We start from the raw sequence: 72,089 nt of genomic DNA, 5'->3' as shown, positions 1-72,089 counted from the left end.
GCCGCCATCTTCCTTTAGGGTAAGAGGGTGTGGGGGGTGAGGATCGGGACCCAGCTTAGAGACAGAAGCGCTGGGGGACCCGATCCTAGCACCGGAGACTTTCTCCCTCCTCTCTTACATGAGAGGAGGGAGAATGTTTAGTGCAGGCATCATTTTCGGTGATCGCAGTGATAAAGTATATCATGGTGATCACGTGATCAGAGACCGCTTGTCACTGCCCACGGAGCGACAACGCTTGATTTTAGCGCTAACTCGGGCTGAAGTGCCGCCGTAAAAAGGTGGCGCTCCAGCCCAAGGCCCATTAGTGACCGCCGTAAAAACACGTATGGGTGGTCACTAAGGGGTTAATGACCTCCTGGGACACATATTAGGTGCCAAAAATAATTTAAAATATAAGTTAAAAAAATTATAAAAAATCCAAATACAAAAATTCTAACCTATACATGTTATATATTAAAACGATCGCCACAAAATAGGGAACCCACTGCAATAATTTTGTATCAGTTTTAATATTTAAGAAATAAACCTATAATTTAAAAAAATACATTTTCATAAGAATTAGTGGTTTTCCCCCAAATTAAACCTTAAAAAAAGGGGGGGGAAATCATGTTAATAAAAAGTCCTAGTTGTCAAGTAAAAAACATTGCCAGTCACAGCCTGCCAGCCACCAACCGTAATTAAGGTAGGAGCCAACTTGGCCTAGGTATCAGAGAGCTATGTTGTGTTGTTATATTGTGAATAGGAACCATAGTGTTGGAGAGACCCCCCTCCAGGACCCATTAGACTCCATTGTAGTCTCTAATGTGACCTGGAGGGGACTCTTTCTAACACACTCTCTAAAGGACACTGAGATGTCCTCTGCCAGAAAAACCGCCCTCAATGGCCAATTAGAAAGAGTCCCCTCCATTGTAGTCTCTAATGGGGCTTGGAGGGGATTCATTCTAACACACTCTCTAATGGACACTTAGAGGAACTCTGTTAGAAATACCCCTCTTCAGGTAAAGCAGGCAGGTACAGAGTAAAGTATAAAATACATGTAGTTTAAAAGTGAAGCAGTCAACATTCCATTTTGCTTTTGGTGTGAACGTTCAACTTTTAGAACTTTACACCATTATTACTCTTTTTTATACATAACCTCCAATGTGTCTCCTTCTTCTCATTTACATTGCATGCCCTGAATGAACTGACTTTTAAGCTTATTTCCTTTTCACAAGTTCTAAGTGATTTTCACAGGATTATTACTAAATTGATAATTTAAACTGGAAGGCGAATTGAAAGCTGACTTAAAGAATTTTTCATGATCAGTTATTTAAAATTTAAAGGGATATTTTAGTGTCAGCAATCCAAAACTGTATTCCTGGCACGATCCGTCCCTCTGCCTCGCTCCTTCCCCGTTAAATAAAGACCCTTTATTTACTTAACTGATCCCTGCACCAATATCCCTCTGCACTGGTTTGATGCTCCGCACCCTCCAACGTCCCACAACGAGCAGGTGCTAATGCTTGCCAAATGACACGCACGCATTAGATCTCCCTATAGGAAAACATTGAATTAATGCTTTCATATGAGGAAACATTTGACGCTGGAGGTCATCATGCGGAGTGTGAGGATGTCCAGCATCAGATATCGGACCAAAGGTCTGTTTGAATCCATGAAGCCCTCTAGTGGCTATCTGGTAGACATCTACTAGATGATGACTTATTGCTACAACCTCTAGATTGTAAGATCGTTTGAGCAGGATACTCTGCATCCTATTGTTCCTGTAAGTTTTTGTAATTGTTTTATTTATTGTTATTTTGTTGGCACTATATAAATACCAATAATAATAAAATAAAACGTATGTCGAAAAGGGACACTATACCCAGAGCTTAAGTGGTCTGGGTGCCTTGATTCTCTGGCTATTTCATGAAAAGGATCATGGGAGTTGTAGTTTGGCTACATCTGGAGAGCCGCAGTTTGAGGAAGCCTGGCTTAGTGTGTTATTCTTTTTAAAAGAAAGACTTGCTGCACTGTGGTTTGACACATATAGGTGCCTGACCCTCTGCTCATGGTATTGGTACATTTTTTTGTATTCATATTTTGTTAGGTCTGACTGGCAGAGAGCGTCTGCCAACAAATTTGGATGACACTTACATTTCTGCTCTTGGTACAACTAGTGTACTTATGTGATAGGTCTTGTAAGCTTTCTTCCCCAGGAATGAGCACTAGTCCTTTTCAGTTTTATCAGTGTTGGGTGGTTCAGTGTACTCTGCATCTACATTGTCCAGGTGTTTGTTGGGAAACTGTTCATGCACTAAGGAATACATTATTGTAATCTAGATTTTTAAAAAACACAAACTCGGGTCATTGAGTTTACCTGTTAAACACTTCTTTTTAGATGTGTTTGGTTGTTCACTTTAACCAACAAATCATTGATGAGACTCATGTATAATCCCTGTGACACATTACATACACAGGTTGTCCTAGTTTTCAGCACTACAATGTCTTCCTCAGAAGATTATAAATAGAGTTGAACAGACACCTGGATGTTCGACGGGTTCATACGAACTTCACAAAAAAGTTCAAGTTCCTGGCCCGAACTTGACCCGAACCCCATTAAAGTCAATGGGGACCCGAACTTTTGAGCACTAAAATGACTGTAAAAAAGTCATGGAAATGGCTAGAGGGCGGCAAGTGGCAGCAAAATGTGGTTAAGAGCATGGCAAGTGCTCTGCAAACAAATGTGGATAGGGAAATGACTTAAAATAACATAAAATACGTAAAAATAAAAAATAATAATCTTGATCTTGAAGGACGAGGTCCATATGGAGTAGGAGGTTGAGGAGGTTTATTCATGTCAAAAATTGTAAAAATTCACCCAAGAATGTAACAGAAAAATTAGTGAAACTTATTAACCTGTCTACTAGGTAGAGCAGGGGTATATCACAGTCAAAAATTGGTGAATGTCACCCAACTATGTAACAGAAAAATTTGTGAAATGTATTAACCTGTCAACTAGTTAGAGCAGGGGTATATCACAGCCAACAATTGGTGAATGTCACCCGACTATGTAACAGAAAAATTAGTGAAATTTATTAACTTGTCTACTAGGTAGAGCAGGGGTATATCACAGCCAAAAATTGGTGATTTCACCCGAAAATGCAACGGACAAATTTGTGAAATGGCATAAAATAAAATACATACAAACTAAAAAATAATAATCTTGATGTATGAGGTGGAGTTCCATATGGAGTAGGATGTTGAGGAGGCGGTGGAAGTAGCAATGTAGGTGGAAGCGGCGGTGGAGGAGGACGAGGTAGCCAACACTGGTTTTTGGTTTTAATTCTATTTATTTTTTAAAATTAGGGTTTAACCCCAAAGAGTGGGAAATATCAATAATACAACAATGAGCAATTGCGCTGTAGTATAACAACGGCTGGGTGAGGCCGGTATACATCTCTATTCTGCACAAGGTATGGACAATTCCTGTGGGATCCATGCCAGGTTCATGTTAATGAACGTGAGCTTGTCCACATTGGCTGTGGACAGGCGGCTGTGCTTGTCTGTGATAACGCCCCCTGCCGTGCTAAACACACGTTCAGATAATACACTGGCTGCAGGGCAGGCCAGCACCTCCAAGGCGTAAAGGGCATGCTCAGACAATGTGCCCAATTTGGAGACCCAGAAGTTGAAGGGGGCAGACCCGTCATTCAGCACGTGTAGGCGTGTGCACACATACTGTTCCACCATATTGCTGAAATGCTGCCTCCTGCTAAGACGTTACATATCAGCTGGTGGTGCTGGTTGTTGTGGTGTGACAAAGCTTTTCCACATTTCAGCAATGCTGCATAGGCCCCAGATGTAGGGTACTGCCAAAAAGGTGTGCTTTTTTAAACCCAGAAAATTATTGCAGTCTTTTTAAGCTTGTATTTAACAATGACAGATGCAGCAAACGCAGCAAAATTAGGATTTTGCCCAAAATGGGTGTTTTTTTAATAACAGAATATGACAGCAGTATCTACTGCTTGTATTTCACACTGACAGATGCAGCAAGGGCTGTAAAATTTTGTATTTTGCCAAAAAAGGGTATTTTTTAAAACCCAGAAAATGATTGCAGTATTTCAAGCTTAAATTCCACACTGACAAATGCTTAATAGGCCCCAGATGGAGGGTATTGCCAAAAAGGGGTGCTTTTTTAAACCAAGAAAATTATTGCAGTATTTCAAGCTTGTATTTAACAATGACAAATTCTGCAAAGGCCACAGATGTAGGGTTTTGCCAAAAATTGGTGATTTTTTAAAACCCAGAATATAGTTGCAGTATTTCAAGCTTCTATTTGACTGTCACAAATGCACATATGCTGTGCTGGTGCACCGAACTTGCATAAAATGGCCACCGCTCCCCACCTAACTAACAGACGGATAAAAGTTATTTTTCTGTGTCACTGGGCTCAGGGCAGGGTAAAAAGATTGTGAACTGCACCCACAAAAAAAAAATCTAGGTAGATCATTGAGTTAACATGCACTTCAGATTAAAGATTCTTTCCTATTCTCTCCCTCACAGCAGCAGCATCCTATTCCTACACTAATCAGAGCAGAGTGACGTGCAGCGCTATGTAACGCCAGCTTACATAGAGGCTGGGTCACATGCTGCACAGGCATGGCTGTGATGGCTTCTAAGGGCACACAAGTTAAACGCTTGTTGATTGACTGCTCTGCAGCCTTTCAAAAAGTGCCATTAACTCGCCGGACCCCGAACCCGAACTTTTACTGAAAAGTTCAGGTCCGGTTCCAAAAATCCTAGAGTTCGGTACGAACCCGAACTTTACAGTTCGGGTTCGCTAAACCCTAGTTATAAACACAAAAGTGGTGCAATGAAGAGAAAGGAAAAGAAAGAGGGACAGAAGAAAATTGAAGCCTCAACAAGCAAAATAAATACATTTTTACAAAAGAAAACTGTTCCAGAGCAGGATCTAGTGGGTGGAATGCCAGTGGCGACTGGAACTTCTGTTTCTGAAACTGAAATTCCTGAAACAGCTAATGTATGTCTTTCAGCTGAAGAGAAGAAAAAAGAGCGAGAACCTCCTATGAAAATGCCCAGGAAGGAAAGTTCATTGACTCCTCTTAGGGAAAAATCACCTTTTCCAGAGCATTTCTTTCTTCATTCGCATAATTTGAGAAAGGCTGGAGTCTCCATGGAAATATTCCATGGAGACTTCAGTGAAGTGCTGTTCTAAGCAACATCATTGATATTGTTTTTTTTTTTTTTATTGGAATCCAAGCATTGCCATACAGAAGCAGCCATTCAGAGTCTGCAGCTGATGTCTTTGTTGATGACCATCTAGAAAATCAAGGAAATTTCTTGGAAGCTGTGAAACTCCTTGCAGAATATAGCCCAGTCCTTAAAGATCATTTGGTAAAAGTTACAGAAGCAGCAAAAAAACGTGACCCATCTCAAAAAGGGCGAGGAAAATTTGTAACTTTTTTGAGCACGTCCTCTATAACAAAATTGTTCACAATCATTGGAGATATAATAAAAGAAGATATTGTTAAGGAAGTTAACAATGCAGGGATGTTTTCGGTACAAATGGATTATACTCAAGATGTCTCTGCACATGATCAATGTGCCATTTTTGTGCGATATGTTGTGGAGGATACAGCTAACGAGTGATTGGTACGCCTTCTGAATGTTGAGGACTCAAGAAGCAAGGGCTTACATGATTTGCTAAGAGATTCTTTGTCTGACATTGGACTGAATCTGTAGCAGTGTATTCGTGATTCCTTTGATGGAGCTTCTAACATGAGTGGTACATATACAGGATTGCAAGCGTTGATGAAAGAAGTGTGTCCTAGTCACATTCATACATGGTTCTATGCTCATGTCCTAAATCTTGTTGTGATGCAAGCAGTGTATGTGTTCCTGCAGTGAGTCTGTTTGGACTTCTTGGTAACTTGTCCTCCTACAAAATAATTAAAATTTGGGAAGACCAGCTGAAAGATAAGACTGGAAGTGCTAAACTGAAAAGACTTGATAAAATTGGAACTACTAGGTGGTCAAGCAAAGCCAGAGCCCTTCGGAAACTTTGCGGAACATATGAAAACCACTCTGAGGAATTATATTCTGACCTCATCCTTGTTCTTAAGCATGTAGGTAGTTAATCTGATTTTAGAAATTCGGTTCGTCATGAGGTACTAAAGCTAAACTGAAAACCTATGTAAATTTGAAACCATCCTGGCCACTTTTATATTTATAAGAATTTTCAACATTACTTCTCCTGTGTCAGATTACTTGCAGTTATGCAGGCATGGGAAATGGTTGAGGATGCTACAAACCGTTTAGAAAACATTTCAAGAGACTTTTCAGGAGTCTATGGATCTGCAACGATTTTTATTGATCACCTGAGTGAAAAACTAGCTGCACAGGACATTGCCATCAGTAAATCCTTCACAGAACTTAGATCAACAAGATGTGTAGTTCCTGTAAATCAACAACACAGCTTTGAAGTTTCATGCTACAATGTCATCTGTGATACAGTTTTGGAAAGTATGAGAACCAGGTTTGCCACTCATGGCAAACTTTACATGCAGATTGCATGTTTTGACCCAAACCGGTTTGAGGAGATACTGGCTTCTCGGGAAAATATACAGCTTGATGTCATTTCCACAGCTGTTCCTGAAATTGATGGCCTTGTTCTTTGTGAAAAATTGATTTCATTTGCATCAAGTTACAAAAATCTCTCCAGAGGACTGTTTGACAGTGATGATGAAACCTTGACCTCTGCTGGAGAAGAAGAGCCTAACTTCTATGACTCTGAGCCATCCGCCTGTAAGCTTTCTGTGAAAAAACTCTGCTGTAAAAAGTCCACATCCTGTGCATTTAAGCTGCTATTTCAGAATAGATTATGCTCTTCGGCCTATGAAAACCTTTATATGGCATAAAAGTACCTGATCACTCTAAGCACCACACAATACTCCTGTGAACTGTGTTTTTCAAAGTAGAAAATTCTGAAATCAAGACTTAGATCAAAGCCTTACAGTTAATAAAAATGTTACCTTTATGAGCAATCCTGGACTGGCAAAAAACATCTTAGTAGCATATGCAAATGAGGGCTCGCAAGAGCCCAGGGGCGGCGTTAACCTCGTAGGTGCCCAGCTAGCTCAGCCTTATCGTCGCTTCCCCCCGCACATTCTTTCCCTCTGCCCGCCCATCCTTTCCCTCTGACCGCCCATCAACTTACTTCTTGTTTTGCCGAGATCCCGCGCCTGCGCACTCAGTCCGTCAGCCAGCGCATGCGCACTGCAATGCCCATTCCTTGTATGGCATCACAGTAATAATGCGCATGTGCCGGCTAACGGCGCAAAAACACCACAAAAGGGGCGGCCCATCGGCGCATGCGCATTAATTACTGTGATGCCGTACAAGGAATGGGCATCGCAGTGCGCATGCGCCGTCCGATGGACTGAGTGCATGCAGGTGAGCTGACCCTCTAAACATTATATGCGAGGGCTTTCAGGTGAGCTGGCACAGTAAAAGATTGTAGGTGAAGGCATGCTGGTGAGCTGACCTTATAAAACATTATATGCAAGGGCCTGATGATAAGCTGACCCTGTAAAACATTATATGCGAGGGCCTGCTGGTGAGCTGACCCTATAAAAAATTATATGCGAGGGCCTGCTGGTGAGCTGACCCTGTAAAATAATTTAGGTGTGGGCCTGCTGGTGAGCTGACCCTGTAAAAGATTTTAGGTGCAGGCCTGCTGGTTAGCTGACCCTCTAAAAGGTTGTAGGTCAGGGCCTGCAGGTGAGCTGACCCTCTAAAACATTATATGCGAGGGCCTTCAGGTGAGCTGACCCTGTAAAAGATTGAAAGTGAGGGCCTGCTGGTGAGCTGACCTTGTAAAACATTATATGCGAGGGCCTGCTGGTGAGCTGACTCTATAAAAAATTATATGCGAGGGCCTGCTGGTGAGCTGACCCTGTAAAATAATTTAGGTGTGGGCCTGCTGGTGAGCTGACCCTGTAAAAGATTTTAGGTGCAGGCCTGCTGGTTAGCTGACCCTCTAAAAGGTTGTAGGTCAGGGCCTGCAGGTGAGCTGACCCTCTAAAACATTATATGCGAGGGCCTTCAGGTGAGCTGACCCTGTAAAAGATTAAAAGTGAGGGCCTGCTGGTGAGCTGACCTTGTAAAACATTATATGCGAGGGCCTGTTGGTGAGCTGACCCTCTAAAAAATTATATGTGAGGGCCTGCTGGTGAGCTGACCCTCTAAAACATTATATGCGAGGGCCTGCTGGTGAACTGACCCTTTAAAAATATATATGCAAGGGTCTGCAGCTGAGATGACCCTGTAAAACATAATATGCGGAGGGCATTATATGCGACGAATAAGCATGTGTTGATATGATGGAAGAGGAGATGGAAGAGGAGAAGGAGGATGAGAAAAGGAAGATTCAACCATATACTCTTGTTTGTAGTGGAAGGGGTGCAAGGGAATACAGTGTATTCAGTACATTATAAGCAACTCATTTAAAGTGCCTTTATGTTCATCAACTTTCCTCTGGTGGAGTCGAGAAGTCATGGTCAATCCAGGCCTTGTTTATTTTTATAAGAGTCAACCTGTCAGCATTTTCAGTTGACAGGCAGATACGCTTATTTGTTATAATGCCACATGTAGCACTAAATACCTGCTCAGACAAAAAGCTGGCGGCAGGGCAAGCCAGGACCTCCAAGGCGTAGAGCGCCAGTTCGTGCTACGTGTCCAGCTTGGACACCCAGTAGTTGTAAGGAACTGAGGGATCATTGAGGATGCTGGCACGGTCTGCTATGTAATCCTTCAACATCTTCCAAAAATTTTCCCTCCCTGTGATACTAGGTCGCGCATCAGGGTGAGGGTACTGGCGGGGTGTCATAAAACAGTCCCGGGCTTTGGAGAGTGTGGCCCTGCCTCTGTTGGAACTGCTGTGTGTTCCCCTTGTCTCCTCTCCTTGGTTGGCCAAGGAACTACGGACTCTGCTGCCAGCTTTGTCAGATGGAAATTTTTGGAGCATTTTTTCAACAAGGATCTTCTGGTAATTTCGTCCTCTCCACCAGAGAAATAAGAGATGAGAGGTTCTCTTTGTAGTGGGGGTCAAGAAGGGTAAACAACTAGTAATCCGTGTTGTCTAAAATGCGTATAACGCGCGGGTCATGGGAAAGGCAGCCTAACATGAAGTCAGCCATGTGTGCCAGAGGACCAACAGGCAAGACTTCGCTGTGGTCATCAAGAGGATCACTCTTAGGCCGAATGCACATGGCTGTGTTCCGCCGCCAAGAGTGGTCCGTGGTAACATGGCCTGGATTCTTGTTCAGAGCAGGAGCGCACAGCGTCATTGGTTGCTATGACGCCGTGCGCTTCATGCCACCGCTGCACTACAGTAATACACTCGTATAGTGTATTACTGTAGTGCAGCGGCGGCATGAAGCACACGGCGTCATAGCAACCATTGACGCCGTACGTTCCTGCTCTCAACAGGAATCCAGGCCGTGTTACCACGGACCGCTCTCGGCCGCGGAACACGGCTGTGTGCATTCGGCCTTAATCTCCTCATCCTCTTGCTCCTCTTCTTCCCACCCACGCTGAACCAATGTAATTAAACTTCTATGGGTACCGCCCGCTGTAGCGGAGGCAACCGTCTCCTGCTCCTCCTCCTCTTCATCATCCAATTCACGCTGAGAAGACAAACTGAGGGTGGTCTGGCTATCCCCCTGTGTAATGTCTTCCCCCATTTCCACCTCTTCCACATGCAAAGCGTCATCCTTAATTGTGAGCAGCGAGCGTTTGAGTAGACACAGAAGTGGGATGGTTATGCTGATAATAGCGTTATCGCCGCTCACCATCTGTGTTGATTCCTCAAAGTTTCTTAAAACTTCACAGAGGTCAGACATGCATGCTCACTCCTCGTTTGTGAATAGCGGAGGCTGACTGGAAAGGCAAAGACCATGTTGCAGCTGGTATTCCTCTACTGCCCCCTACTGCTCACAAAGCCTGGCCAACATGTGGAACGTGGAGTTCCAGCAAGTGCTCACGTCAAACAAACAGCCGGCTGAAGCTGTTGATGACTTGCGGAAATGTGCACACACGCGGCGCACCTTCACCAGTAGCTCAGGCAAATTGGAGTAGGTTTTGAGAAACCACTGAACCACAAGGTTGAACACGTGGGCGGCCATTATAAGACACAACCATGCCTGGTTGTAGGTTGAGTGGCGAGAGCCACAGCTCAGTCTGGTCTCTTATCCCCTGCCACAGCTCTGCAGCGGTGTGCTGTTTTCCCCCTAAGCATATCAGCTTCAGCACAGCCTGTTGCCGCTTCCCCACTGCAGTGCTACACTGCTTCCAGCTACCGACTGATGACTGACTGGTGCTGCACGCAGAGAAATCGGAGGTGGAAGTGGAGGAGGAGACGGAGGAGGAGAAGTGGGGTTTAGAGCCACTAACGTAGGTGCTGGCGGAAACCCAGATCGATGTAGGGCCCGCAATCCTTGGTGTCAGTAGCACCTGTGCCATCCCAGGGTATGACTCGTTCATGGCCTTCACAACATTCACCCAGTGTGCTGTCAGGGAAAGGTAGCGTCCATGGCTGAATGCACTTGTCCATGTGTCCGTGGTTAAGTGGACCTTCCCAGTAACTGCGTTGGTCAGGGCACGGGTGATGTTACGGGACACATGTTGGTGAGAGGGGGGATGGCACACCTAGAAAAATAGTTGCGGCTGGGGACTACGTAATGCGGGATGGCCAGCGACATCAGGCTGCGGAAGGCCTCAGTGTCCACAAGCCTAAATGGCAACATTTCCAGGGCCAGTAATTTGGAAAGCTGCGCATTTAGTGCTATGCCCTGTGGGTGGGTGGCTGGGTATTTTCGCTTGCGTTCAAAGGTGAAGTTGCTAGTGTTCATGCCCCGCCTAATTTCCGTATGGCACAGGTTGCAAACTACTATTGTTTTATCTTCTGCACTTTCCTCAATAAAGCACCATACTGCGGAACATCTACCCCTTGGCAAGGGAGATTTCTGCAAGGGGGTGCACCGTGGAACAGTTGCGGGCTTGTTTGGTGTGGCCCGCCTTCTCCCTTTTGGCACCCCACTGCCTCTTCCAGCCTGTTGCGGTGCTGCAGATCCCTCCCCATTTGTACTGCTGTCCTCGCTCGTCTTTCCACCTTCCCAGGTTGGGTCAGTTACATCATCGTCCACCACCTCCTCTTCCACTTCCTCACTCTGATCATCCTCCTGTATGTTGACCTAACCACAACTTCAGTGGTTAGCAACTGTGTCTCATCCTCTTCATCAACCTCTTGAGACAGTAATTGCGGTTGACTCATTGGCAACTGTTTCTCATCATCATCCACCTCATTAAACACTAAATGCCGTTCCCCACCATCATGTTCTTTTAACTGTCGATGCTAAAGAGGTTGGGAATCAGGGCAAAAGATCTCATGTCCCTTTTCAAGCATGCTTGGCGAGAGGGCCAAATCAAGTAATGGCGATGAAAAGAGATCCTTGGTATATCCGAGCGTGGGGTCACTTGTTTGGCCAGACTGTACATGGTGGGAGGAAGGAGGATCTGGGTGAGGATTGTATTGACCAGACTCCTGGCTACTGAGACTGAACTTGGTGGAAGACAGGGTTGTGCTTAACTGACTGGAAGCATTATCTGCTGCAATCCAGCCGACCACCTGGTCGCACTGGTCTGACTTCAAGAGTGGTGTCCTGCACCACCTTGCAAACTGGGACATAAAGCTAGGTATCGTGGATGATTGTTTTTCTTCTGCTCTGGCAGCAAGCACAGTTTCTCCCCGCCCAGGGCCACGGCCTCTGCGTGCACCAGCAGCATCACGGCCACTTCCCCGTCGCTTACTGATCGCCTTCTTCATTTTAAATGTGATATATGCTTGAAAGTATGTCACACGTACAGTAGCGTAGGAATTGGAAGTGTATGCACAAATTAATGTACAAAGGTATTTGTGATTAGGAAATGTTATACAGGACAGGTACCACAGGTAATGTCACTGTTTGCAGTGTCTACGGAAAAAGGTACACTGGATGTCACTGATATTTTAGGGATGCGCACACTTTAAACAGGAGAAGTGGCGCAGATAATTTAACTGTCCGCAGCGAACACCGTCTACGGAAAAAGTACACTGGATGTCACTGATATTTTAGGGATGTGCACACTTTAAACAGGAGATGTGGTACGGATAATTTAACTGTCCACAGCGGACACCGTCTACAGAAAAAGTACACTGGATGTCACTGATATTTAAATGCGCACACTTTAAACAGGAGATGCTGCGCAAATAATTTAACTGTCCGCAGCGGCCTATTACATGGTATTTAGAGCAGGATACGCTAAAAATATATATTGCTGCTGTCACACACAATAGTCCTTAAAAGGACTTTTGGATCTCTCAAAAGCTTTTTGTATAAAAATCTTCCTATTACACTGTCTGTCCCTTCCTATGCACAGCTCTCCCTAACACTGAGCAATTTAGCGCAGGTTGCACTACAAACATATATTGCTGCTGTCCCACACAATAGTCCTTACAAGGACTTTTGGGTCTCTGAAACGTTTTTGTACAAAAACAATATTCAATTACACTCCCTACACTCTCTGTCCCTTACTATGCTCAGCTCTCCCTGACTACGAATGAGCCAAACATGCATCATCGAGTGCAATATAGCACCCGATGACGCGTTCCGGGGGGCCAAACACTGTAATGCCTGTAGCCAACAGTTTCTTGTCGTAGCAGCCAAGAAACGTGCGGGGAGGAGACTCGAGCATGGCGCTCGAGCACATGCGGTACTCGGACGAATACCACCATGTGCCGAGCATCGAGCTGCTTGAGCCGAACAGGTGTTCGGCTGAGCATGCTCGATCATCACTAATGAGTAGTTAACAATACTTGTGGCCTGACACAAACAGAAAACCTAACTAACTGACTACAGTCTAAGTCTTAGTTTCTAGGATCCTAGGCACCAAAACTGTATGGTATGCGTGCACAACTAGTCTTACTGAACCAGGTCTGTTCTGTATAAGCTGGTGACTGTGGACAGAACAAGGGTTTCTCCAACAAGGGTGCGGTACCACAGTGTCTGTGGCTTTACTCCTTGGCTCTCATCTGCATTCCAGGCAGCAATTCACCTTTCTCTGTACAAGATCAGACTCATGGACACGATCAGCTCCACTTGGCTGCAGCTCTGGTCCCTAAAGGATGCTGTCATTCTTGGATGTCGAGTGATTCTCCTCACACAGCTCCTGTATGCTTCTCCTAGGCTCACTGTAAGATGGAGGCAGCGTCACTTCCTTCCAGGCTTGTAATTCAACCCCTCAGAGTTTAAGATATGATGAATATAGAAGTGTGCAGTCTGTTCAGTGTGCTTAGGAAAACAGCGGCCCTTTGTGGCCAAACAGCAGAATGTCAGTTCAAATCATTTCACTTCATTTACACAAATACAATGTTCACACAATGAGAGCTGTTTCCTCATCTCACCCTACCAAAACAGAAATAAAGCATTTCTCATTTAAATGAATTAACAATTTGTGTAATACATCCATATGTTTGGACTTCCAGAGCAAAAGATGCTCTTTGTAGCCAATGGGCTTCGACCCTATTGACTTATATGTTATCTAAACCAGCGAAAAACATCTCTAATACAATTTTTCTTTTAATTTCTAACAGTTTTTAATATCTTTCTTTCTGTCAGTTAATATTTGACTTTAAACTTCCGGAAACCTGTCTTGATCATTGCCAACTTGTAAAGTTACAAGACAGTTGGACATGATTGAGATGGGTTTTCAGAATCTGAATGTAACATAATTAATATTTCCATTCAGAGATTTTGATAGTGAGAACACAACGTATATTAGAAAGTTGCATATCTTTTCACTATATTGTGATTGGAAAAAACTATTATTATCGCAGGCCAGGTTCTCAGTGCATCGCGACATCAATTTTAAAACCATTTCCCTTTTTTATCAGTGGATTTAGCAAAACAGGACTGAAGGTCGCTCAGGAAATTCTGGTGAAATTCCTTTCCCTTGTTCTCTGCTTTAAAATAAGCTAACGTTATATCATCTTTATTTCCATAGTTTATTATTTCTGGATCACTGTCAGTGGCTACTTCCGTGAAACCAACCCTGGGAAACAAAAAAAAATTGTTGAAAGATGAAATTTGATGGGAAATGCCTTAATGCATACCTACTTTTAAAGGGGTTGTCAAAAGATTGCAACCTATCCACAGGAGTGGGACTGCCAGAGATAGCTGACTTCTGTAGTCCCTATCTTCCACCCCTTTAAGGATCATTTGAGATGTAGATGATGACATGTTTTCTTCTGAAAGACCACCCACCATGAAGGCAGACTGTCACTTCTAGGGTCTGTGGTGAGAAGGAGCCTGACAACTTCTTCTGATTCCTGACTTTAAAAAACTGCATTGTTCTGCATCCACCACTAGGGGGAGCTCAATGCATTCAAATTTTACAACTTCCTTTCCGTAAGGGTACCGTCATAGGATCTCAATAGCAGAACAAACCACTTCAGTTTTGTCCCCATTCATTGTCAATGGGGACAAAACTGAACGAAATGGAATGCATCAAAATGCATTCCGTTCCGTTTGGTTGTGCTCCCATCGCGGACAGAATAACACTACAAGCAGCGTTTTTCTGTCCGCGATGTGGTGCAGAGCAAGACGGATCTGTCCTGACACACAATGTAAGTCAATGGGGACGGATCCATTTTCTCTGACACAATAGAAAATGGATCCATTCCCCCTTGACTTTCACTGGTGTTCATGACGGATCTGTCATGGCTATAGAAGACATAATAAAACCAGATCCATTCATGACGGATGCAGGCGGTTGTATTATTGTAGCAGAAGCATTTTTGCAGATCCATGATTGATCCGCAAAAAACGCTAATATGAAAATAGCTTAAAATGGTAACTGTATAACTTTCTGTGCACTGAGCTCATCCTACTGGTAGCTACAGGAAGCCAATTTGATATACTGTGTAAGGGGAACCAGAGGTTTTAAAGGTGTATGGCGGAAATACAGTAGACCAATGTATTTATGCCGGTTGTTTCGCCTAAATACATTAAGGAATATGGTGTTTAGAATGAGTGGCATATTTATGAAGCATTTGCTCTACTTCTTCTGACATAGAAGTCAGGTACAGTGGGTGAAACCATTACTTTGTTAATGAAAATATTTACCCACAAACAAAAAATACAATGATTTCCTATGGGACCCCTTGTTATTTGTGTAGGTCCCTGGTTACACCCCTATAAAGTCAACGTGGCTCCATCAACATGCCATGAGAGTGACACCATCAACTGGATCATCAGTAGAAACTCCACAAACACAGTGTTGAGTGACCTGGAAGTAAATATATAGGTGACATACAGGTTAGACCATAAAAGATAGTAGGTGCAGAAGTGGTAACACCACTCTGGGGTGTTACACATCCCCCGGCTGGTGGATGTTAGAGACCTTGGCAGCACTCATACGTCTATTTTAACCAAAAAAATATGGATATGACTTTGGTCCACCATGACAAGGCCTGTTCTGAGTGGAACCCATCTTGTTAAACCACTGTATGGTCTTGGCCACCATGCTGCAGCTCAGTTCTTTGCCGTGAGGTGCCATGTTGAACTTCCAGTGACTAGTGTCACGATACGGAGTTCCAGAAAGCGGGGACGGCCAGGGCGCGCTCGCGTCGTCAGCCCGCCTAGCGTCGCCCGTTCCAGTGGCAACTGCAATACGGCTGAGCACTGAGATGATCACTCAGCGCTCGGCTGCATCGTAACACTGGCCATGTCACATGATCTCCCCAGAGCCCTATTTAAACAGACAATCTGCTGGCCACAGATTGCCTGTTATTGAGGTCCTTCCTGCGAGATACTCACCTGGTTTGTTGTTCCTGCTTGGCTTCCGATCTCCCGTCCGGTTCATCCTTTGGTATTGACGTTCCCTCCTGGTTTTGACTTCAGCTTGTCCTGACGATTCCCTGCCTGCTCCTCCGGTACCTTTCTGCTCTCTTGGTTATTGACGCGGCTTGTTTACTTTCCTTTTACTTGTGTTGTTTGTCTTCCCTGCACTATCCTAGCTAAGGGTTTGTCAACCAGTTGTCCCTTGTCACTAGGACTTGGAAGGCAAGTAGGCAGGGACAGGGGTGCGGGTGGAGTTCAGAGGTCACTACCCCACCCCCTGTGTGTGTGACAACCAGTATGAGTGTAAGAGCAATAACACCAAATTTAACACACCTGCTCCCCATTCACACCTGAGACCTTGTAACACTAACAAATCATATGACATCTGGGAGGGAAAATGGCTAATTGGGTACAATTTGCCCACTTTCACTCAGGGGAGTACTCACTTTTGTTGCCATCGGCATAGACATTAAAAGGGTTGTCCGGGTTCAGAGCTGAACCCGGACATATCCCCATTTTCACCCAGGCAGCCCCCCTTACTTGAGCTTCAGAGCAGTTCATGCTCCGATGCTCTCCTTTGCCCTGCACTAAATCGCACAGGGCAAAGGCATTTTATGGAGTTCCGGTGACGAACCGGGGTCTCTATAGGGCTGCCAGACGGAGGCTTCCGCCCAGCAGTGAGCCCAGTGACGTCACTGGCACTGATGGGCAGGCTTTAGCTCTGCCGTACCCTGTAAAACGGCTAGGGCAGTGCTAAAGCCCGCCCATCAGAGCCGGTGACATCACCGAACTCACTGCTGGGCGGAAGCCTCCACCCGGCAGTGTGTTATTGTAAATAAAAGAGTTCATGCCCTGCACGATGCAGCGCCGGGCAAGGGAAAGCATCGGAGCATAAAATGCACCGATGCTAACATCAGGGGGACTGGCTGGGTGAAATTATGGGTATGTCAGGGTTCACCTCTGAACCCAGACAACCCGTTTAATGGCTGTGTGTTGAGTTATTTTAAGGGTACACCAAATGTACACTGTTATACAAGCTGTACACTGACTACTGTACATTATATCTAGAGATGAGCGAATTTCTCAAATTCAATTCGGCCGGTTCAGCGAATTTTCCGAAAAGATTCGATTTAATCCAAATTTATTCATGGTGATTAGCGTTAAAAAACAGCTATTTCCTGGCTGCAGAAAGACTGTATAGTGGTGTAGAAAACTGTGCCTTGCAGTAACACGCATAGGGAGTCTGCTGTGATTTTGAAACAATACTGTGAGTCCGTATGACATGCACATGACAGGCATCGCTCTTAGAATCACTGCACACTTCACTTATTTGGGCAGTTACGGGGCCAAAACTGACCAAATAACTCAATTGTGAACCCAGGCTTACAGGTCGATGTTAGCATCAAGAAGAAGCGCACTCGTTTTACACTGTCGTCAGTTGATTTCACATAGATGTCTACAGAACCTGTTCTATTAAACGCATATACAAGTAGAGCCACCCAACAGAGTGGAGAGGGTCACTGATTATTTTGCCTTTCCTCTGATCTGTCAGAAAAATAACCCCCAAAAAACTGATCCTGTCTGTTGAGCGTCCGCCTTTACTCGGTCACATATATTTTTTTCCTTTTTCTTCCCTATTTCTAGAACCCAAAAAAAGAAATATAGCAATCACAATTCACCGCAGAATGACTGATAGGATGTACTTATATTTCCTTTTTCTACACCACGTAAATGGCTGTAGTACAATGCTACTTCACCGCTGAATGGCAATTAAGACTTTCTTTTTCTGAATAATTGGGTACCCCCATAAAAAAATTCACAATTCACAGCAGAACAGCAATTAAGATGTATTTATTTTGCTATTTCTACATCCCCAAATAAGAAATATAACAATCACAATTCACACCAGAACGGCTAATGGGACATACATATCTATCCTATTAAGGCCTCATGCACACGACAGTATTTTTTCACGGTCCGCAAAACGGGGTTCCGTTGGTCCGTGATCCGTGACCGTTTTTTCGTCCGTGGGTCTTCCTTGATTTTTGGAGGATCCACGGACATGAAAAATGAAAAAAAAATCTAAGTCAAGTTTGCCATTGAAATGATCGGAAAAAACGGACACGGATCACGGACGCGGATGACAATCTTGTGTGCATCCGTGTTTTTTCACGGACCCATTGACTTGAATGGGTCCGTGAACCGTTGGCCGTGAAAAAAATAGGACAGGTCATATTTTTTTCACGGCCAGGAAAAACGGATAACGGATGCGGCTGCCAAACGGTGCATTTTCCGATTTTTCCACGGACCCATTGAAAGTCAATGGGTCCGCAAAAAAAAACGGAAAACGGCACGACGGCCACGGATGCACACAACGGCCGTGTGCATGAGGCCTAATACTCATTTTTGTGAGTAAGTGTATATGGTACATTTTACAAGATTATTCACATAACTAATGTAATTAAATGTGTGGATATTTCCCTTTTACAATAACAGAGTGTAGTTACCGGTATCTATCAAACCACGTCTTTGAACACAGAGATGTCCCTCTTGATTCTGACTTAAAGACACAGACATGAAGTCATTAGTCATTGTAATATAACCACTGAAAGAAGAATACTTTAAATGTAGAATCAAGAATTCCAATTCTAGTAACACTATATCACACACTAAACTTTCTGTTAATAAGAAATTGTAAACTTTCTTTACATTTTTATTATATATTTTATAACACTTAATTTTTACTATTACTAATGTGTTATGTGTTTGCATCCATCAAACATATAAGGGTCATTTATTAAGACCTGCGTTTTAGAAAATAATAACTGGAGATCACGAATTTTAGAATTAGCAAATTATTAGGCCAAAAATTTTAGAAATATCGCAAAAACGAATATTGCCCATGCTGCTCATCTCTAGTGGCAAACGCTTTGAAGTCAAAATATATGAAATCCATTGCCCAGTCTAGAATTACCTCCTCATAGAAACTGATTGGATCAGGTTTGACAGGACAGATCCCTCATAAGCCCGTTCTGATAAGTTAAGCCTCATTCACACGTCAGTGTTTTACGGACATGTGCTGTAAGGCTCCATTCACACGTCCGCAAAATGGGTCCTGCAATTTTGCGGAAAGGGTGCAGACCCATTCATTCTCTATGGGGACAGAATGTGCTGTCCACATCCACATTTGCAGATCCGCACTTCCGCATCCGTGCTTCCGTTTCCGCCAAAAAATAGAACATGTCCTATTCTTGTCCGCAATTGCGGACAAGAACAGGCATATTCTATTATGTCGGCAATGTGCGGTCCGCAAAATGCAGAACGCACATTGCCGCTTTCCGTGTTTTGCGGATCCGTGTCTCCGTGTATCCCCAAAACACATTGCGGACGTGTGAATGGAGCCTAAGTGTTCTCCATGGACAGCACGCGTCCCCATTCATTTTAATGTGTATATTCACACATCAGTGTTTTAGCACGGTCCGTGGATTTGTGTTTTTAGCACGGATGCATGCACTATATTGTCCGTGTTCACAGATCCATCATGCCCATTATAGTCTATGGGCCCATGAAAACCACGGATGCCATCCATGTTGCATCCGTGTTTAACGGATCATTAAGAAGAGATTATTTTTCAGCTGTTCAGTGTCAGTGAAACACGGATGCAACACGGACAGTAAAAACGGACACACGGACCCAACACGGATCCTTCATGGACAGCTTCACAGATGCATCACTGACCACTTGCTCACGGATTTGAGCACGGACACGGATGTGTGAATGAGGCTTTATCTCCTTAGGCTACTTTCACACTAGCGGCATGGACCTCTGGCAGGCTGTTCCATCGGGTGAACAGCCTGTCGGATCCGTCTTGCCGCTAGTGAACGTGTGCCCCCGGACTGCCGCTCCATCCCCATTGACTGTAATGGGGGCGGGGACGGAGTTCTGGCGGAGGCACGGCGAGAGGCTGTCGGAATAAATGTTGGACATCTCGTAGTTTTATGCCGTGCCTCCACCGGAACTCCGCCCCGCCCCTATTATAGTCAATGGGGACAGAGCTTCAGTCCGGGGGCACACGGTCACTAGCGGCAGGACGGATCCGACAGGCTGTTCACCCGATGGAACAGCCTGCCGGAGGTCCGTGCCGCTAGTGGGAAAGTAGCCTAATTTTTCCTAAATTTTTATTTTCTCTTATTGTGGATGACATTTTGGGCTTTGGAACCAATTGCTAAAGTTACAATAGTTTCAACTTACAATGGTCGTCCTGGAACCAATTAATATTGTAACTTGAAGAACTATATATTCTGGGGGGGTTTTCTTGAAGTTTTTTAGTGCCTCTTCTCTACCTTCCTGTTTTAGTAATTTAAATTCTTTCATTTGTGTTGTATTGCCCCCTTTACTTCTGCATTTGCAACAGTTTTTTATTTATTTAGTATATTTTTCATTCCACTTTAACAGTTTGTACTGTTTTGTCATCAAGTCTTAATTAAAATCTATCTTAACTCCAGGTTGTAATGCATCAAAACTGGAAAAAACACCAAGGGAGTGAATACGTTCACAAGGCTCTGTGCATATAAGTTGCATTAAGCCTGTTACAGTTAATTATGTTTTACTCTGGAGCGCTGCGGAGAAAATATAGTGTGAAAGCCATCCCGCCCCATGACTCTTCTCACCATTCACGGCTCATTTGTAAACAATATTTTCTCTGAAGCAGCAGAGCACTATTATACTACACATGGTTCAGGCTGCAGGAAACTTCTCACAAGTTCCCTTAAAGGATAGAATAGAAAAATGTTTTATTGTTACCAATGTTTCCTCATTTTTTGCTTTTTTGAACACCACAGCTGCTGGATCAGCATCTGGATGTTTCCTCTTGGAAATGAACATTCACTGAACATGGAAACAGATAGGGCAGATTGAAAAACATCTACGCCTCGCCCCCTCAGAGAAGCATCATGAATTCCTTTCTGAGTAAACGGTCATATGATCAGAGTCAGACGGAAGGAATATCATAGTGGATCTACGCTCTTCAAAAGCCAGCACGAATCCCAAGACCAGGTACAGTGTGCACAGATCTTTACGTCCAGTAGTTCACAGCAGAGAAAAAAAAGAAGCTTTTTCGTGTACGGCCACATGGTCAGGTTTCTGCATGCAGTTTTAGAAGCCAAAAGCAGGAATGAATTTAAAAAAGGAGAAGTCTTCTCTGTCCTTTATACGTTCTCTCTTTTTATGATGCTCTCCTGATTTTGGCTTCCAAAACTGCATCAGGAAACTGTGTGGAAGTACCCTAAGGCTGGGTTCACACCTGAGCGTTGTGTATGCACGATTGTACGGGCGTTTGCAATCGCGCATACAGAGACCAGCGAACACCTATTGTTGCGCGTTCCCACTGAAGTCTATGTACGGGAACGCGCGACAAGACGCCCCAAAGAAGCTCATGTACTTCTTGGGGCGTCGGGCGTTTTACAGCGCGATCGTACACGCTGTAAAACGCTCAGGTCTGAACCATTCCCATAGGGAATCATTGGTTCTTGCCTGTTGAGCGTTTTACAGCGCGTAGGAACGCACTGTAAAACGCTCAGGTGTGAACCCAGCCTTACAGTGGCTAACACAGCATTTGTTTCCAATAACTGCTTGCTCATCAGAGGAGGTGGGAGCTGCTACACATCATGGTGGTGCTGCCTTAACCCTTTCATGACCTAAAAAAGGCCTGAATGTCCAGGCAACTTTTTGTGATTTTGTGCATGTGGTGGTTTAGTGATACAAACTTTTTTATTTGTTTAACTGCCAAAATCATTTTAGCGTTTTATTTTTTTTTACTTGACACTTTTTTTTGGGGTTAATTTGGAGGAAAACCTCTAATTCTTACTAGATTTAATCACCGGGTAAGGCCTCCTGCACACGACCATTTTTTTCCCCCCCCGTTTACTGGCCGTTTTTTGCGTTCCATATACGGTCCGTATACGGAACCATTAATTTCAATGGTTTCGCAAAAAAAACAGAATGTACTCCGTATGCATTCCGTTTCCGTATTTCCGTTTTTCCATTCCGTTTAAAGATAGAACATGTCCTATTATTGCCCGCAAATCACGTGTTCCGTGGCTCCATTCAAGTCAATGGGGCCACAAAAAAACGGAACACATACGGAAATGCATCCTTATGTCTCAGTTTCCGTTCCGATTTTTGCGGAACCATGTATTGAAAATGTTATGTCTAGCCCAATTTTATCTATCTAATTACTTTATACTGTATATGCCATACGGAAAAACGGAACAGAAACAGAAATACAACGGAAACAAAAAACGGAAAAACGGATCCGTGAAAAACGGACCGCAAAACACTGAAAAAGCCATACAGTCGTGTGCAGGAGGCCTTATAATGAATATATAGTGCTGAGAACAGCCCAAACAATTCAATGTACTAAACACACCTAAAATTAGCACCAAACACGTATATATAAACATGAAAGAAAAAACAACCTCCCGACCACCTAACGCAGGGATGTGTCCTGCGGGCAGCCGGGTTATTCCTCCTTGACGCGTCGGCGCCTCGTCTCGCGAGAGGCGAGATTTCGCGTGAACGCGCGCGCATGCACGCGCGTTCACAGCGACGCGCAGCTAAGAAGTTGATCTACAGCCTGCCAGCAGCAATCATTTGCTGGCAGGCTGTAGATGCAATTTTTTTAACCCCAAAAAGGTATATTAGACGCTGTTTTGTTAACAGCGTCTAATATACCTGCTACCTGGTCCTCTGGTGGTCCCTTTTGCTGGGATCGACCACCAGAGGACACAGGTAGCTCAGTAAGTAGCACCAATCACCACACTACACTACACCCCCCTTTCACTTATTAACCCCTTATTAACCCCTGATCACCCCATATAGACTCCCTGATCACCCCCTGTCATTGATCACCCCCCTGTAAGGCTCCATTCAGACGTCCATATGTGTTTTGCGGATCCGCGGATCCGCAAAACACGGACACCGGCAATGTGCTTTCCGCATTTTGCGGATCCGCACATTGCCAGAACTATATAGAAAATGCCTTTTCTTGTCCGTAATTGCGGACAAGAATAGGACATGTTCTGTAGGCTCTACAAAAAACGCAGTGTTCGCCCGATCAGGCCTGATCTTGTGCGCACACTTGCGTTCAGTCCGCCCTACCGCAGTTACAGAAATGTTTTATTTCTGATCACTGCAAAAACACCGTAAAATCGCTGTGGCGCTATAAAGATCACTTTTGAGGGGCATGGCGAGTTCATAGATTTTTTTGGGGGGGCACAAGTTAGCGAAAAAAAAAATAATTTCTTACAAAGTCTCATATTCCACTAACTTGTGACAAAAAATAAAATCTTACATGAACTCACTATACGCCCTCACGGAATCCAAATGTGTAAAAATGGCCTGTGAAATCTCATTGGTACTCATTGGAATTTGGGCCCCTTTGTGCATCTTGGCTTCAAAAAAGTGTCACACATGTGGTATGGCCATACGCAATGTGGTTTGGGGTGTATTTTTACATATACCCATGCTGGGTGAGAGAAATATCTCAGTAAATTGACAACTTTGTATAAAAAATATGTAAAAAGTTATCATTTACAGAGATATTTCTCACGCACAGTATGGGTATATGTAAAAATACACCCAAAACACATTGCCCTACTTCTCCTGAGTATGGTGATACCACATGTGTGACACTTTTTTGCAGCCTAGGTGCGCAAAGGGGCCCAAATTCCAATGAGTACCTTTTAGGAGGGCATTTTTAGACATTTGTATTCCAGACTTCTTCTCACACTTTAGGGCCCCTAAAATGCCAGGGCAGTATAAATACCCCACATGTTACCCCATTTTGGAAAGAAAACACCCCAAGGTATTCCGAAAGGGGCATGGCGAGTTCATGTAAAAAAAAAAATTTTGTCACAAGTTAGTGGAATATGAGACTTTGTAAGAAAAAAAACATTTTACGCCAACTTGTGCCAAAAAAAAAACTTCTATGAACTCGCCATGCCCCTCACATAATACCTTGGGGTGTCTTCTTTCCAAATGGGGGTCACTTGTGGGGTATTTATACTGCCCTGGCATTTTAGGGGCCCTAAAGCGTGAGAAGTAGTTTGGAATCTAAATGCCTAAAAAAATGTCCTCCTAAAAGGTACTCATTGGAATTTGGGCCCCTTTGCGTATCTGTCACGAGGGTGTCCAGAGCCACGTCTGACTCCGTTATACCCGGGGTCAGGAAGTCGCAGCGGGTGGCTGCGCGCTCTATGTCTAAAGATCACGTTGTTTCTTAGTGATTGTTTTCTGTGTTTGCCTTGCAATCCTTTTTGTCTCACTCAGGGATCCGTAGCTTCTCCTCCTCAGCTGTTTCTTGTCTGCCACTCCCAACCTCCTTATATTCTCCTCTCACACTTCTCTAGTTGCCAGTTATAGAGCTTCCTGCCTGGATTTCTATACTGACCCACTGGAGCTGTGAATCCTGGTTGTTGTTCCAGAGTGCTACCCTCCGGATCCCTGTTGGGCTTTTTGTTGTCTCCTGTTGTCGCCCACCTGGGATTATATGTTGAGTCTGCATTGTCTGTCCTCCCCTTGGTGTTTTCCTTTAGAGCTAGTGGTGCGGACTAGTGTTCCCACCGCACTGTTCACTAACTAGGGCTCATCTTAGGGAAAGCCAGGGTTTTAGGCACGTGAACGGCGTACGGGTGAGGAACCCGTCTAGGGACGTCAGGGCAGCCAGGTGCCAGCCGCAAGGTGAGTCAGGGGTCACCACCTTCCCTCTCACTTGGGCAGGGCCTTCCTCTTTCCCTCCCTCTGTGTCACGTATGTGATAGTCACGCCGATCGTGATAGTATCTTGGCTGCAAAAAAGTGTCACACATGTGGTATCACCGTACTCAGGAGAAGTAGGGCAATGTGTTTTGGGGTGTATTTTTACATATACCCATGCTGGGTGAGAGAAATATCTCTGTAAAATGACAACTTTGTATAAAAAAATGGGTAAAGTTATCTTTTACAGAGATATTTATCTCACCCAGCATGGGTATATGTAAAAATACACAGCAAAACACATTGCCCTACTTCTTCTGAGTACCGCGATACCACATGTGTGACACTTTTTTGCAGCCTAGGTGCGTAAAGGGGCCCAAATTCCAATGAGTACTTTTAGGATTTCACAGGGCATTTTTACGCATTTGGATTCCAAACTACTTCTCACGCGTTAGGGCTCCTAAAATGCAAGGGCAGTATAAATTCCCCACATGTGACCCCATTTTAGAAAGAAGACAGCCCAAGGTATTCCGTGAGGGGTATGGTGAGTTCATGTAAAATTTGTCACAAGTTATGGGAATATAAGACTTTGTAAGAAAAAAAATAAACTTTTTCCACTTGTGACAAAAAATAAAAACTTCCATGAACTCACTATGCCCATCAGCGAATACCTTAGGGTGTCTACTTTCTGAAATGGGGTCATTTGTGGGGTGTTTCTACTGTCTGGGCATTGTAGAACCTCAGGAAACATGACAGGTGCTCAGAAAGTCAAAGTGCGTAAATTAATGTTTTTGCACCATAGTTTGTAAACACTATAACTTTTACCCAAACCAATAAATGTACACTTATTGCATTTTTTTTAATCAAAGACGTGTAGAACAATAAATTTAGAGAAAATGTTATATAGAAATGTCGTTTTATTTGAAAAATGTTACAACAGAAAGCGAAAAATGTCATTTTTTTGCAAAAGTTTTGGTCAATTTTGATTAATATAAAAAAAGTAAAAGTGTCAGCAGCAATGAAATACCACCAAATGAAAGCTCTATTAGTGAGAAGAAAAGGAGGTAAAATTCATTTGGGTGGTAAGTTGTATGACCGAGCAATAAACCGTGAAAGTAGTGTAGTGCAGAATTGTAAAAAGTGGTCTGGTCATTAAGGGGGTTTAAGCTAGGGGAGGTGAGGTGGTTAACATACATTAATTTAACATATATAAAAATATACTTTGTAAAAACAGCAGCAAGGAAGGGGGAAACCTTCAGTGAGGAAAAAACAACCATAGGGGAGGCTGAGGGGTCAACACACAAGGGTATATAGATTGCAGAGAGAAGCCACACACAAGGGTATATAGATTGCAGAGAGAAGCCACACACAAGGGTATATAGATTGCAGAGAGAAGCCACAAACAAGCAAGCCAGTAAGACAATAGAAGCCATCAGACATAAAAATCCTAAGTAAGGCATAAACCAGGTATCCTCAAACTGCGGCCCTCCAGCTGTTGCAAAACTACAACTCCCAGCATGCCAGAACAGCCTACAGGTATCAGCCTACAGCAGGGCATTGTGGGAGTTGTAGTTTTACAACAGCTGGAGGGCCGCAGGTTGAGGATGCCTGGCATAAACAGACCCATGTGTGGAAACGATAAGCAAATAACTACCCAAGAATGCATGTGGAACCCTCAGCCACCTCCTCCCGACGCTGTTTCGCCAGTAACACCTGGCTTATTCTGGGGATGTAATTCTTTTAAATGATAGCTTTTTATTTCTTAAATATTAAAACTGACACAAAATGTATTATTGCAATGGGTTCCCTATTTTGCGATGATCTGTTTGATATATAACATGTATAGGTTTGAGTGAACGGGGCAACTATGGTGGCGGTTTCTGTTAGCGACTGCATTTAAAAAAAATATTTACAATGTTTATTTGGATTTTTTATTATTATTTTTTCTACCTATATTTTATTTAATTTATTAAAAGACCTCCGGAGGACACTGACTTTATGTTTTTCTTCAGTGTTTCCACTGTAACTGGGGCATCCACAGGAGCCCCAGTTAAGCCTCATTATCACGTCCGTGTCCGTGCTCAAATCTGTAAGCAGGTGGTCAGTAATGCATCCATGAAGGATCCGAGTTGGGTCTGTGTGTTCGTTTTTTGCTATCGCGTTGCATCCGTGTTTTACTGACACTGAACAGCTGAAAAATAATTTTCAAAGCATCTCTTCTTAATCAACTGTGAAACACGGATGGCATCCGTGTTGCATCTGTGGTTTTCATGGACCCATAGACTATAATGGACGCGATGGATCCGTGAACACGGACAAAATAGAGCATGCATCCGTGCTAAAAATATACATTAAAATGAATGGGGACGTGTGCAGTCTCCAGAGAACACGTACAGCACACATCCGTGAAACACTGACGTGTGGATGAGGCTTTATAGGGTAAAACAAACCCCTGTGGGGGCATTACACACAGGCAGAGCTGATCAGGGTCTCCTTAGACCCTGCAGCTCTGCTCCTGCCCGAGACACCCCCAGCTGATCAGCGCTGGGATTAAAGCGCTGCCTGAACATTTATATACAGGTCCTTCTAAAAAAAAATTGCATATTGTGATAAAGTTCATTATTTTCTGTAATGTACTGATAAACATTAGACTTTCATATATTTTAGATTCATTACACACAACTGAAGTAGTTCAAGCCTTTTTTTGTTTTAATATTGATGATTTTGGCATACAGCTCATGAAAAACCCAAATTCCTATCTAAAAAAATTAGCATATCATGAAAAGGTTCTCTAAACGAGCTATTAACCTAATCATCTGAATCAACTAATTAACTCTAAACACCTGCAAAAGATTCCTGAGGCTTTTAAAAACTCCCAGCCTGGTTCATTACTCAAAACCGCAATCATGGGTAAGACTGCCGACCTGACTGCTGTCCAGAAGGCCATCATTGACACCCTCAAGCAAGAGGGTAAGACACAAAAAGAAATTTCTGAACGAATAGGCTGTTCCCAGAGTGCTGTATCAAGGCACCTCAGTGGGAAGTCTGTGGGAAGGAAAAAGTGTGGCAGAAAACGCGGCACAATGAGAAGAGGTGACCGAACCCTGAGGAAGATTGTGGAGAAGGACCGATTCCAGACCTTGGGGGACCTGTGGAAGCAGTGGACTGAGTCTGGAGTAGAAACATCCAGAGCCACCGTGTACAGGCGTGTGCAGGAAATGGGCTACAGGTGCCGCATTCCCCAGGTCAAGCCACTTTTGAACCAGAAACAGCGGCAGAAGCGCCTGACCTGGGCTACAGAGAAGCAGCTCTGGACTGTTGCTCAGTGGTCCAAAGTGCTTTTTTCGGATGAAAGCAAATTTTGCATGTCATTCGGAAATCAAGGTGCCAGAGTCTGGAGGAAGACTGGTGAGAGGGAAATGCCAAAATGCCTGAAGTCCAGTGTCAAGTACCCACAGTCAGTGATGGTCTGGGGTGCCATGTCAGCTGCTGGTGTTGGTCCACTGTGTTTTATCAAGGGCAGGGTCAATGCAGCTAACTATCAGGAGATTTTGGAGCACTTCATGCTTCCATCTGCTGAAAAGCTTTATGGAGATGAAGATTTCATTTTTCAGCACGACCTGGCACCTGCTCACAGTGCCAAAACCACTGGTAAATGGTTTACTGACCATGGTATTACTGTGCTCAATTGGCCTGCCAACTCTCCGGACCTGAACCCCATAGAGAATCTGTGGGATATTGGGAAGAGAAAGTTGAGAGACGCAAGACCCAACACTCTGGATGAGCTTAAGGCCGCTATCAAAGCATCCTGGGCCTCCATAACACCTCAGCAGTGCCACAGGCTGATTGCCTCCATGCCACGCCGCATTGAAGCAGTCATTTCTGCAAAAAGATTCCCGACCAAGTATTGAGTGCATAACTGAACATAATTATTTGAAGGTTGACTTTTTTTGTATTAAAAACACTTTTCTTTTATTGGTCGGATGAAATATGCTAATTTTTTTAGATAGGAAATTTGGGTTTTCATGAGCTGTATGCCAAAATCATCAATATTAAAACAATAAAAGGCTTGAACTACTTCAGTTAGTGTGTAATGAATCTAAAATATATGAAAGTCTAATGTTTATCAGTACATTACAGAAAATAATGAACTTTATCACAATATGCTAATTTTTTTAGAAGGACCTGTACATGCTATCCAGTGGGCAGTTGGGAAGGGGTTAAGGTACATTTGCACCAACAGATTATCTGACACATTTTCTGACAAATCATTGTCTATGGGTCTGATTGGACAGGTATTGGTAAGTGACAGGTCTGTGCAGTGCATTGCCTAATGATCTGTCACTTACCAGTAGAAGGAGCTCCCGGCCGGACACAGACATCGCAGCTCGTAGGTAAGTATGATGCTTCTACAAATTGCTAAGTAACCATGGCAACCGGGACTGCAGTAGCGTCCCGGTTGCCATGGTTACCGGTCGGAGCCCCAGCGATTAAACTGGGACACCGATCGGTACTCTCCACTGCCTCCAATGATGGGGGGGGGGAGATTTTAATTAGGAGGGGGAGGGAGGGGAGAGGGCCCACTGGCCACCAACGGGTTAACTACAGGGGAGGGAGGGGGGCCCACTGGCCACCAATGAGTTAACTACAGGGGAGGGAGGGGGGGCTGGCCACCAACGAGTTAACTACAGGGGAGGGAGGGGGGGCCCACTGGCTACAAAAATGAGTTAACTACAGCGGAGGGAGGGAGGTCCCACTGGCCACCAATGAGTTAACTACAAGGGGGGGAGGGGGGGCCGGCCGCACTGGCCACCAATGAGTTAAAAACACGGGGGGGTCTGCCCCCTGCTGCCTGGCCTCACCTGCCAGGCAGCAGGGGGCAGTCATGTACACAGTTTTTTAGTATATTCTGACCTGAAGCGTCCCCATCACCATGGGAACGCCTCTGTGTTAGAATATACTGTCGGATCTGAGTTTCACTATGTAACTCATATCCGACAGTATATTCTAACATAGAGGCGTTCCCATGGTGATGGGGACGCTTCAAGTAAAAATATACCATCGGATTGGAGAAAACTCCGATCCGATGGTATAAAGGGACTCCTGACTTTACATTAAAAGTCAATGGGGACGGATCCGTTTGCAATTGCACCATATTGTGTCAACATCAAACGGATCCGTCCCCATTGACTTGCATTGTAATTCAGGACGGATGCGTTTGGCTCCGCACGGCCAGGTGGACACCAAAACGACTTTTTTTTCATGTCCGTGGATCCTCCAAAAATCAAGGAAGACCCACGGACAAAAAAACGGTCACGGATCACGGACCTACGGACCCCGTTTTTGCAGACCGTGAAAAAATACTGTCGTGTGCATGAGGCCTTACACTGTAAAAAAACATTTCCTGAACTCGGGTTCGGTTCCAAGTGGTGTGTAAATTGATGCTACTAAGACCCAATACACCACTGTTTTTGGGCCATCCAATCTCCAAGAACCAAATGTGACTTCTGCACCCCTATAGTCATGTAACATATTGCAAGGAATTCAGGCATGTTATTGAGGTTTGATGAAGTGTTTTCTCCATTTCTGTATATATTCCGCTTGTAATTTTTTAGAATTAATTGTGGCAAAAAAATACACATTCTAAGAGGTTGTCTTCAACTTTACCCACTTTGACCAACCTCTTTTTGTAAGAAGGGGCCCTCGACTACAAGGTATTCACAAAGTACCTTGCTGCTAGGACCCCCAGGAATCAGATGTAATGATTGGGGCAATCCAGCAGAGAGTACCAAGTTCTTGTAATGACCGGCGTCACACACAGGGAGGAAAACAGGGAAAGCCCTGCCCAAGGGAGAGGGAAAGGTGGTGACCCCTAACTCACCTTGCGGCTGGCACCTGACTGCCCTGACGTCCCTAGACGGGTTCCTCACCCGTGCGGCGATCACGTGCCTAAACCCTGGCTTTCCCTGAAATGAGCCCTAGATAGTGAACGGGCCGGTGGGATCGCTAGTCCGCACCACTGCACTAAGAGGGAAACACCAGGGAGAGGACAGACAAATACAAACAAACACAAACACCCAGGTGGGCGACCACAGCAGTCCACAAAGGTCCAACAGGGATCCGGAGGGTAGCATTCTGAAACAACCATCCGAGAACGCAGCAACACAGCTCCAGTGGGTCAGAATAGATGTCCAGGCAGGAAGCTCTATCTCTGGCAACCAGAGAAGTGTGAGAGAGGAATATAAGGAGGTTTGGGAGTGCTGGACAAGGAACAGCTGAGGAGAAGGAGCTACGGATCCCTGTGTGAGCCAAAAGGGTTTGCAAAGCAAACCCAGAAAGCTACCATAAGGAAAACAGCCCTATCTTAAATAGAGCGTGCAGCCAACCGCTGCGACTTCCTGACCCCGGGTATAACGGAGTCAGGCGTGGTTCTCGATACCCTCGTGACAGTTCTTGCGCGGTGCCACTCCAGGAGAAATGGAGTTTGGGCTGTATGAGTAAGGCATGGACATGCATGCAGTGTCCTCTAGGGCATGAATGTCAAACTCATGGCCCTCCAGATGTTGCAAAACTACATCTCCCATCATTCCCTGATAGCTGTAGTATGCCCAGGCATGATGGGAGTTGTAGTTTTGCAACAGCTGGAGGGCCACGAGTTTGACATCCCTGCACTAGGGTGAGAGAAGTTCTTTGTAGCTACTCTTCACTATGTCACCCTTCCAAAAAAAAAAATCACAGAGCCCAGTAATTTAGTTGCACAGTTCAGGCTCTTGTTTCCCTGGCTATACTCATCATGAATACTATACTTGAAATAAGTATCTTGTATTGTCAGTTAATAGGATGCTTATGCACAGGATTAAAACATCTGAGTATTGTTGCCACTTCCTGCTTCCAGTAATATGAAGGACAGCTCTGCAGCGCATGTATACTACTAGTGTGTTCTTTTTTCCTGGCAGAATCATGACCACCAATGCAAATATGCAAAGTATAATCATTCTGCAACATTCTGGTGCACAAAATGTTCAGTCAATGGAACCTCAAGAAGAACAAAGAAATTATGTGCCAGCTGATATGCCCAAACCCCTCGTAAAATTTTTCAAAGGAGAACCTGAGGTTCTTGGGGTAAGTGGCTTTTATTATTTGTTATTCACTGACATTGGGGATCTTAATTTAACACTAAGGCCTCATTCAGACTGGTGTATTGCACCAGTGTTAAACAGCCAATATGGGGGGTGGGGGTAATTGGGATATAAACATTGAGAAACTCTGCTCTTGAGGAAGGGGTATCGCCATTTTTAAAGATCCTCCTTCTCAATGGCCAATGTTCTGACTTTTCCTGACTAGGTGGTAAAACTTGCCAGTCCTAAACGCAGCCACATGACTTCACGTCTCCTCATGGAGGAGGGACTCATCTATAGAATTTTTCTAAGTTAGGCCAGGTTCGCATCACTGTTTTGCTTTCCATTCTTCTAATCTATCAGAAGAACAGAAAAATTAAAAAAAACACAAAAACGGATCCTTTTTTTAACAACAGTTGTGCACATTTAGCATCCGTTTGCATCCACTCTTGTCAGTTTAGTCAATGATCTGTTATTTCCAGATTAACGGATCTCTGATGAAACTGACAAAAACGGATGCAAAATGAGCACAATGGATACTCAAAATAAAGGATCGGGGGTTTTTTTTGTTCTTCTGACAGAAGAATGAAAAACAAAACAGTGATGTGAACTCGGCCTTAAGCTGGTCATAGACATTAGATATATTGTGTATCAGCAGAATATGCCATCTAATGTCCATGGGGGCCTCCATTGGCAGAATTGGGAGACATAAGGAGTAGGTTGCTTGATTTTAACATGACCGATCCTTTTGTTCTCTGGAGATAAGCTGTTTTGTAAATATCATACATTATCAATTAGCCTCTCAGGAGATTATGGTAATATTGTCACTTTCTGAGCGTCTAATTCCAAGTTGACAACCATGGTTAGATTTACTGCTGTTAGTTTTGCAAAAATGGCAGCTACAGCATCATTTTTGTTGCTTTCATTGTTGTTCTGCATATCAGAAATAAGATCGATGAGGTTATTTGTGTTCATCCTACAAGAAATAGAATATACAGTAGTGGCAATTTTTTATTTTTTATTTTTTTGTAGGAGGGTGGAGGAAATGATTAAACATTGTTCTCTTTTTATTCAGGTGACCCAGTTGTTTACAGGAATAAATTCCATTTTCTTTGGCATCATCTTAACCATGATGTTTCATGAGAAACCAAGCTATTACATAAGCGCTGCGGTTGTCACTGGTGTCTGTTTTTGGTCTGGAGTTGCGGTAAGAACACACGAGTACTATAAGCTAAACATTAAATGGTTGCTATATTATAATGAACACGCTGGGGACAGATGAACGTCATTGTACATAAAGTCAAGAGTTAATTGCGGGCTTGCAGCATTTGTCATATGGCAGATCCAGCAGTGTTATGAAAGAAAGCCACAATGCAAGTGTGAACATAGCCTTACAGCCACTAACACTTATAACTGCATTCAGCGACAGATGTACAGTCATTACCACTCATAGGTCATGGACAGACATACAGTCACTAACACGCACGGGTCAGTGACAAGTTTATACTCACTACGGACACATACAAAGCAGCAGGGAGATCCCAATAATGTATCCCCAAACATCACCAACTTAATGCATTTGAGTCCTAAGTAGTGCATGACTCCTTCATCAAGTAGCAATTAAATACAAACCTTAGATACAATCTCCAGACCAGACCAGACCCCAAGATAAATCCAGAATACAGACTTCAGAACAGACACAAAAAAAAATACAAACCCCAGACCAGACACAAAAATACAGACCCTTGACCAATCCCTAAAATAAATACAGATCCGAGCAGATCCTAAACTAGACCTCAAAATAAATATGCACCTACTGTAGATTTGATCCTAAAATAAATCCAATCCATAGAACAGATCTTTATATGGACACCTTCCTGACACCGCTAAATTTAGCAAATTTGATTCAAAAATAATTTTTGAATGCTTTTAATTATCTCAGCAATTCTGAGAATCTTTTCTTGGGACACATTGTACTTCATGTTAGTGGTGAATTAGCTATTTTAAAAATTAAAATTTTTCTGCTTTTAAGACGACTAGCGATATATATAGTTCTTAGTTAACATTCACCATACGTCTACTTTATGTTGACATTTTAGTTTTTTAGGACATTAGAAGGCTTAAAATTTTAGAAGCAGGATGCTAAATCTTTTTAAAGAGACCAATCCTGTATGGAGACTTACTGAAAGTACTCCACGGTATGGAGATTTATTAGCAGTAAGTCTCTATACAGTTTATAGAGCCAGAAGCGACGATACCAAATATGTATTTTTTTATTCTTTTTTTTATTGTACGTGGGTACACAGGGCAAAAGGTGAAACTTTTTTTTATTTTTAAAAGACACTTTTTTACATTTTAATTTTGTCGCACTCTGGACCTTCAAATGTCCAGAGCTTGATCCCTGTTTCAATGCAGTACAATGTGTGCTGTATTGTATTGCATTGAACTGTCAATTTTACACTGACATTTCGCCTATGAGACCCAACCTGGGGGCTGAACCTCATAGATCTACGCAGCTGGTGGGCCCCAAGGCCTTTGGTTGCCATAACAGCCATCGGCACCCCGAAATCACATAGTGGGGAGCCGATGGAAAGACACAGGGAGCTCCCTCTCCTCTGTAGATCCCATAGATGTGGCGATCTGCATTGGTCGGGGCATCTGGCATTGGCTTGACTGTCAGTAATAGCCAGACGGCCAGTTACGGCTTTTTAAACATTTGCAATATGAGCACCTTCTCAAGATGGCTCCTCTGCCAGTTCTCTGAGGCCAAAACTGCTTTCCCTCCCTTCACATACACACTTGCTGTTGCCAGCAGTTCCCTGCCAGTCAATCAGATTGGATTACTGAGAGACACCCCTCCTCACTCTGAAGACTAATGCAGGCATGCAGTGTGAAGGACCGCCCCATGTGTCTCTCTAACAGCCTAGACAGAACACAAAAAGAAAACAAAACCAACTTATCTGTCGCTGAGCAGAAACAGCAAATCCTTCCTTCCTCAGAGCAAGATAGAAGCTATAACCCGCACAGGACACTGGGAAGGGGCGTAATCTAAACTCATACAAACGACCCCACACAGTGCACCTGAAGGGAGGTGGATACAGCTCAACTCCAAACCCAAAACAAAAAACTACACACGTGCTGCTAACCTGGCAGACCTCCGCACATAAGCTGAGCAGGGCATGACAGATGCTTTTAAAAATATCCCATTTTGCGGCTGTATTTTTTTATTTTTGAGGACTTTGTCCCAGTTAGTTAGGCCTATGGCCTCTCTTAATTGTAGCTTTTTTTGAAGTTTGGCTCTTTTGAATGACAATTGGAAGGTTACTACTTTATAGTCACTATTTCCAAGGTGTCCCCCAACCTGCATATCTGTTGTTCTGTCAGGTCTATTGGTTGATAGTAAGTCCAGTTTGGCTGTCCCTCTAGTCGGGTCCTGAAGCAGTTGGGAAAGGTAATTGTCTTTGGTTATTTCCAAGAACCTGTTTCCTTTATGAGATGTACAGGTTTCAGTTTCCCAGTCTATATCTGGGTAGTTGAAGTCCCCCATAATAACGATCTCATTATGATCTGCCGCCTCATCTATCTCGTTTAGTAGCAGATTTTCTGTGGACACTGGTATATTAAGTGGTTTATAATAAACTCCTATTAGTATTTTATTATTGTTTTTGCCTTTATTTCTACCCACAATGACTCTATATGCTCATGTCCCTCACTTATATCTTCTCGGACTGTGGGCTTTAGACAGGACTTTACATAAAGGCAGACCCCTCCCCTCTCTGGTTTTTGCAATCCTTTCTAAACAGACTGTAACCCTGTACATTAACTGCCCAGTCATAGCTATCATCCAGCCATGTCTCAGTTATTCCCACTATGTTATAGTCCTACTCACACATCACTAATTCCAGTTCCCCAATTTTATTAGTCAGACTCCTGGCATTAGTATGCATACAATTAAGAGTTTTTTGTATATTTTTTTACCCTACACCTTTCCTTCTAAACTGTTCTAGTCCCTCCTTCAATTCCTCCCCCAGTCCCATTACCTTGCCCCCGATCAGCACTATCTTCCCATCCTATAATGCAATTACCCTCCCCCCAGTCCCTAGTTTAAACACTCCACCAACCTTCTAGCCATCTTCTCCCACAAAACAGCTGCCCCTTCCCCATTGAAGTGCAGCCCATCCCTACGATAGAGCCTGTAGCCAACAGAGAAGTCAGCCTAGTTCTCCAGGAACCCAAACCCCTCCTTCCTACACGCGTTAACCTCCCTAATTTCCCGCTGCCTTTCTTGTGTGGCTCGTGGTACAGGTAGTATTTCTGAAAACACTAGCTTTGAGGTCCTTCCCCTAAGCTTGTGACCTAAATCCCTAAAATCATTTTTAAGGACACTCCACCTACCTCTAACTTTGTAATTGGTTCTGTCAACCCGATCCGTGATGTGTCGAACTCGAGAGCCAGGAAGACAGCACACCGTTCGATGATCCCAGTCTTTGTGACAGATCGTCCTATCTACAGGGTGGACCATTTATATGGATACACCTTAATAAAATGGGAATGGTTGGTGATATTAACTTCCTGTTTCTGGCACATTAGTATATGTGATAGCAACACCGCAGGAGAAATGGGCCATTTATATGCTGTGAAGATACGAGATGTGCAGCACCTGAAACTATGGATACTGGAAGCCTGTGCTAGCATTTCTCCTGCGGTGTTGCTATCAGTGTGTGAAGAGTGGGAGAAGAGGGTTACATTGACAATCCAACACAATGGGCAGCACATTGAACACATTTTATAAGTGGTCACAAACTTGTAAATAACTCATTAAAGAATAAAATTACGTTAAAACCAAGCACACCATTGTTTTTCTTGTGAAATTCCCAACAAGTTTGATGTGTCACATGACCCTCTTCGTATTGAAAAAACAAAAGTTGGATTCAAAATGGCCAACTTCAAAATGGCCGCCATGGTCACCACCCATCTTGAAAAGTTTACCCCCTCACATATACTAATGTGCCACAAACAGGAAGTTAATATCACCAACCATTCCCATTTTATTAAGGTGTGTCCATAAAAATGGCCCACCCTGTATACCCATAATAATTGAGTCTCCCACTATCAGCACCTGTCTGGTCTGCCCTGCTCTCCTGGTCCCCTGCTTACTGGAGCTGACATTCCCCTGACTGGCAGAGGAAGCACCTAATATATAACCTAATATAGCACCTAATATATTTATTATGTTGTTCTAAAATGATTGTCTATAATATTTTTGATAGATTCTCTTTAAGCAAAGTGTTGAAATTATGTTATTTTTTAGTATATAATTTCAGGATCTCTATCAATTGCTGCTTCCTGCAAGCCATCTTTGGGCAAGGTAAGTGAAGCTTTATGTTTCTGAAATATAACAAAGTTACTGCAACCTACTTCAAAGTGTTCTCTTAATGCACATAAACAGTCAAAGGAAATTTTATTAAATAGTAGATAAAAATACTATAAAACTCCAAAAAACAAACTTTATTAATGACAAAAAAATTATAGGTTGCTGCTGGACCCTAGCATTTTATTATACATACAGTCCACCAAAACAAAATACAATATTAATGGTGCCCATACAAAATGCAGTAGGTATTATAAATTCTGATATAGTATGGCTGATGTCTATTAAATATTGTTACAACAGTGGTTGCAGAACCACTGTGTTAGCAACAAATTTACCTTAGGGCTAATCCTAAGGGCATTTTCCTGTCAGTCCCATGGTATTCACTATTTGACTCCGGACCCAAACCCGAAGATTTCAGTAAAAGTTTGGGTTCGAGTTCGGTGTTCAGCGATTTAATGGCGCTTTTTGAAACAAGCGTTTAACTCTTATGAAGGGTGGAGCCCTTAGAAGCCATCACAGCCATGCCTACTAATGGCATGGCTGTGCTTGGCCAGTGCAGCATGTGACCCAGCCTCTATATAAGCTGGAGTCACGTAGCGCCGCACATCACCCAGCTCTTACTAGTGTAGGGAGAGGAGGATGCTACTGTGAGGGAGAGAATAGGAAAGAATCTGATATCAGAACTTCTTGTTAACTCTTCGATCTACAGTGATTATTATTACTTTTTTGTGGGTGCAATGCAAAGTTTTTGTACCCTGCCCTGAGCCCAGTGAGACAGAAAAATAAGTTTTATCCATCTATTAGTTAGGTGAGTGTCAGCGGCCATTTTGTGCACCAGCACTGCATATGTGCCAGGGACAATATTTTAATCCTGTTCTTTTAGTTCAGTGGGCAACATATACCCATTTTTTAAGTTCATCTGCACTGCATATATGCCAGTGGAAGGGGAAATAATATAGGTAATCCGTCTGTGAGTTCAGGGACCCAGGGGGGACATATTCACAATTTTTTTCTGTAAAGTGCCCCTGTGCAGCATATGTAATATTCAATTCAGTAAATCCATCTGATTCTGGGGGGACAAATTAAAAAAATTTTTGCTAAAAAGTACATTTGCCCCCTGCACTGCATCTGTTAAATCCATCTGTTTCATTGTGGGTGAAAAAATCATATATATTTTTTTCCATATAGTACCTTTGCAGCCTGCAAATTGATAGTGAAATATAATCAGTGAATACAACTGGGACATTATGGGTCAAAAAACACTTATTTTTGGCCATAAAGTACCGTTGCGGCCTTCACTGCAAATCTGATAGTGAATTAAAATCAGTAAATCCACCTGTTTCACTGTGGGTGAAAAAATCATCATTTTTTTCCCATAAAGTACCTTTGCGCTGCATTTCTGACAGTCCATTAAAACCGTTAAATACGGCTGTTACATTGTTGGTTGAAAAAAATCATCCTTTTTGTGCTAGATAGTACATTTGCGGCCTGTGATGCATTTCTGACAGTCCAATAAAACCATTAAATACTGCTGTTATATTGTTGTTTGCCAAATTCACATTTTGTGTGACCTCAAGAAATGTTTTCTCTTTATGACACAGCCTTACTGTCAGTGAACTTAATAGTTGACTATTGGCAGTTACATTGTCGCCTGACATAAACCATCTGTTAGTTTGGTGGGTGAACGCAAAGAATGAGGAGAGCGTCAAATAAGGGACGTGGCCCTGGTCGTGGTGCTGCTGGTGGAGCTCCTGTTGCAGGGAGAGGACGTGGTCGATCTGTGCCAGCTACACGCACAAGTGAAACACCTTCCCCAGGTGCGAGTAGACGACAGAACCTTCTGCGTTATTTAGTAGGCCCGAACGCGGCTCTACGAATGGTGAGGCCAGAACAAGTACAGGCGATAGTATATTGGGTGGCTGATAGTGCCTCCAGTTCCTTCATATTGTCTCCCACCCAGTCCCCTGCTAAAAGATCAGAGTTGGCACCTGCAGCCCATGGCCTTTTTCCGCTAGGATCATGTTGAGGGCCAGTCGATTCTGTAACGCCATCACCGATGAAGAGCTCAGTTGTTCTGCTATTCCTTTTACCGCATCTCGAGTATAATTTACGAATCTCTGTTGATTACAGTACAAATAGTTAATCCATCCTACATTTTTATTTACGCCAATTATTGGAAGTATTGATTCGAAACCAGCAGCTATCTGGTTTCTAGCCTTGAATTCATCAGGAACTCCTCTAGGGACTCCTATAGCATCTATGTATACATGAGAATAAAAAGATGTAGAGAGTGACCTCCTTAGCCTTGACTGTACACCGGTTTGCTTATTGACTTGATCCCACTCAAGAGTCGAAAATAGAACAAATGGCATCAGCACCTTAATCAAGGTACATTGGCCAATCCATTCCATTCGTATCCTGGGTCGGAGCTTCATGTCTCCACACAACCACCAGATATCTGAATGTTGATAATCTTGGTGGACAAACCATTTGTCAGGGTAAGCATCAGAGTCACTACTTGTCTCATTTAAATACATATTATAGGAACAATATCCTGGAGGGAAAACACCAATCTCTTTGCCTGTACTGTTATGATTGAAACAGGTATAATTTCCAGGGTATGGCGTTATACCGAAACCCATATGATCTTTATCATGAACAGTCGGATAAAGTAATTCTAATGTTCTGCAGCGGGAGGTGTCATTGCTTGGAATGGTTTCAGTGTACATCTTAAGGATGCACTTGAAACCCTCAGGATCGGTAACCTCACTCAAAGGGAAAGGTACTGTACCCAAATGAGGTCGAGCTGCAGCACATGCTATGCAGTTGGATCGCTTCTGGGAAAGAACAGTATAGCGGATCCACTCTAGCCATACATTTGTGTCTGAAAACCCTGTCTCTAAGGCCATTTTGTCAATCATGGGTGAAGCTGTAGGAGATACATATGCAATTGCACTCTGATTCCCTTGTATTAATATTGCTCTAATTACAGAATTTGGGACTTTATCTGACCGTGCATTTTCCCCTGTACAATATAAAATTAACAGTAAAGCATGCAACAATATTACGGCCCTTGCAGTCATTCCAGCACTTGAGGTTCTGGTACTTTTTTGCAGTGACATGCGTGGACCCAATTAGGCTTTCCTTCCAACTTGACAGCAGTGGCGGTGGTTAACAGGACTTGATGTGGACCCTCAAATCGTGGTTCTAGGACTTTCCGCATGTGTCGTTTCACCACTACCCAATCTCCTGGTTGTAGAGAATGAGTTGCCTCTATGCTGTCTGGATCTGGAAGAGAAGCAAAAACTTGGGAATACACATTAGACAGTCTGTTTGTAAGACAGATAACGTACTTTGAAAGACTATTATGCTGCATCTGGAGTTGTTGTGGAAAATAGAGTCCTAATCTAGGGGCATTCCCAAAGAGTACTTCATATGGACTCAGGCCTGTCTTCCGGTTAGGTGTATGGAGAAAAGTGCCAAAGGGAGACACTCTGTCCATGGCTTATTCAGTTCAGCCATGGCCTTCTGTATTTTTGATTTAATTGTGCCGTTGAGTCGTTATACTCTACCGCTGCTTTGTGGGTGATACGCAGTATGGAAGGCTTGTTCAATATCCAGGGCTCCCATAATTTCACGCATGACCTCCCCTGTAAAGTGAGAACCTCGGTCACTCTCAATTGTCTCTGGGACCCCATAGCGGCAAACTATCTCATTCAGAAGTTTCTTGGCTGTGTTTTGTGCAGTGACTTTGGCCACAGGATAGGCTTCTGGCCACCCTGAAAACAGATCTACACATACCAAGACGTATTCTAGGGTCCCCACTTTGGGTAGTTGGATGTAATATATTTGCAGTCTTTGGAAGGGGAAATCGGGCCTGGGAGTGTGCCTCAAAGGTGTTTTTACCGTCCTTCCTATGTTGTGATGTGCACAAATCATACAAGCCTGAGTGAATTTGGCTGCAGTTACACTGAATCCTGGGGCATACCAGTGATTATTAACAAGAGCAGTCATGGCAGTTTTGGACAGGTGAGTATTCCCATGAGTGGCCTGGGCTGTGACTGGGAACAAGGCACGGGGGAAACACAGCCTTCCTCTAAGTTCCCATGTTCCTTTTGGGGTCATCACAGCTCCTTTCTCTAGCCATACTGCCTTTTCCTCTTTGGTTGCTTGAGACTGTAAGGTTTTAAATGTTTCATAGTTGACTGGCAGGGAAATTTGCTCTTGTACTGCTGCTATCCCTACAGGATCATCTCTGGGTTTCTGTGCAGCAGCTTTTGCTGCCAGATCAGCTCGATGATTTCCCAGAGCTTCAAGGGTTTTTCCTGACGAATGGCCTTTAATTTTCATAATGGCCACCCTCGTTGGCAACAGCAGAGCGTCCATTAGGGCTTTCACCCCTTTGCCATTTTTAATTGGCTTGCCATTTGCTGTAAGGAAGTCTCTAGCCTTCCAAATTGGACCATAATCATGGGTGATCCCAAAAGCATACCTGGAATCTGTATAGATGTTTGCAGTTTTTCCCTCCGCATACCTGCAGGCCTCTTCCAAAACTTTAAGTTCAGCTTCCTGTGCAGACATGTGAGAGGGCAGTGATTCTGCTTTGATCGTATCGTGCTGAGTGACAACTGCATACCCAGTATGGAACTTCCCCTGAACACCATACCGCGATCCATCCACAAAGAGCTCTAAATCTGGGTTTTCTAAGGGAGTATCTACCACGTGATCAAACCCTGCTGTCTCTTGGGACATAAATTGGAGACAGTCATGTTTATCTTCCAGGTCAGGAAGATACTCAGCTAGATGACTCATACTACTACTCCCTCCCCCCTCCAGAGGCAGCAGAGTAGCTGGATTCAAAGTTGTGCACCTTTTGATGGTGACATTTGGTGGCATAAGTAGTGCACATTCTAGTCTAAGGTGTCTGGTGGTGGACAGGTATTTAGGCTGTACTTGTGTGAGAATGGCCGAGATGTCATGAGGGACAAAAACAGTAATTGGATAATTTAGCACAATCTCAGAGCTTTTGTCAAGCATGAGTTGTACATCCACTACCGCACGGACACAAGATGGCGCTCCTCTAGCCACTGGATCAAGTCTGGCAGAGTAATACGCCACTGGACGCTGTTGGCCAGCCCTAGCTTGTGTGAGAATAGCTGAAGCATGGCCAAGACATTCAGTGCAATAAAGTCTGAAATCTTTATTGTAATCTGGTAGACCCAATGCTGGTGTGGAACTGATGACTAGTTTTAATGTATGAAAGTTCTCCACGGCCTTATCTGTCAATGAAAAAGGAAGAGAGGTGATACAATCATACAAGGGTTGTAGAAGAGCAGAGGCATTTCTGATCCAAGGCCTACAGTATGAGACTAGCCCCAAATAAATTCTCAGAGCCCCCACTGTAGTGGGCAAAGGAATTTGTTTGCAGTTATACGGTCTGGGGTGAGATGTCTAATCCCAGCAGATATACAGTGCCCTAGAAAGGTGACAGTGGTACAACAGAATTGAAGCTTCTTGCGGGAAGCTTTACAGCCATTTGCAGCCAGGAAGGTGAGAAGAGACAACGAGGTTTGTCTACACACCTCCTCTCCCGGGCAGCAAAGAAGTAAGTCATCTATATACTGAAGACAACTCCTTCAGATGGAATGGGCCAATCCACTAAAACCTGGGCTAAGGCAGTACTGTACATACTGGGGGAATTATGTGCACCTTGTGGTAAGACCGTCCAGGTGTATTGCTTTCTGTCATGTGTGAAAGCAAAAAGATATCTGCAATCTGGATGTAACGGAACTGAGAAAAACGCATTTGCAAGATCCACCACAGTGAAATGGGTAGCACTGTGGGGAATCTGTGCCAACAACGTATGTGGGTTTGGTACCACAGGGGTATTAAAAACTGTAGCCTCATTAACAGCCCTAAGATCATGTACCATTCTATACTGCACTGGCTGACCTTTTTCCCCCCTTTTCTTAATGGGGAACAAGGGAGTGTTACATGGAGAGGTGGTTTCAATTAGTACCCCATTACTGACAAAATCATGCACTATTTTAGTGATGGCATCTGTTTGTTGTATACTGAGGGGATACTGCGGCTTTCGAGGTAAAGGAGCATCAGGTTTACCTTCTACCATCATTGGAGCGACAGATAAATGGCCAACATCTGTAGGTCCGGAGGCCCACAGATGTTCAGGTAATTGTTGCAGCAGAAGGGACACGCCCTCTTCAGAGAGTGTAGACACATACATGTGGAAAGGATTATAATCACAGGCCGCTAAGAGACATATATCCTCTTCTCCTAGTTTGCCTTGTAACTTCACAGTACAATCAGGAAGATATGTTATCTGCGCATATATTCTCTGCAACAAATCTGCTCCTAGCAAAATAACAGGGGCGGTGTCACTGACTAAGAAGCGACTTAGCATTTGTTGGTTTGGGGCAAATGCAATTTGTATTGGCTTTGTGAGAGGAGTAGGAACCTCATTACCATCTACTCCTACACATGGAATACTATCCTTAGACATGAGGGATCTTTTTACATGTTTGCTGCGAATAACTGTTTTGGCTGCTCCAGTGTCAATCAAAAAGGGGATGGGCTCCCCCCCATTGATTGCCAAGGAGACAACTGGGGCAGGCCCTAAGGTTTGAATTTTTAATAGGGGCACAGCATTTGACTCTGGATTGCCAACTTCCTATGGGCGTCGCACTTGGGGGGGCTGAGCATTCTCTTCCTCTTCCTCCTCCCATGGGCGTGGAGATCGGCAACGACGTGCAAAGTGCCCCACCCCGCCGCAGTTAAAACATCTTATGGAATTATAATATGGTTTCCTTCCCCCTTTTTGGGGAGAAGGCTGGTAAGCGGCCACACCCGCCTTAGGTCTTTTGTTCAATTCAGCTTCTACCCCCTTTGCTACTTGTAACAAAATGGAGGGCTGTATAGTTCTCCATTCGGGCCTAGCTGATACCAGACCTTTGCGAATGCTTTCCCTAAGACCATCCACAAAAGCAGCACTCAAAATTCTCTCATGCATGTCTGAGGTATACTCAAAGCCCAAATCCACCCATCTTTGCTGGAGTCTAGTGTAAAATTTCTCCACACTTTCCGTTTTATCCTGATGCATATCCGACAATGTAACAGACTGATCACCTAACCGCTTTCTCCCCCATTCCGTGAGCCTCACTATGTATCGCTCACCGGACAACAAAGTAGTATCATCTCCCTCATAAGATCCCACTGAGGAGGCTATAATCTGAGAGAAGGAGTCACCAGCTTTACACTGGACTAAATCTTCTAGATCCCTCCAGCAACATGAGAAAGCTTTCCTTATCTTCGCTAACTCCCTACAGAACGGCATGGATAAATCCTCTGGATTGGGGATTCTACTCATCATGGCCAGCATCTCACTAGGGGACCAAGGGCGATACACAGGTTCATCAGGGATGTCATTTGGACCTCTGAGAGGAGCAGCTCCAGGGGTTAGGTACCTGGGCGTACGATAGGATATATTTGGTCGGGGTGGATTTGGCGGAGATGATATAATAGGGGAAACTGGGTGCATGAGATTTCGCATATCCAACATTGATGTTGGATATCCCATACTTTCCTGTGATAGAAATACACTCAAGTCTGAAAACGGACTTAAAGTGGGTGCAATCCTAGATTGGGTAGACTGGTCTGGAATATTTCTAGTAGGCATCATAGGGGCAATTACTGCAGGTACATTTTTAACTGTTGGGACATACAGTTGGGAAGGGTTATTGGAAGACATCACTGGATATAATCCAGTGCTGGGAACTATGATAGGAATTGTGTCCTGTCTTTGAGATCCACAAACAACACACATGTTACTCATCTCAGCATTCTTGTGTCTGCACACACACACTCCCATCCCCCATAATGAGGGGGTTGTTGTTCTAAGGAAGCAGTTTTGGGGGATGGAGAAGGGATGGATGGAGCAGAAGACACAGTGGGAGGTGCTGATAAGCACATTCCAGTACATGGTGTAGAGGAGGAGCTGACAGAAGAAGCAATAGTATTGCTTGATGAACCACAAGACCCAGGATTACTTTTTAAAGTTACAACAGATGTGGTGGGGGAAGGGATGCCACATGGCAAACTATCCTGTTCTTTGTTCCCTACCACACCCAAATCCTCCATCTTACTATACCAATATTGTCCATTCTTCTCAATTTCTTTCAACTTTCCATCAGTCACATCTGCAGACAACTTCCACCATAACTCTGCTTGCACCAGCCTATTATTATCTCTCAACCAACCTTTCTTTTCCTGCAATATATTTTTCCATAAACTTTCATCTAATCTTCCAGTTTCAGGCATACCAATTGCCTGCATGAACGATTTTAACTTAGTTACTGAAACTTTTCCTTCTCTTTCTCTCATCAACTGAGCTGCTGTTAACTTTTCCTCACTCTGTCCTGCAACATTAGAATTTCCCATTATTGTAGGGCACCAACTTAACAATATCTGGTTGCTATTAAACTCACTAACTTAATAATAGCTCAACAGTATTGATCCCACAATTTCTCTTGTACAGGGCACCAACTTAATAACCTCCAATTGCTTATTACTACTATGCAATCAGTGTTAATCCTGCACACTCATGAGGACGCCTCGTCACTACTCATGAATCTCCAGATTCTCGTCAGAACTTGGCTGGGATCCAATTCTACGTCACAGGATATCTGACTCAGCTGTCTAACAACTTCCGTTCAGTTTCAGCATGTTCCACCACACAAAGAAGGAATATTTCAATAGGTTCTTTTACTATAATACAGATCAGCTATAATTGGAACCCTTATATCGCAATAACACCAATTCAACTCTTGAGAAACCACTTGGGCAAAAGACTCAGAGGAGGTTGTAAAAATTAAAGCTTCTTACCTTGCTGCAGCTTGTGCCTTGTCTGATGGTTTTACGCAAGTCCTCTCTTGGCGTTTGAGTTCGGAAATTACGCAAGCTGTCTGCCCCACGTTGGGCGCCAATTTGTTGTCGCAAATTCTACGACACACTTCTTCTTTGTGTGGCTCCGAATCAGTTAGAATTATAAGTATGAGCTCATACAGCTTTCTCAATGAGACCAATACAGGCTGGTATCATGGAAAATATGCAGTCCTTTATTACAGTTACATTCACTTATATAGGCAATATGAGGTAGACAAAAGGGTGGTCCTAGATGAAAGTTTATTGGCTCTGTGACAAAAAGGGAGTAGTTTACTAACTTTATTCCTGAGTTTGATTGGCACATTTGAAACTAGCAACTTAACTCCTCCTTTCTTTCACTAATGATCTTAGAACAAAGAAAATGTGCACAAGGCACTTAATTGATTTCTAGTGGAGAATAATGTGTACTACAGCAGAGAGAGACAAAATAAAATCCTGTCTCTCACAGTACCGATGCCCAACCACTTATGTCTCAGGATGAGTACATGGGAGGACCACCGCAGCACGTCTCAGATAATGACGAAACACAGGTGCCAACTGCTGTGGCTTTCTGCAGTGTGCAGACCGACAAGGAGGGCAGGGGTGAAGACTGGGTGGAAGATGATGTGGAGGACAATGAGGTCCTCGACCCCACATGGAATCAAGGTCATGCGAGTGATCTGTGTAATTTGGAGGAAGAGGCAGTGGTCGCACAGAGCCAGGAGTACAGCAAAAGAGGGAGCAGGGTGCAAAAGCGGAGTGGCCGTCCCCTAGACAGAATGCCTGCTACTGCCCACCGCACCAAGGGACTGAGCACACCAAAGTCAGCTCCAAGGAGTTCACTGGCGTGGCAGTTTTTCAGACAATGTGCTTACGACAAGACACGAGTGGTTTGCACGCTGTGCAATCAAAGCCTGAAGCGAGGCATAAATGTCCTAAACCTGAGCACAACCTGCATGACCAGGCACCTAAGTGCAAAGCACGAGCTGCAGTGGAGTAGACACCTCAAAAACCAAGAATGGTCTCTGGCTCCTCCTGCTTCTTCTTCTGATGCAGTCTTGGCCTCTTCATCCCCCTCTGGAGTGACAGTGGCACCTGCCACCGCGCAAACAGATGATATGCCATGGAAGCATTCAGCTGTCTTTCTCCCAAACACTGGAGCGAAAGAGGAAGTACCCCCCTACCCACCCGTGATCCCTGGCTTTGAATGCCAGCATTTCCAAATTCCTGGTCTTTGAAGTGCTGTCATTCCTTCTGCTGGACACAGACAGTTTTAAGAATTTGATGGTGGTGGCTGTCCCACAGTACGTTGTGCCCAGCCAGCACTGTGCATTGTGCAATGCCATCTGTGGCAAGGTCCACCTAACTACGGACACGTGGACCCGTAAGCACGGTCAGGGACGTTATATCTCCCTAACAGCACACTGGATAAATGCAGTGGCGACTGGGCCTGAAGCGTATAGCAGTTTTGCGCATGTCCTTCCACCACCGAGGATTGCAGGGCGCTTCTCTTTGCCTCCTGTTGCTTCCTCCTCCTACTCCGCTTCCCCATCCTCTACCGCCTCCTCATCCAGTCAGCGTAACACCTTCACAACCAACCTCAGCACAGCCAGGGGTAAATGACAGCAGGCAGTTTTAAAACGTATCTGTTTGGGGGACAAACCCCACACTGCGCAGGAGCTGTGGACGGGAATGGAACAAAAGATCGATGAGTGGTTGGTGCCAGTGAGCCTCAAGCCCGGCCTGGTGGTGTGCAATAATGGGCGAAATCTCGTAGCAGCTCTGGTCCTCGCCAGTTTGATGCACATCCCTTGCCTGGCGCATGTGCTGAATTTGCTGGTGCAGAGATTACTGAAAAATTACCCCAATATGTCAGAGCTGCTGCAGAAAGTGTGGGCCGTCTGTGCGAGCTTTCGGCATTCACATCCTGCTGCTGCTCTCCTGTCAGCGCTGCAGCGTAACTTCGGCCTTCCTGCACACCGCCTTATATGCAACGTACCCACAAGGTAGAACTCCCCCTTGCACATGCTGGTGAGACTGTGCGAGCAGCAGAAGGCAATAGTGGAGTTTCAGCTGCAGCACGCACGGGTGAGTCGCTCTGCGGAACAGCACCACTTCTGCTGCCACAACCTCCACACTCTGTCATTGTGCCACTCTGTGGCCTCCTGATGCAGCTGCCACCTCCACACTGTCATTGTGCCACTCTGTAGTCTCCTCATGCTGCTTATACCTCACCACTATGTCATAGGGCCACTCTGTGGACTTCTCATGCTGTTCCCACCCTCCCCACTTCATGACTGGGCACTATTTTGCCTTTCGGCCTGGCTGACATTATCATTTATTTGACCCTTCTGATCTTTCAAAAGGAAGGAAAAATGAGACGCACAACGGATCCTGTCTATGTAACATCTATAAGGCCTGCATGACATGGTCCCTATTTTGCATGTACTGTTATTTACTTTAGGAAAAACAGGAACAGTGGAAATAAGCACAATTACACCGGTGTATTGTATTTTGCAAATAATACTTTAATAAAACAATTATAAAAAAAGAATTGGCTTATGATTTGGTAGCCAAAAGCAGAAGTGGGTACATAACACAGAAGACATGCAAATATTCCATTCACGTGTCATCTCTGTTTTGGATCCACTCCAGGTTTTTTTTTTTGCATTAGCAGCACTGATGGATTACGGATCACATGCTGAAGACGCATGCTCCACAGACAGGATCCGTTTTTTGGGGGTTATTGTTCTGACGGATCAGGCAAAATAATCAGTGACGTCAACTCAAACTTACTGCTGACACCCTCTCCATTCTGTGGGGTGAGGGGGGCTAAACATGTATAAGCATTTAATAGAACACATTCTGTAGAAACCTATGTGGATTTACGCTATAGTAGGATCTTGGACTTCTGCACGTTTTTTTTATACCTGGCGTTCACATTGACCTGTAAGACTGACTTCACACTTAAGAGCGACACCTGTCATCTACATGTCATACTGTCACCGCCACTTCTGTGAGAAGGTCTGTTAGATGTTCTTCTCTACCTGCATGAAGTTCTTTGTTTTGGTTTCACTTTGTCATCTCCTTTCCTTCTCCCAGCTGTCACCTATTTACACTAATTGTCTCCCTTTATATTCCCTCCCATACTGCCTCACTTTGCGGTCTATACTTCTTCTTGGATTGTGTTCACTGCTGGATGCTGCTTCTGCTGATTCCTCAGATAAGTCTGTTTCCATTATTTGTGTTTCCTTGCTGGCTTGATTCTAGGTGACCCTGACTCCGTCCGTATTAAGTTCAGGGAGCCGGTGGTCGTGTCCCCTCACTATTATAGGGTTTTCAGGTGTCACATAGTATGAGGTACGTGGACATGCAATCGTCTACCATAAAGACCTTTGCATGGGCATAGCAGTCAGGGAGAGCTCTAGGGGTTTTATAGGGCTCACCCATATGCTCCTTAGTTTGGATCAAGCCAGTCGGATGTTTATTTAAAAGTTCCAGCTTTCTGCAACACCATCCGTGACACATACTGACTCACAGTATTATTTTACTACCACAGCAGACTCCCTATGCATGTTACTGCAAGGCTCAGTGTTATACACTACTATAAAGGCTCTCTGCAGCCAGGAAATAGACATTTTTTTAAATGCGATTTGCCACAAATAAATTTGGATCAAACTGAATTTTGGGGGGGAAATTCGGCGACCCGGACAAATAGAATTTTTGACAAATTCGCTCATCTCTATTTATTATATATGAGAGTATGCGAGTCAGAATTGGATCAAGTGAGAGCTGATTCAAAAAGAATACTATATCTAAACAGATTGTTTTATGTCAGAGTTGACTTGCATTTCGATAATAAAAAGCTGACTACAAACTTTTATATCAAAGAACAATACATTTGCTGTACTCAATGCAAATAAAGGCGATGATTAAAAAAAACAAAACATTTTTTTACTTTTTGACCTTATGTAATGTTTAGTTATAAAATGCCCATAATCTGAGTGGCGTGAGATGCCTATTTAAGTTACAGCAAAAAAAAAAAAAAAAGGCTGAGAGGAGTTATGTGAAATGCAAAAGGAAGCCTGTCCTGGTGATAGGTTCCCTTTTTTTAAGTGTCTCCAACCTGCAGCTCTCCAGCTGTTGTATAACCCCCAGCATGAAATGACAGTTTTGAGGGTTGGGCACAACTTTGAGAATGGGTGTATATCTCACAGTCTGCCCTACTGAAACTAGAAGAATCTCTACTCTGCCATCGATTTATTTGAGAAAAGTTTCAGATGAGTGTCAGAGGCAATCTCTTGTACAAGAGTCGTGTCTAAACTCAATGTACCAGCACCTTGTGATATCACAGGGTCATGTGACAATAGGGTTAGTTATTATTTTTATATCATATTAGTAATCTTTATTACCAGATTGCACGGGATGTAGATACCTGCTTCAAACCCATGCAACTTTAGCATCACATGCTTATGATGTATGGAGTTGAGACACAACCCTTGTACAAGCAATGGAAGATAGTGAACTTTCTTTACTCATTCCCCCAACAACTGTGGCATGTAGAATTCCAGTGAGGGAGATGCAATGGATACAACAGTTGCATGTAGAATTCCAGTGAGGGAGATGCAATGGATATGCTTTTAGGTAATTTATTAAATATACCTTGAGAAAGTATGATAGAGGTCAAAGGAAAATGCTCTCTCCAATTCACTCATGTCTGACAAACAGGAAAGGACAGCAGGACACAGATTTTGAGCTCACAGAAGAGGAGAATGTCAAGGATGAATGGCATATGAAATTATAGCCATATATAACTTACATAAACCAAACATAACAATGGCCTCTAGGTGGTAGCAAAGCACACTAAGCTTAGTGGGTAACAGATATAACAATGAATACAATTAATTAGACTCTACAGTAGTTGAATAGGCATAGCTGGACAGTAGAAACCCAAACAGTCTAAACTCCAAGGAGTAGCTATAAGTAGTAGTGGCACTGCAGACATACCAGGGCCCTGGCATTTGAGGGGTCACAAAGAAACATCTGCCACTTAAAAGCCATGTCCATCTTTAAAAATCATGTCCATCTCCAATCCATTCAAAATGAGAATTAAAACAGCTTTGCAAATAGCCTCCATCAAAAACTTACTGTATCTACAGACCTCCATGGTAACAGACAACAAACAGACCCAGTGTAGTCTGATCCTCAGTCATTCTCTTTCCCATATAAAGGCAAGAGTTAGACAAAGGATGGAAAGGAAGATGATTGCAGAATATCTGTAACTGTGGCGATGGATAGGTATGTGTAAAATTGTAGAAAATGTTTAATCAAGCTCATTAGCAAAGTTGCTTCACTGTTCGTTTAAATACATTTCGACAGTTGTTAAGAAAAAAATGAGGAGTTTCGCACTGTGAGTTAGAAAAACACTGGAAATGTAATTGTTAAACAACCCCTGGATTAAAGTAAATCATTTTAAACTATTAAATATAAAAGGAACAGTAGCAATAAATGCATCAATCTAGGAAATTGAGATATGAAAATAATGTTACTTGTTGGTGGCGCTGCCACTACTCTACTGACTGAAACAAAATAGCGTACCACGTCTCCAGTCTGGGATCCAGAGCTTGGTCCTGGCAATTATTTTTCTTGAAAAACCTATATATAGCCCTAACAAAATTGCGGGCTTACCCCTAATTAGAATATATATAACCGATTGAAGGAGTAAGGTAAGTAAAATATAATTTGATTTAAAGAAAATATACTACAATAGTACAAAAATACTCAATTTTATTAAGAAAATCACAAAAGACACATGATCAGCACTGGTCACAAATAAGACAATACATACAGGTTACAATACATGTTAAAAACCAAGTGAACCGATGGTGGGCTGCCAATACAAATATCTAAGGTAAAGTGCAAGTGCATGATTATACCCAAAAGGTCATAAATGGTGGACATATAGTATCCAAACGCTGTAGCCTTTAGACACCACAAATATCCACATGTATATATGTGTCAAAATTTGCCACAAGCCGGTGTGAATATATACACCAAAGTTATCAAAATTAGGGCAATACCAATAATCACAATTGTATTTGACACATGATGGAAACTATTATATATACTGACCAATTGATTCAATTGTATCGTGCAGCAATACCACCGGTCCACTCCCCAACGCACGTTTCGCGTACAGCTTTTTCAAGGGGTATTGGTTGGCAGAGAGGAGGGTCATCCATAAATAGGTCAGGTGGATACATTTGATTGGTTGTTGGACTAGTATTTAATTGCATTTAGGGCTCACCTGGGTATTATCGCATGGCGGACATTGCTGGCGCCTGGCCCCTCAGCCGCATGCCACCACATCCGGTGACGCCGCGCCGGTCCAGAGGAAGGCAGTCACGCACATCCTGTGCGACACGCGCCACTCTGGAGTGGCCGGCGGCACACGAACGCGGCGCATGCGCAGATCACCAAGCACACTTATTCCGCCATATTAGATAAGGGCGCATGACATCACATACAAATATATCAAAAATCAGATTGCTTTACATAGAAAGATGGTATCTTATCGTATATACACCATACTGTAATAGACACAGTTGTTATCCTGAGGCATGAACACATATATGCTGACAATCCACATCCAATATTTGTCAGTTTGTCAATGTGTGTATACACGTGCACAAAACCTCATTTCAGTTCAACTTCAATGTAAGTGCATATATATATATATATGTTTGTCAGGCGACAATACCAGAAGTGCACTTGCACTAAACAGATATTGTGCACCTGACCACAATAGTCATACACATCGAATAACATGTAATTCGATATGTTGTACTAGGGTGGTGACGCATGCGCAGGAGAGGGCAAGGGCCAGGCCTATGCCAAATACTGTGAAAAACAAGTGATAAGACATTGTTATATTTAAAGACAGATTACAAGCAAATTATCATAATAATTAGTTTTACAATATACTGAGGCCATAATTTGACCAAAACAGTGTTATCACTTGACCTCAGTGGGGGGCCTTAAACTACAAATTAGGAGGATATTAGGCGTTGTTATTCCTATCAACCTCTTTTTCCTGACATACACAATTAGCCATGGCAGGAGTAAGTAGTAATAAGGTCTCCCAAGTCAAAGGCCTCGGAGTGCAAAGTGAGGTACTGAAAAAAAGAATTATTAATTGCATAAGAAAAAAAAGCAAAATAAAGTGAATGAATACCAATATAAGTTATATCAATTCTACATATTAACAGTATTTAAAGTGTCACCATTACATATAATTGGCTATATGTGCCATAGGTCAGAAAAATATATGTAAACATCCCAAATTGTTCAAACATAAGGAAAGAACAAATGAGGATGTACCCTACCAAATCGTGAATATTTAGCATACACCCCTATCCAAGCACCAATCACCTGTACACCGGTATAGCCGATGTTCAGACTGATCACATCCCCAGTCACACTAAAGGTATCATGCGGCCAATTGTCATACCCCGAGCCTCTATATGCATAAAAAAATCAAATCAACCATCCTGTCCAGCACCCATAGATGAGTGCCCTACAATCATCGCCATACACATAAACATAAAGAAACCTGGACAGATCACGGAAATTCAAGGAGGAGGCATTCACAAGAAAGATGCAAAAGGCACCTTGTCATTCAACCCATATGGCACCTGGGTTTGAAGTTTAATTATCCATTTACTTTCCACTTGTTCAAGTCGTCTGAAGAGATCGCCTCCTCGGGATCCTAGATTTACCCTATCGATGCCACGAACCCTCAGGTCCTGCCATCGATTATTGTGTTTCAACCGAAAGTGTCGTGCAACTGGTTTGAGTTTCAATATTCGTTCCCTATCATCAGCTGGCACCTTTGACGCCATCCGAATATCACTCTGATGTTCCTGAAGGCGTATACGCAATTCACGTGTCGTCATGCCTATGTAAATTAACCCACATGGGCATGTTGCGTAATAGATGACGCCACAGGTACTACAGTTGATAAAGTGCACAATTTTGTATACATCTTTACCAGATGAATCACTAAATGACACACTTTTTACCATAGCCTTACAAATGCTACAATGTCCGCAAGGTGTCGAGCCCCACTTTGGTCCCTTAGACTGAAACAGGAATTCCTGGTTGTTGGGTGGGACATAATGGCTAGATACCAGAATGTCACTAAGATTCCTGCTACGTCTAGAGACCAGAGTGGGGGCCGAGGTAAGAAACGAATTCAGGACATGATCACTTTGCAATACAGGCCAATATTTTACAAACGTTTTTCTGATGTTATTCCATTGTGGACTATAATCCGTAATCATACAGACTGGTCGAACTTCATCCACCGCTGCATTATGAACTTTTTTAGGCTTTGTTGTAAGGAGGGTCTGTCGTGATGTGTTGACAGCTCGCTGGTATCCCCGTTCAATAACCACAGGGTGATATCCTCTTTGTGCAAAACGTTGTCGAAGCTGAGTCGATTCTTTTTCAAAGTCCTCTGTTGTAGTGCACAATCTTTTGGCTCTTAAAAACTGACCAATCGGTATAGATCTTTTTTGATGTTGTGGATGAAAGGACGATGCGTGCAGCAAAGCGTTTACAGCGGTATCCTTGCGATGAATTGCCGTCGATAGAGTGCCATCCGTGGTCGTCTTGATGTTGATATCCAAAAATGTCATTTGACTTTGGGAAATGGTTTGGGTCAATCTTATATTCCAATCATTCGCGTTCAGTTGTACCAAAAATAAATCAAGTGCCCTCCTGGATCCCTGCCAAACGAACAAAATATCATCTATAAAGCGGATCCAGGATATAACCTGTCCATCCGCCCCATCCATGATCTGTTGTACATATTCACGTTCCCAAAGACCCAAGAATAGGTTAGCGTATGAGGGCGCACAAGTCGCCCCCATCGCCACACCTCGTAATTGGAGATAGTGTCGGTCTTTAAAAAGGAAGTGATTATGTGTAAGTACAAAATCCAGCAGAACTAGTATGAATTCCACCAGTTCCGGCGATAAATTCCTTGTCCGCAAAAAGAAACTGGAGGCCTTCAAACCAAGTTCATGCTGGATGCAGGTATACAGCGATTCTACATCGCATGTCACGAGATACATATCGTCTTCCATATGGACATTCTCCAGCCGCTTTAACACATCGGTGGAGTCACGTACATAAGATGGAAGACATTGGACACATGGCTTGAGGTAGAAATCCAAAAAACGACAAATGGGTTCGCTAAGCCCACCACACCCCGACACTATCGGTCTACCCGGAGGTCTCGTTGAAGATTTATGCACCTTCGGTAGTAGATACAGTGTGGGGGTTATTGGATACTTCACCACCAAGCCATTGTATGATTGATGACTCCACCGCTATCAGCAAAACGGCCTGTATCTGCATTTGATAGTCATTGGTAGGGTTAGAGGTCAATCTGCGGTAGCAGGCGGTGTCACGTAATTGACGATGGGCCTCCGCCTCATACATCTCGATAGGCCAGACTACCACATTTCCATCCTTGTCCGCCGGCTTAAATACCACCTTCTTCATTGCCCTCAATTGTTTTAAAGCCACTCTCTGAGATTGGTTCAAGTTGTCATATGAACGTTTCGTGGGGAGGATAAATAAGTCCTTCACCACCATTTTTACAAACGTTTCAATTGCCGGGCTCAGAGACAAGGGTGGAAATGTGACAGACCGGCCACGAGTGAAGGGCGGAAATTTCGACTCACCTCCTTCCTGCTCCATCAGTAGTTCCTCTAGTGTTCGAAGCGCCTCCTTGCGGACATTGTAGCATTTGTAAGGCTATGGTAAAAAGTGTGTCATTTAGTGATTCATCTGGTAAAGATGTATACAAAATTGTGCACTTTATCAACTGTAGTACCTGTGGCGTCATCTATTACGCAACATGCCCATGTGGGTTAATTTACATAGGCATGACGACACGTGAATTGCGTATACGCCTTCAGGAACATCAGAGTGATATTTGGATGGCGTCAAAGGTGCCAGCTGATGATAGGGAACGAATATTGAAACTCAAACCAGTTGCACGACACTTTCGGTTGAAACACAATAATCGATGGCAGGACCTGAGGGTTCGTGGCATCGATAGGGTAAATCTAGGATCCCGAGGAGGCGATCTCTTCAGACGACTTGAACAAGTGGAAAGTAAATGGATAATTAAACTTCAAACCCAGGTGCCATATGGGTTGAATGACAAGGTGCCTTTTGCATCTTTCTTGTGAATGCCTCCTCCTTGAATTTCCGTGATCTGTCCAGGTTTCTTTATGTTTATGTGTATGGCGATGATTGTAGGGCACTCATCTATGGGTGCTGGACAGGATGGTTGATTTGATTTTTTTATGCATATAGAGGCTCGGGGTATGACAATTGGCCGCATGATACCTTTAGTGTGACTGGGGATGTGATCAGTCTGAACATCGGCTATACCGGTGTACAGGTGATTGGTGCTTGGATAGGGGTGTATGCTAAATATTCACGATTTGGTAGGGTACATCCTCATTTGTTCTTTCCTTATGTTTGAACAATTTGGGATGTTTACATATATTTTTCTGACCTATGGCACATATAGCCAATTATATGTAATGGTGACACTTTAAATACTGTTAATATGTAGAATTGATATAACTTATATTGGTATTCATTCACTTTATTTTGCTTTTTTTTCTTATGCAATTAATAATTCTTTTTTTCAGTACCTCACTTTGCACTCCGAGGCCTTTGACTTGGGAGACCTTATTACTACTTACTCCTGCCATGGCTAATTGTGTATGTCAGGAAAAAGAGGTTGATAGGAGTAACAACGCCTAATATCCTCCTAATTTGTAGTTTAAGGCCCCCCACTGAGGTCAAGTGATAACACTGTTTTGGTCAAATTATGGCCTCAGTATATTGTAAAACTAATTATTATGATAATTTGCTTGTAATCTGTCTTTAAATATAACAATGTCTTATCACTTGTTTTTCACAGTATTTGGCATAGGCCTGGCCCTTGCCCTCTCCTGCGCATGCGTCACCACCCTAGTACAACATATCGAATTACATGTTATTCGATGTGTATGACTATTGTGGTCAGGTGCACAATATCTGTTTAGTGCAAGTGCACTTCTGGTATTGTCGCCTGACAAACATATATATATATATATGCACTTACATTGAAGTTGAACTGAAATGAGGTTTTGTGCACGTGTATACACACATTGACAAACTGACAAATATTGGATGTGGATTGTCAGCATATATGTGTTCATGCCTCAGGATAACAACTGTGTCTATTACAGTATGGTGTATATACGATAAGATACCATCTTTCTATGTAAAGCAATCTGATTTTTGATATATTTGTATGTGATGTCATGCGCCCTTATCTAATATGGCGGAATAAGTGTGCTTGGTGATCTGCGCATGCGCCGCGTTCGTGTGCCGCCGGCCGCTCCAGAGTGACGCGTGTCGCACAGGATGTGCGTGACTGCCTTCCTCTGGACCGGCGCGGCGTCACCGGATGTGGTGGCATGCGGCTGAGGGGCCAGGCGCCAGCAATGTCCGCCATGCGATAATACCCAGGTGAGCCCTAAATGCAATTAAATACTAGTCCAACAACCAATCAAATGTATCCACCTGACCTATTTATGGATGACCCTCCTCTCTGCCAACCAATACCCCTTGAAAAAGCTGTACGCGAAACGTGCGTTGGGGAGTGGACCGGTGGTATTGCTGCACGATACAATTGAATCAATTGGTCAGTATATATAATAGTTTCCATCATGTGTCAAATACAATTGTGATTATTGGTATTGCCCTAATTTTGATAACTTTGGTGTATATATTCACACCGGCTTGTGGCAAATTTTGACACATATATACATGTGGATATTTGTGGTGTCTAAAGGCTACAGCGTTTGGATACTATATGTCCACCATTTATGACCTTTTGGGTATAATCATGCACTTGCACTTTACCTTAGATATTTTGTATTGGCAGCCCACCATCGGTTCACTTAGTTTTTAACATGTATTGTAACCTGTATGTATTGTCTTATTTGTGACCAGTGCTGATCATGTGTCTTTTGTGATTTTCTTAATAAAATTGAGTATTTTTGTACTATTGTAGTATATTTTCTTTAAATCAAATTATATTTTACTTACCTTACTCCTTCAATCGGTTATAATTATTTTTCTTGCCCTGATGAATTTATACTACCAGCACTTCTAAACCATGCCAGATCTTGCACCCTCTGACCACTTTCACTTTTTTATGTAAACAGCACTTTTTCAAATGTATATTTTTTATTCATTTATAATCTTAGATTTTTTTCTCTACATTGCAGGTGAATGCGAGTTTAGTTCTTAACATAATCATCTGCGTAACAATTGTGCCTTCCGTGGTAATATTTGCTATATTTATTTCTGAAGTCTCAAGTATTGGTTACCGTTATAGCTATAGCTATAATTCCAATTCCAGTTCCAGTTCCAGTTCCGGTCATAGCTACTGCGCATATTACAAGCAAAGTCAAACATGTGAAGGGGAGTTTGCGCTACAGGTAATTTCCAAATTGTTTAACGTTTTAATTTTCAGTTATGTTTATGCACTTTTTGCAAATTAAAGTTTTAATTTTTATTTTTAAAAACCCAAGGAATTCTAAAGTGCCCTTTACAGGGGCCGATTCTCAGCCAGATGATCGCTAACAAGCGTTCATAGGAACACTCATTAGCGATTATCTGGCGATAACCCGATGAACGAACAAAATGCTTGTTCATTTGGTAATCGCATCATTCATGAGGTAAATAAAATCTTGTTTGCTGGTAGCAGATCGTGCTGTGTAATCACCATCTGTTACCGGCGAACAATCAGTCTGTATGGGGACGAGCGATGGCAGTAACAATCACTACCTCCCATACTGTGGAGGAGATCGTTGTATGTAAATGCAGTAGTCTCCTCCACTGACAAGCAGGCGATTGTTAGGAAGGAACGCTTTCTTCCAGACAATCCCCTGCTGCATTTTCCTGTGTAAAGGGGCCTTAAAGGGGTTGTGTAAGTTCAGCAAATAACATTTATTATGTAGAGAAAGTTATTACAAGGCACTTACTAATGTATTGTTATTATCCATTTTGCCTCCTTTTCTGGCTAAATTCATTTTTCCATCACATTATACACTGCTCGTTTGCATGGTTATGACCACCCTGCAATCCAACAGTGGTCAGGCTTCACACTATAGGAAAAGCACTAGCCTATGTGTGTTCCCACTGTCCCTGCCACCTGAGAGTCCGGTGCTTTTTCCTATATTGTGCAAGCACGACCACTGCTGATGGATTACAGGGTGGTCATAACCATGCAAACGAACAGTGCATAATGTGATGGAAAAATGAATTTAGCCAGAAAAGGAGGCAAAATGGATAATAACAATACATTAGTAAGTGCCTTGTAATAACTTTCTCTACATAATAAATGTTATTTGCTGAACTTACACAACCCCTTTAAGGCCCCTTTACACAGGAAAATGCAGCAGGGGATTGTCTGGAAGAAAGCATTCCTCCAGTCAGCAAATGAGGCATTATAGACAATCACAGTACATTACTAAGTGGCTTGTAATTTCCTCTACATAAAAAATGCCACTTGCTGAAGGGACACAAACCCCTTTAAGTCAATAGAGGTGGTCTAACTTCATTACTGGCCATAAGTGAGAGCAAGGACCATTGTTAAAGAGAATGTGTCATCACAAATATTTGTGAATAATTTTGGTGGTTATTTTTTATTTTCCATGTCTACAGTATATTTTAAAAAAAAACACTTAAATCCTGCAGTTAATAATAATTTTTAACCTTTAAATGGCTTTTGGTGTACCCGTTTTTCACAGCTATTAGACGAGTACACTCCTGTTTAAATGGCCTGTCTGGCCATGAAAACTGCTTTGTGAATTGCCCCATTGACTTCAATTGGCTATAAAACAGCAGTGTGATGGCCATTTTGCACTGTCATGTGAATTTAGCCTAAGCATATCTCTAAATATTATATCAGTAGAAATAAGAAGACAGAGCAACTGGACTTGTATTTTCTTTTGAGGACATTTCATTAGTCGTCTAACTGGCTTTCTTTGCAATTTGCATGACTGTAACTACTAGCTGATCAAACTGTCTGTAGAGAGGTGTTAGAACAACATTATAAGTGTTAGGCCTCTTTCACACTACTGTTTTTTTTTCCGTTTTGCGGGCCGTTTTTTGCGGTCCGTATACGGAACCATTCATTTCAATGGTTCAGCAAAAAAACTGAATGTACTCCGTATGAATTCCGTTTCCGTATTTAAGTTTTTCCGTTCCGTTGAAAGATAGAACATGTCCTATTATTGCCCGCAAATCACGTTCCGTGGCTCCATTCAAGTCAATGGGTCCGCAAAAAACTGAACATATACGGAAATGCATCCGTATGTCTTCATAAATGGAAACACAACGGAAACAAAAAAAACGGAACAGCGGATCCGTGAAAAACGGACCGCAAAACACTGAAATAGCCTAACGGTAGTGTGAAAGAGGCCTTAATCCCACCAAGCAGCTTCAGTCATGCAAACTGCAATGAACACCTTGCCTCCCATTAGGTCCATAAGCATGAGTCACCAGTATTTAATGCTGGAGAATTTTTTGGGTACAATTAATTCTAATTGAGAAAGACAGTAGGGTCACTAGCGAAATGTCTCCAAGAGAAAACACAAGAAGTCCAGTTGCTCTGATTTATTACTACTGGCATATCATGACATGGATGAATGAGAACAATCACAGACAATCACATCTTTAAATGTTGCAACAGCTCAAGCAAGATGGCTGCCCCCATAATCATGTCCAGAAAAAAGAATAAAAAATAAAAATAAAAAAAAGTAAAAACAGTTCAGAAAATAAGGATAGGTGTCTGTTTTTAACCGGCAGAAAAAAAATAAAGGTGACACATTCCCTTTAAAGGGTACATACACCTTTTAGCATCATGTCACAGCTTACACACAGAGATAAAATTGAGTCAGTTTGCAAATACATTATATTACATATTTTGCAATGATCTCCAGCCAAAGTTACATGTTCTTGGTTTTACAGTTCTGCTGCTTGCTATTGGAAACAGTCAACAAGCTTGTTGTCAGACACACCTTAACACCTTGAATGGCAGTTAATTTTTTCCTGTAGCCCATTGATATGTATACATTGATATATGTTTGCCTTATGTAAACATAATACTTGAAATTACTAACACAAGGTCTGTGTGCACCCTAAGTAAGAGGGAATGCTTGGAGATTTCAGCTCTGAAGCCTGTAGACTTGTGAATGCAGCTCAGGAGCTTAAAGGGATTCTGTCACCTTGTTTTAGCTTATAGAGCTGCGGACATGCATGGTTAGATCGCCGCTAGCATGTCCGCAATATACCTGTCCCATAAAGCTGTGTCCTTTTATTGTGTTTAAAAAACAATTGTATAGATATGTAAATATCATTTTTTAAACACAATAAAAGGACACAGCTTTATGGGACAGGTATATTGCGGACCTGCTAGCGGCTATCTATAAGCTAAAACGAGGTGACAGAATCCCTTTAATACAGATTGTAACTGAGGACCAACAAAGATAGGTGATGTACTTACAAAGTGACTGGTGTGACATCATATATATTACTTCTATATGTAAACTGAAAAATTGTGCCTGCAGAAGGTTACTACTCTGAACTCTCTGATGATGCGATTTAGATTGGATTTGTCACATTGGTATCTTTTAACATTATAGAGTATCCTACTAGGCGTTGGAGCCACCCTTTTACTCTTTACCGCTCTGGAGTTCTGTATTGCTTTGTCTACCTCTATCTTTGGATGCAAAACTGCGTGTAGGACATCATACAATGACATGGTGAGATTTGCATGGAATGTGTTATTCATGTGCTTTACTACAGTACTTAGTAAGCTTGTAGAAAGAGTTGGAGATAACGGAAACCACAATGCAGTGCTGGATATGTCAAATGAAGGACACTATTGGTGTCTGATGGACTTCTTTGACGTATAAGGTCTGTCATGTTCTGCCTAGGCATCTGCAATTTTGATTTTGCAATGAAGGCTCTGAACACAATACAGATATGACATCCATCAGAAGACTGATGGGGGTGTCAGAGGTTGAACGTCCATCAATCTTTTCTGTGTTCCTCCATACCTCCGCTATTTTTCACCTTCAAAGAGCTACCTTGTCACTCAGGAGCACCTCTGTGCAGGAAAAACCTCCCCAATTATAACTTATTGGCATACCCTAGCAATACATCATCAGTTTATAAAATGGGAAACCCCTTTGATTTTGATCTTTGGGTCATTACTAGTGTACAGGGGAAATTTGATTAATTGCAAAACCAAATTTTCTCATGCTTCGTGGTAGCGAATCAATTTTCCCTGAATGGTGGTAAAAAATAAAAAAATTATTTTACACTGTAATATCAATGTCAGATACCGTGATCAACTATGAACACGGCATCTGAGGGGTACAATGATGCGGAGTGGGGCATTCGTCACTCCCTGTCATTGCACCCACTACTTACAAAGAAAGGCGCTTCGTGACAAAGTAATTCATAACAAAGCAAATGTTTGGCGAAAATTTGTTCGAAGCATCCGAATGGAATTTTTGAATACTTCGCTCATCACTAGTCATTACCATTATAGTAATAATGAATATGTATATTGATTTTCATAGTTTGTTATTTTTTGCACAGTAAAATCTGTTAAAAAACTTTTTTTTTTAAATACTATTTTTTTGTCACACTAAACTGGTAGGAATTTTGCTGTGCCTTGCCTTTGATAGGCCCCCGCTGCTATGGTTACCCTTTGGTATCCTGCAATTCCATCACAGGGACACCAGTGAGGTGGTAGGAGGATATGTCTCCCTGTCTTACCATTGCACTGCAGACCTGCTTAAACTGCCATGCTTGGAGTTGTCTCCAATCCCGGCAGCAGGGTTGTGTATAACAGCTGCCCTCATGCACATTGGGCAGTTCCCACAGGATCAAAGTTATGGATATGTAATATGTTGCTGGACATAAATGGGTTAGCAGACATGACTCATAAAGAAAATATAAGAGAAGGTAATCCAGACCTCAAATACAGTCAGGGAAATAAGCCTTTTAGCAGGGTTTTCTTCGAGCTTGACATTGATGGCCTATCCCCAGGATACCTCATCAATATCAGACTGGAGGGAGCATGACTCCAAGCATCCCCGGCAATCAGCTATTTGAAGAGGCCACGGTGCTTCGGTGAGTGCCGCGGCCTTCTCACAGCATACCAGGCAGACAACCGTACATTGTATAGCAGCTGTGCTTGGTATTGCAGCCTGGGTACATTCACTTGTATAACTGCACATAGGCAATATGACTGATTAATGTGATGTCACTGGCCTAGGAAGAGGCCTCTTCAAACATCTGATCTATGAGGGTGCTCACAGTATGACCCCCACCAATCAGATATTGATGACCGATCCAGAGGATAGGTCATCAATACTGAATTCCTGGAAAGCTCTTGTAAGTGCAAGTCCTATTTAGTGTCTAAAAGGCATATCTTGTCTTCCAGGCGGTGGTCATCTATCATACTACTACTGTGAATGACTCGAAACCTGCATTGGCTTAAGATGGAGAAGTCAAAAGGCATTGAAGGCTTTACACCAACCTCTATAAATAAAGTGAAGACAATATACAATATATAACCTGGGCTCGTATGCCTTACCTGTTGCTTCATTGAGTGAGGGTTTATAATCTCTTGTAAAATCACATCAACCACAAATAACCAAAAATGTAAATCAATGTGAAGTATTGTAATTGTAAATTACTCTGACCTGCCAAATTGTTGTGTGCTCAAAAACAGAAACATATTCAGTTGTCAGTATAGGAATGACTGACCTGCTGGTCTACAGACTACCATTGACTGCATCTAAGTAATAGCATCATACAGGGACCGCATAGTAATTCCAGTGCCTAATAAAATGCATTATATAGCACCTAAATAAATAGACGCCAGGGCTAGTGCTGGTCATATGTCATAGGGGAAGCAAGGACTTTTGGTCCCTGAATTGTTTTACAGGTAGTGCATTCAACATTGGAAGTTTGATGAGAAATTGTGGAATGTAAACCTAACCCTAGTCCTATAACTCTGATATCTGTTTGTGAACGTATCTAACAAGTTCCATGTATTTACCTGTTTTGCCATGGATGGAATATTGCTTATTTAACTTTTACATTTTATTCACCTTTTTCCAAAATGCACTTAATAGATGTGCCACTGCAGTACAGGCCTTGTCAGGTGCCATATGTATGTATGTAGATAACCCCCATCCCCCTGAAAGAAAAAACCTTGTGTTCCTCAGTATGAAATGAAATTGGAAGCATACAATAATGGGCCCAGGCACCTTTATGGGATCCCTATTACAGCTGGGTACATAATAGAGCTATAATAAGGCTGGGCACATGAGGCCTTCCTCAGGCACGGATAAGAGGAGGTTGCTGGAGCTTTACAGAACAGTACAAACGTATATACTATTCAAGTCCAATGACAACTGGAATGAGTTTGTAATGGTGGTCTTTAGTCATTCATACCACTAGGCTAGGTCTCCACAGGTACTTCTGGGGCAGTACGGTTGTGGTGAAACCAACATGCAGCCTCATTGTTTTCCAATGGAGAAAGTGACAACGACAAACACAAGAATACCACCATGGTCTGAAATCTTGTGATTGTCTCCAGCTGTCCACAACTTATTTCTCTTAAGGGAGACTGGGACACAACAAAAGTCTTAGACTTAGGGCTCATGCACATGACCATTGTTTTAGTCCGCATCTTTTGCGGGTCAAATGTGGATTCACTTTAAAGGGAGCCTGTCATCAACTTTATGCTGACCTCACTGAGGGCAGCATAAAATTGTGACCGAAATGCTGATGTCAGCGGTGTGTCACTCATGAGCTAAAAGCCAGTGGTTGCCGAGAACCAGCATCATAATCATTGCAGCCCAGGCCTTGAGAAGAGTCCAGTCTACCTGTGAAGAGTCCTGGTTATACATAATCTCCTGCTCTCTCGCCATCTGCTGATAATTGGCAGTTCTCTCCTAGAGAGAAAGGGAGAAAACTAGGTATTAGACTGTCAGTCATCAGCAGGTAGGCAGGAATTCATGAATAACCATGACTCTTCTCAGGTGGCCGTGACTCTTTTCCAGATGTTGGTTCTCGGCAACCACTTACTTTTAACTTATAAATGATAGACCGCTGAAATCCACTCACCTGTCTCTACTTTATTCTGCCGTTAGTATGGGCTTCATAAAGTTGATGACAGGTTCCCTTTAATGGGGCCACAAAAAGATGCAGGCAGCACACAGTGTGCTGTCCGCATCAGTATGTCCGTTCCGCGGCACCCGCAAAAAAATAGAACATGCCCTATTCTTGTCCGTATCATGGACAAGGATAGGATTGTTCTATTATGGGCTGGATGTTCCGTTCTGCAAAATGTGGAACACACACGTCCGGTATCCATGTTTTGCGGACCACAAAAACAGCTGCTGCCGTGTGCATGAGCCCTTAGTTTTAGAATATGTTACACCAATTAATTAAGAATTGGTTGGATAAATTATTGTCTTCCCATTAGAAGACAATTCATGGACATTTTTCAAAAATCTACAGTGGAAAATGGGCAACATAGCAAAAATGAAAAGATGCCTCTCCCTTCATCCAGACTATGGTTGAAGTTACATCCTCGATATCTGGTGCATTCAGAAAGCCTTTAGACCCTTTTACTTTTTTCACATTTTGTTATGTTGCAGCATTGTAATAAAATAAAAAGAAATCTAGTTTTTGTCCCATCGATCTGCACTCAATTCCTTAGTAAAAAAAATTTGAAGAAATGTGTGCAAATTTATTAAAAAGGAAAAACTAACATTTTGTATGGACATAAGTACTGTATTCAGACCCATTACTATGACTCTTGAGATTTAGCTCTGGGGCCTTCCATTTCTCCTGATCATCTTTAAGATATTTCTACACCTTGACTGATGTCCAAGTTCTCATAGCTGACAATGCAATCAGAGCAGAAACCAAGCCACAAGGAAGAAAAAAAAACTGCCTATAGAGCCCAGAGACAGGATTGTGTGGAGGCACTGATCTGGAGAGGGGTACAAAAAATGTCTGCTGTACTGAAAGTTCCCAATAGCACAGTGGCCTCCATAATTCTTAAAGGGAACCTGTCATCAACTTTATGCTGACCTCACTGAGGGCAGCATAAATTAGTGACAGAAATGCTGATTTCAGTGGTGTGTCACTTATGAGCTAAAAGTAAGTGGTTGCCGAGAACCAGCATCATAATCGCTGCAGCCCAGGCCTTAAAAAGAGTCAAATCTACCTAGAGTCCTGGTTATACATAATCTCCTGCACTCTCACCAATCTGCTGATGATTGACAGTTCTCTTATAGAGAGAAATGGAGATAACTAGCTAGAAGACTGTCCGTCATCAGCAGGTGGGCAGGGAGAGCAGGAATTCATGACTCTTCTCAGGTGGCCGTGACTCTTTTCCAGACCCAGTCTGCAATGATTGTGATGTTGGTTCTCGGCAACCACTTACTTTTAACTTATAAATGACAGACTGCTGAAATCAACTAACCTGTCTCTACTTTATACTGCCGTTAGTATGGACAGTATAAAGTTATGACAGGTTCCCTTTAAATGAAGAAATCTAACAACCAGCACTCTTTCTACAGCTAGCAGCCCCACCAAATTAAGTAATAGGGGGAGACTGGCATTGGTAACAATTATTCTCTGTTCTGATGAAACCAAGATTAAACTTCATGGCCTCAGTTCTAAGTGTCATATCTGGAGGAAACCAGTCACTGTTCATCACCTGCTCAATACAATCCCTGCAGTAAAGCATGGTGGTGGCAGCTCCATGCTTTGGTCATGTTTTTCAGCAGCTGGGGTAGGGAGAATGGTCAGGATTGAGGAGAAAGATAAATACAGAGTATACAGAAATATTCTTAATAAAAGCCTGATCCAGTGTGCTCTGGACCTCAGACTGGGCCAACGGTTTATCGTCCAACACAACAGTGACCCTAAGCACACAGCCAAGGCAACACAGGAGTGATAAGGGACATCTCTGTGAATGTCCTTGAGTGGCCCAGCCAGAACTCTGACTTGAACCCAAACATCTCTGGAGACACTTAAAAATGGTTGTCTGCACACAGTCCCCATTTAACCTGACAGAGTTGAGAGGATCTGCAGAGAAAAATAGCAGAAAATCCCCAAATCCAGGTGTGCAAACCTTTTGTCATCATACCCAAGAGGACTGGAGCCTGTAATCGTTGCCAAAGTGGCTTCAACTAAGCCCTAAGTAAAGGGTCTGAAATACTTATGTCAAAATGCAATATTTTAGTTTTTCCTTTTCAATTAATTAGCAAGGAGTTTGAATATTTTGAGGGGTCATTTAGCAAACTGGTGTAAAGTAGAACTGACTTAAAGAAGCTGTCAAAAATGAAAGGTGGAATCTGATTGGTTGCTCTGGGCAACTAAGCCAGTTCTACTTTACACCAGTTTGATAAATGACCCCATTCACTTGGTCACAACAATGTGAAAAAAGTGCAATGGTCCGAAGACTTTCCAAATGCACTGTATGGGCCTAGCTTTTGTTTACAGAGCCATAGTCTCATCCCCAAGAGCACCAGTTAGTTTAGCCCACTTCAGTTTGCTAAGACTGCTGTGAATTTGTAAAAGGGGAGACACAGGTCCACTCTTCTCCAGTTTATGGGGGGATGAAAACAAGCTTAGGTAGGCTCCTGCCTCTATGGTGTATTTGTCCATGGTAAAGGTTTAGCGAGCAACTAGTACTATACTCTGATGTTCATCTACATAAAATAATCGCCTGCATAGAATTACATTGGTTTAAGATGATTTATTGTATATACTTTATATTTTTGTACTTTTCAAAAAGTATTACTGTGAATGCATTTCTGAACATTAACAATTCTAATAAATTAACTTGGAAGCCATTTAAAGTGTGTTCTAGTCTCATATTTTAGGTAAGTAAAAAGCATAGGCATTACATTCTAGTTGGACACCACACAGATGATGAGACATTTGAACCACCTGTAACTACCAGTAATCAGCCACACTTAACGCCATACCAGGCTGTGACCACCCTCAAAGTACGGATGTAAGACTTCTGCCTCAAACTGGTATCTCTAGAAAGTAGAGGCTGTCACTCCACTGACAACAAAAACAACTACTCTGACCCTACAAGACTACACACAGCCTTTGGACGCAGAGTGGTCTTGTTATTGGAAGAAAACAGCCATGTGTTTAAAAGAGCATACTACATCTAAAAAGGGAATGTTTCACATACATTATTTTTTCCCACTAAAGGGGTTGTGTAGGTCATATATATTAATGACCTATCGTCAGGATAGGTAATCAATATCTGATTGCCGGGGGTTCAATACTAGTGATGAGCGGCAGGGGCAATATTCGAATTCGCGATATTTCGCAAATATTTGGGTGAATATTCGCCATATATTTGAGAATTCGCGAATTCATGATCTCCAGGCATTATTTTCTTGATTGTGAAAATTCACATAAAATTTTCGCATAAAAATTTGCATGAACTGGTATTTTCCCAAAAGTCGAATATTCGCAATTACGAATATATTTTGAGATATTCGAAATATTCGCTAATTCTCGAAATGCCGATATTCGCGATTAAAATTCGCAATTCGAATATTCGTGATCAACACTATTCAATACCCCATAGCCCACTACTTCCTGTTCATTACACTGCCCGTCGTCTTGAAAGTTTTGGTGGTGCAGTATAATGACAAGTACTCTCTCCATTCACTTGAATTATAATTACACTATGCCACCACTCCACAGGAGACGATGTGTAGTGTAGTGAACAGGAAGCAGTGCTCACCTTCAAACAGCTTGTTGGCAGGCATCCAAAACCAGATTAGATCTTGATGACCTATAGGTCATCAATATATATGGCTTGCACAACCCCTTTAATTACATATAAGTCTGTAGAAGAGATTGCTGTAGCTGTTGGGCTAAGGCTGGGGCAGCCATGTTGAAGAAACAGACTTCTTTGCTGTATTGCCTGTATAGACAGTACATCAATGGTTTTGTGCATTAGGGAGTGTTCTGAAGTGATAAAGAACAGGCGCTCCCCTAGAGATCATGGAGGATGCATACAAAGCATGTATAGTATATAGAATTTATATCCTCTAGAAGTATGATAGAGCATTTATCTGTCCTTAAATCCTCAACCATCTGCTCATCCTGTCTACATAGCAAAGCTGACAAGTGAGCAACAGAAAACAGGAAGCTTGAGCCCACGATGACTGCTCTAGTGGCCAGTGTGAAGACTGCAACAACTCAATGGCCCAAATTTACCAATCCTATAGATGGTGTGAACTTAGGCTATCTAGATCTGCATCAGATTTACCACAGTGGCTCAGGCTGGATGATAAATGTGGTGAAGGCTTTGTCTAACTCTATACCCACCATTTGTTGCAAAACACTGTTATGCAGCCCACATTCTTTTACACAAAGCTCTGCCCCTTCTGATAAACCTCAGACCTTTTTCAAGCAAGTGAGGAAAAAAGTGTAGAAACCCTAGGTGTGCCAAATAGTAGCACCAGTGGCGTACATAGAGAAGTAAGGGCCCCATAGCAAGGATCAAACCAAGGCACTCAAAATATCTAAGGTTGTATAACTTGACCGCAATGTGGGAAAAACTATAAATGATTTATTATATTAACAATCCAGACTATTTTATGAAAAAAAGATGAGAGTATAGTTTAATAGTTGATTATCTCAGATAAATAAACATTTTTATTAAGAAAAAATATTGAGAAACTATTAATTGGAAAAAATATAATATATTAAATTCTAGGACAATATTCATATAAGAAAAAAATTCATATAAGAAAAACATTTTTCATAAAGAGAAAAATAAAAAATATAAATTTTAAAATATATGTATTCACTGTAGATCCTATAAAAGTCCAATAGGGGGAGCAGTTGTATACAAGTTCTATATAGTCCAAGTACAGGGTGGGCCATTTATATGGATACACCTTAATAAAATGGGAACAGTTGGTGATATTAACTTCCTGTTTGTGGCACATTAGTATATGTGAGGGGGGAAACTTTTCAAGATGGGTGGTGACCATGGAGGCTATTTTGAAGTTGGACATTTTGAATCTAACTTTTGTTTTTTCAATAGGAAGAGGGTCATATGACACATCAAACTTATTGGGAATTTCACAAGAAAAACAATGGTGTGCTTGGTTTTAGCGTAACGTTATTCTTTCATCAGTTATTTACAAGTTTCTGACCACTTATAAAATGTGTTCAATGTGCTGCCCATTGTGTTGGATTGTCAATGCAACCCTCTTCTCCCACTCTTCACACACTGATAGCAACACCGCAGGAGAAATGCTAGCACAGGCTTCCACTATCCGCAGTTTCAGGTGATGCACATCTCGTATCTTCACAGCATAGACAATTGCCTTCAGATGACCCCAAAGATAAAAGTCTAAGGGGGTCAGATCGGGAGACCTTGGGGGTCATTCAACTGGCCCACGACAACCAATCCACTTTCCAGGAAACTGTTCATCTAGGAATGCTCGGACCTGACACCCATAATGTGGTGGTTCACCATCTTGCTGGAAAAACTCAGGGAACGTGCCAGCTTCAGTGCATAAAGAGGGAAACACATCATCATGTAGCAATTTCACATATCCAGTGGCCTTGAGGTTTCCATTGATGAATGGCCCCACTATCTTTGTACCCCATATACCACACCATACCATCAATTTTTTTGTTCCAACAGTCTTGGAGGGATCTATCCAATGTGGGTTAGTGTCAGACCAATAGCGGTGGTTTTGTTTGTTAACTTCACCATTCACAAAAAAGTTTGCCTCATTACTGAACAAAATCTTCTGCGTAAACTGAGGGTCCTGTTCCAATTTTTGTTTTGCCCATTCTGCAAATTCAGTGCGCCGATCTGGGTCATCCTCATTGAGATGCTGCAGTAGCTGGAGTTTGTAAGGGTGCCATTTGTGAGTAGCTAATATCCGCTGAAGGGATGTTCGACTAATGCCACTCTCCAGTGACATGCGGCAAGTGCTACGCTGTGGGCTCTTGCTGAATGAAGCTAGGACAGCCACTGATGTTTCTTCATTAGTGACAGATTTAATGCGTCCACATTTTGGCAAATCCAACACTGAACCAGTTTCACAAAACTTAGCAAGCAGTTTGCTAACTGTAGCATGGGAGATGGGTGGTCTCGTAGGCTGTCTTGCATTGAAATCTGCTGCAATGACCCGGTTACTGCGTTCACCAGATATCAACACAATTTCTATCCGCTCCGCATGTGTTAACCTCGGCGACATGTCAATGGCTGTAAACAAAGAGAAACTTGTAAATAACTCATGAAAGAATAACGTTATGTTAAGACCAAGCACACCATTGTTTTTCTTGTAAAATTCCCAATAAGTTTGATGTGTCACATGACCCTCTTCCTATTGAAAAAACAAAAGTTGGATTCAAAATGGCCAACTTCAAAATGGCCGCCATGGTCACCACCCATCTTGAAAAGTTTCCCCCCTCACATATACTAATGTGCCACAAACAGGAAGTTAATATCACCAACCATTCCCATTTTATTAAGGTGTATCCATATAAATGGCCCACCCTGTACATTCACCCAATTTCATTAGTAGGTGTCCCAATGGAAAGCAATACCGGTATCACAAGAACGTTTACCTTGAGTTTTAGAGACATTCATTTTTATTTCTTCGCTTATCAGTGACAGTGTGTGTCTCAATATATCAGAGAGAGAACATGTCACAAAACATCTGATAATATCCTGAAGATAATGGTCATTTGTTTGGTGCTCAAAAAAGCCTGCAGT

The 72,089-nt window shown here is 42.8% G+C and overlaps 1 protein-coding gene across 1 annotated transcript; it reads left to right on the top strand.

Annotated features, from left to right (window-relative positions):
- Window positions 1–20,890: 20,890 nt before the first annotated feature.
- Window positions 20,891–65,066, top strand: LOC122928875 (membrane-spanning 4-domains subfamily A member 4A-like). The gene is made up of 7 exons (XM_044282167.1): window positions 20,891–20,993; window positions 31,648–31,813; window positions 32,885–33,016; window positions 37,121–37,177; window positions 58,489–58,701; window positions 61,912–62,031; window positions 63,726–65,066. The coding sequence occupies exons 2-7, from the start codon at window positions 31,652–31,654 to the stop codon at window positions 63,780–63,782; spliced, it is 741 nt and encodes a 246-aa protein (XP_044138102.1). The 5' UTR covers window positions 20,891–20,993; window positions 31,648–31,651; the 3' UTR covers window positions 63,783–65,066.
- The last annotated feature ends 7,023 nt before the right edge of the window (window positions 65,067–72,089 follow it).

This window comes from Bufo gargarizans, chromosome 2, assembly GCF_014858855.1.
Source record: "Bufo gargarizans isolate SCDJY-AF-19 chromosome 2, ASM1485885v1, whole genome shotgun sequence".
Classification (NCBI taxonomy): Eukaryota; Metazoa; Chordata; class Amphibia; order Anura; family Bufonidae; genus Bufo; species Bufo gargarizans.
This window is presented reverse-complemented; position numbering and strand designations above follow the sequence as displayed.

Bases quoted from the DNA above. Each gene is read 5' to 3' on its own strand.
- LOC122928875 (XM_044282167.1), top strand. From the start codon at position 31,652: ATGACCACCAATGCAAATATGCAAAGTATAATCATTCTGCAACATTCT. The intron at 31,814-32,884 runs GTAAGTGGCTTT...CTTTTTATTCAG, and splicing joins GAGAACCTGAGGTTCTTGGG to GTGACCCAGTTGTTTACAGG. The intron at 37,178-58,488 runs GTAAGTGAAGCT...TCTACATTGCAG, and splicing joins GCAAGCCATCTTTGGGCAAG to GTGAATGCGAGTTTAGTTCT.